At 40.2% G+C, this 72,041-nt stretch overlaps 2 protein-coding genes across 2 annotated transcripts in view; both read right to left on the bottom strand.

Annotated features, from left to right (window-relative positions):
• Positions 1-26,198: 26,198 nt before the first annotated feature.
• Positions 26,199-53,547, bottom strand: cnn3a (calponin 3, acidic a). The gene is made up of 7 exons (XM_042510701.1): positions 53,338-53,547; positions 33,170-33,291; positions 32,999-33,065; positions 32,681-32,818; positions 31,610-31,726; positions 31,100-31,246; positions 26,199-27,287 (listed from the first exon to the last, which is right to left on the bottom strand). The coding sequence occupies exons 1-7, from the start codon at positions 53,392-53,394 to the stop codon at positions 26,946-26,948; spliced, it is 990 nt and encodes a 329-aa protein (XP_042366635.1). The 5' UTR covers positions 53,395-53,547; the 3' UTR covers positions 26,199-26,945.
• An 8,271-nt stretch (positions 53,548-61,818) lies between these two features.
• alg14 (ALG14 UDP-N-acetylglucosaminyltransferase subunit) overlaps positions 61,819-72,041 on the bottom strand; it is an 11,629-nt gene continuing 1,406 nt past the window's right edge. Inside the window, exons 2-4 of the mRNA XM_042510649.1 lie at positions 71,149-71,300; positions 70,249-70,371; positions 61,819-63,115 (exon numbers count right to left, since the gene is read on the bottom strand). Coding sequence (XP_042366583.1) covers positions 62,885-63,115; positions 70,249-70,371; positions 71,149-71,300 — 506 coding nt within the window. The 3' untranslated portion in view covers positions 61,819-62,884. The remainder of the gene's footprint in view (positions 63,116-70,248; positions 70,372-71,148; positions 71,301-72,041) is intronic.

Consider the following 72,041-nt stretch of genomic DNA (forward strand, 5'->3'; position numbering starts at 1 on the left):
AAAAATAATCATTTGACAGAGTGATTACGTCAGTATCAAGTCAAAGTATTCTCAAATAATGGTTCATATGATATCTAACAAATAAGGGCCCTGTGAATGATGAGTTACTTAACGGTAATGGTAAGTAGGATAGGTTAAGGCAAATAAAGTCACTCAAGGGAAAGGGCAGTTAAAACGGCATTCCCCAAACCAATAGGTGACACCCTGGTAGCTACATCCATTATTTTATAGTCTGTAGTAGAATGCCATTAATCCAGTACCTGTCATGATTTTTATGCAGAAAGCTTTCGGTGTAATAACACCCTGTACTGACAACAAACTTTGACTCTGTCCCATTCTCCTGCCAGTAATTGTTCCAGAAACGCTGCAAACAAATGACTAGAGGATTTGTTTCTACAGGCTGACTACATTAAGTATGTACAGTGTGTTCTGTGTTGTGGTCAATGCCTGCTACAGTGTTTTTTCTTTTGCTCAGTACCACTAGGAACATTATTCAAAAACCATTAGCTTGGGAAGACTGACTGGCCTTCTGTACCACAGAATGACTTTGATTAAACACACAGTGATGTGTGAAATACTGCAGCACCAAACTGAACTTTGTAAGCAGTAAATTTCCACTTTCACAGACTGAGCTGGTGCACAATGCCTCAGCTTGCCCAGGAATGTGGTGAGGGCTTGATAAGTGATAAGTGGTTATGCAGGTTTCTGGAAGAGCAGAGGTGGAACATTCACCTGTTGGACGTGACTGTCTGCACCTTCTGAAACCAGAGATGGAAACAGGACTGGGATTAGATTTCAGGGTTTGTCTTTAGCGTGACTGCAGTTCCCTGGAACCTAAAGACCCGGCTGCTGTTGAGCAATACTTTGATGGTGGTGAGGCATATACAGGAATTTAGAATGAGCTTTTTTCAATGAGGTGAAGATGCAGTGTTACCATCAAACCTAGGGCATGATAATATATAGGGCATAGTGCTGACAAACAATAACCAGCAAACAGTATAAGATGAAAGAAAACGATCAAATAAAAGTTTGGATACATAAACATTAAAAGAAGCACCATGAATCCATGAAGCTGGTGAAACAGCAAATACACCAGCAAAAACATGAAAAGGAATAAGAAGAGTCATAAAATATGTTACAGGAAAGAGAGTTTTTGGCTTATGCAAACATCAATCAACAATGAAAATGCACAAAAATATATTGAAAAATAATTACTATTCAGGCTGTTTTCTGAGTTTTTATTTATCATTTCTGACATTGTTCTCACCAAGTTAATGGCTGAGATCTGGAAACAATGAATGAACAGTTTAGAAACAATGAATGAACAAAGGCTGTGTCCGGAATGACGTGCTGCATACTACAGTTGCTGTCAGTATGCATATGCAGTATCCACTACATACTACATACTGCATTCAACAGCAGTATGCTGTATGGATATTCAGTTCGATCCTTTCTGCAGTATGCTGCGCCGGGCATGGCTGGTTTCCAGTTTTTGAAAGCGGAAGCAAACAATAGCAAAATCGCTACTGTAAAGAATCCATTTACAGTTTGAAACAGAGTAAACAAGTGATATATATATACAATCATGATGAAGGCTTACCTGTGAGATGAATAACACCTTCGTAACGACTGGAAGTGACTTGATGTGCCGCTGTTATGTTCGCGTTACTGTCGTATTCCTGTACCTTTTAAACTTTCTGATTGCATGTTGTCCATGTGAAAGTCCAGGCTCGTTTGCCAGTGACATTTCTTGAAGTGGCCTCTGGCTTGGTGAGTAGAGCGCTTGCCCTCCATATAAATAGGTATTTCGGGTTCGATTCCAGCTTGAAGTAATTAGCAGTGTGTCATTCCCATTTTTGCTCCCCCTTTTCTGTCACTCTCTAACTGCACTAAAAAAAAGGCATGACAAGTCAAAGAAATAATATTTAGAAAATTAAGAAAAAAACTGCTAATATCTCCAGTATAATTGTACTCTTATTAGCATACATTGGTATGTAGTTTACTCAATAATAGTCATGTAAATGACCTTAAAAGATAGAAATATGTTATGTTATATGTTAGGCCTAATTAATAAAGTGTAGCACTAGGGCAAGCCAAGGACCCCATCTGGTGGATTAGGTCTGCCCAGCTGTGTGATAGCTGGGCTCGAGCCCCTGGTAACACAACAGCAAGGGCCACAAGGGCCAATTAAGGCCCCTTTGCACCTGAGGGGTTACAAGGGGTGTGTACCCCGCCTTCCGCCCGATGACAGCTGGGATTGGATCCAGCTCCCCCGCGACCCTTACAAAGACAAGCGGTTACAGAAAATGACTGACTGACAAAATCCTTTGTTCTGCCTGGTTCCTGGATAGACTAGAGGCTGCAGCGCAACAAATTGGGTAATAACATCAATTAACATAATTTAAACAGACAAAAAAGGAAACCAGTTATATATATATATAACCTACTCAGCCATGGTAGAGTCCCAGAAAATCGAGGGAAAATGATAAAATAATCACAATCTCAGCAAGTCTACAGTATCAGCCACGTGGGGGATGGAGCAGACATAATGTCATCCACACGCTGCTGGTGGAATTAAGGGGTAACTCCTCATTAATACAAAAAAAAGACATTAATCCTAAACCCATATTTGGACTGACAAAGAGGACATTATTTAATATTTAACCTGGCTGAATGACTCACAGCTCCTTGGCATGTATGGTGAGGACATGTTCCATTTTAGTCTAAAGAGACAGAAGAATCCTTTCCAGACTCAGAGTTTTGTCTGTCACTGCACCGCGAGGCTGAGGCCTTATCACTGCACAAATCAACGTCTGTAGGTACATGCAGAGGTCTTTGCTCTGTGATGGTTGGCTGACTATGAAGCCACTGATACAGACAGAGATAGCACCTTTACAGGTTTACAGTGGCTGCGTCATAATACTCTTTGAAGCTCCTATCTTTATTGAACATTCGTGCTTAAAACATTTAGATCACCACCTCTGCTTGCCCTCACCGCTTAAGACACAACAGCGGATGTGACTCAGGAAATGGTTTGTGGTGTGACAGTTGACACATAACAGATGGATTAATAGCAGTGTTGCAGAATAAGAAAAAAAATCCTACAAAGATAACCTGCTATTGCCCTGTAATAAACCTGGTTGTTTTATGGATTACACACAGGGAGGAGTTTACTGGTATTATTTTGCAGAGCTGTTACATTTCTGATGTCAGTGATTCATCATCTGTGTAGTTTTCCCAGAAGTTACCTCCATTTTTGTGTGTTGTCTGTCTTTTTCAGAGCTCAGATTGGATCAGTACCAGTTGCTAATGGACCTTTTAAGCCCTGGATTTGATTTCTAATCAAAATACCTCTTTATACAGCACTTCTAAGTGTATTTGCCTGCAGTTCATTCTGTTTGTAGACCACCATCATTTTCAAATATCATGCATCTGTGAACTACTGAAACTGCAGGCTGAAGCTGCATATGGGAAATGTTTAATATAAGTGGCACAAAACAGTCGTGTTCCTTTACATGCCCAGACAGTTTTTTTAAGTGTCAGAATCTGGATGATTGCTACATGACCCCCACCTGTAAATCAGTTTGGACCATTTAGCCAATTCAAACAATTCCTCTGGGATAGTGCCATACTAGAACAATGTGGGGCCAGCAGTAAAACTGAAAGTTCTGTGATTTTTAAATTACCGTCAGAATAATATTTTCCCAGGTTCTCAGGATCTTTATTTTTGTTTGTAACACAGAACTGTGGACAGTTAATCATAGAAATTGTAGTTGTTGTATTTGGTGCTGAAGTTTTTCTTCCAGATTCCTCAGACATTGAGGTCATTTATATAACAGAACCATTGTTTTTATGTGTACAATGTTTTTGAGGTGGAGAGAACAGGAACTCCTGATCCTGGCCATCACCTCCTCCATTCTGTTTGCCTGGTGCCCAGGAGGATCCTGCCACACACGCACACACACACACACACACACACACAGAGAGAGACACACACACACACACACACACACACACACACATTGATGTTGTGTGGTGCAATGCGTTCTGGTAGACTTAGGTTTCTACCTCTTGAGCAAAGGTGATAGCCACAGTCCCTTTTCTCTGCCTTCTCATGTAACATCAGTGTCAAAAGTATTTCTGTCTTTCTCCTGCATAGACGAGATTCACGATAAGACCATATATCCAGAAGTGAAATAGTTCTTTAAATTTTACTACACTATCAAATCTAGTGTAGAAACATTTTCTAGTGGTGTGTAGTCATGTAATAAGAATTCAAAATATAAAGATAAATAAGAATAAAAATCTGATAAAAAATCAGAACATGGACCAGGAGCGCAGTACACCTTAACAAATAAAATCAGTTGTAAAGTTTTCCATGTTGTGTGTAAAAAAGTAAGAAAAAGGCCAGTGGCTGCAGGAATGTGAGTGTGTCTTTCTATGACCAGGAGACGTGGAGTCATTCGGGCTAACATGATCATCAGGGGCCTCATGTACAAAGACTTGCGTGGATTTCCTACTGAAACATGGCGTACGCTCAAATCCAGAAAACGTCGTACGCACAAAAAAATCCTGATGTATGAATCTGGGCGCACGCATGAATCCAAGCACATTCCCTTTGTACATCCCAATCAGCGTGGAATTGAGCGCACATGTTGGAGTACCCGACCACTCCCTGTCCACGCCCCCATTTAAATACGCAAATCATATTTAAATAGCCCTGCACCTGAGATTCCCCTCTCTGCACGATCAGAAAATAAGAAACAAAAGATGAGTAAGACGGGATTTTAAGCTTCCATTCATTAAGTTTATACACTTACACGGATCACACACTATTGTTGCAAATTAGTGCAGAAGTGCGCCGGGGAGAAGGTGAGGCTGATAAGTCTTTATGCACACTTTACGCACGGGGTTATTAACATGAGTACGTTGCGCACAGTGACAAATAGGGGCTTGTTAGAAAGATCTGAAACTGTAGTTTAACCAGTAAAACACAGCAAGTCACTAACTCTAACCGCTGTAATGATGCGGTGAAGACGGGATATGATTTGGGGGCGCACATGCTCAATGCGCATCACAGGGACTAATATTAGGACAATTACACGACAAATTTATTTACCAAGAAGCCACCCATCGCGCACAGTGCCAGCTTGTAGTCTGTTCCCAACCATGCTGTTACTCAGAACGCGTGAATCGTGCGTTGAACCAGGCCACCTCGCCACAATGTTGGTTAACTGCATTTGCGCATCACATATGATCTGTACATTGATGGAATGAAAGTGTTTCCTGTTCACGTATACAAATTCATCATGTGACGGCGCTTTTATAGCAATGTGTGTGCAGTCGATAGCTCCGATTACATTAGGAAAACCGGCTCTCGCTGCAAATTGCGCTTTAATGTTGACCTGTTCAGCTGCATGGTATGGGAATTTGATATATCTGGCTGACATGCGGATAATTCCGTCCCATACGGCTGGCATGGCTCGGCTGAGGGTCGACTGGCACAGTCCCGATCGGTCGGCCAGCTCCCTCTGGAATGCCCCGGTTGCCAGGAACCCCAGTGTGGTCAGCACCTGTATGGGCACAGGCAGCGCATGGCTCCTGGCTGTGTTGCGCTCCAAGGCCGGCCGCAGCTCTGCGCACAGTTCCACGAGGATTGCCCTCGGGAACCTAAAGCGGCTGATGAGCCAGTCGTCATCGTGTGCCAGTACATCGTCTCTGTCTCGAAACACACGCTCTCTTCTAATTGCACCACTTGCAATGTCCTCTAATGCTGCTAAAGCTGCCATTGTTTTCAGCGGTACTTTTTGCACCACTTTGCGCACGCTTTTATATCCACTCATGTAATTGGAGACACGTATGTTTGTGTGTGTGTGTGTTAATTGTTCACTGGTGTTAATTGTTCATGTGTCTCTGATGTGCACATCATTAAGGTCATCATTCAGAGGACGGATTGGTTACACGTGTTTATTTTATGTTTCCCAGGATCACCTCTGAGTGTCGCCAAAGTATCAACGGCTGTAGAAACGTGCGTACGCCAGCTATGAAGTTGGCGTGAGGCACCGCACATTTCCACGGTCATTTCACTCTTGATACATCTGAACTTTGCCGTGAGAAAGAGCGTACGCCACGTTTTTGTGCGTACGCACCCTTTGTACATGAGGCCCCTGGTCTCAGTTAGACAGAATAAATCAATATGAATATCTGATATTAAATCATTAACCAAAACAGCTTTAGACGATGTAGATTAAAGGCCACATTTAATTCTGCTGTTTTGTTGTTCTTTTACAGAAGAGGTCTTAATTTGAATAGGTTTTTAACTCTTCTTTATTTACTGAAGACACTGTCTCTATGACACTATGGTGGGTAACTGCTCTAGTGGAAGCTCAGAGATACGTATAGGACTGTTACTCTGCTCTATCTCTCTGACACCGGGTTGTCATGTTTTTGAGCCTCTAATAAACTCAGTCATATTTTTAGAGATGAGAGCAGCTCCATCCAAAGTGAGATGAATGGTGTCTCTCCTAATCAGTCTCCAGAAAGTCTGTTAATTATCTACAAATCCTCATGGTGTGCTGGACAGCACCTCAACAGCTAGCAGTGCATGATGAAACACTACTCTTCCAGTCTGTGTGTTAGAATGAAATCAGTCATTTCAACTGAGAACTATCTCCATCAGCCTGCCTCCACCTCATCCTCTGGGATAACAAAAATGATGTTTCGAGTCTAAATAAAATAGTTTTTGTTATCTCTGGCTCCCCCAGGACTGCAGAGGACTGCAGAGATCTCACTCAAGCTGAGAGGTCCACTGGGTCACTGCTCTTTGAATCTCTCTGAAACACTGAAAACACCGTCCACTCTGCTACAGTAAAAGCTGGATCCACATATACAGTAAAAAGAGAATGTACCATGAATATAAATGATTAATAACTCCTCCTGTGACCTCTTTCTGGGTAAAGATGGAGGTAATGGTCTCTCACATTATGGTAACTGCTGTAAACTTCCTTTATGACATGCACATGACTCTTTCAGTGTGATGTCAGTTTGCATGTCAGTCTCAGCTTGTCTGAAAGTCACTGCAGCAAACAGACTCATTGGGACTTTTTAAAACATTTACAACATGCTCACCTGACACGAATGATACAGCAGCACAGAGAAAGATGACTTTTTTTTCACCTTCTTAAAGTTACCATAAAGTCACCAGGAAAAATCCCTGTAATACTACAGTAATGAGCAGGCCATGAGTCTGTACATACTGTCAACTTTCAGTCATACTAAGGATTTTAATTATTGTATTTCTACACTTAGAAAGGGGCTTTATACATCACCAGACCAAATTATTAAAGCAAATTAGTCTGTTAGTCCAACAAATGTAAATGATACTACCAGTCTATCACAGCACATTAGCACCAGTCTATCACAGCACATAAGCACCCGCCTATCACAGCACATTAGGATCAGACTTGGCACAGCAGCCCAGTCACCAGCTGGAAATATAGACAATGCACATTTCTACAAACATGGGATAAGTTACATTTATATATTTCATACAGGTCCAAGGTGTCACAGTTCTGATTACATAGCTCAGTTTGTTGTTGGTGGAGGGGATGGTGGGTGTTATAGCACAGAGACAAGATGGCTGCCGAGTTGCAGACAACTGTTCCAGACCAAAACAAACTACTAAAGTGATTATTACCAACACATTGCGGAGGCGGTTGTGCAGGTATTTAAAGCCAATATTCCATAACCAAGTGGTTTTTGTGTCTAATAAAAATATTCTAAACATAGTGGGAATAACCCGAAAAATTTCAACATATCTACTACATAATAATTTTACATATCTTTGGTTTACAGAGATGTAGAATGGCAACATTAATCCTGGCAAGTGGGATGCACAAGACATTTGGGCAAATGAAATGCCTGAGTGATGGAAAAATGTCAACAGACTACAGCATGCAGAGATACGCTGGTATATTATACTAGAGCAGTAGTGATATCCGCGGTGGGGGATTTCCTGCCAAAACACCTGTCCAATCATCGCAAGCAGACTCACTGAATGTGAGCACATGGATTGGCTGTCAATCATGGAGGAAAGTCCCTTTTTTGTATGTAACCCTGTTAAAAATAGATGATAAATAAATAAATAGTTTAAATATGTTCATTTCAGGGAAACTGTGATTAAAAGTGTTAAAAAGAATATTTCATTAAGGTTAAAATAGTTTGTTTAAGAGTCGAGTTTATAAATAAGTTTAAAAAAGTTTTAAAAGCATACAAATGTGCACTTTTTAAAATATTTCATTTTATTTTGAAAAGTCTCAGGGGTAAAGAGGAAGTACTGATTGAGAAACGTGTTATTGTGGTAGTTAATTGGTTAAGGTGTGGCAAAACAGGAAGAGAAAGGTGTGTGTGTGTGTGATTTGTTGGTGTGAGGGGAGACCTGACTAGTAAGAGCGTGCAGCAAAAAGAAGAAACGAGAGTGAGGAGCAGCATGGCGGTGAAAATGTTACAGTAAGAAAAACACTATGAAGAGTGCGGACGCTGTTGAGGAATATACATGGAGATAAGCGGACAGTGAGTCTCAGAGTGACTGTTATTCAGCGCAGCACCGTGTTTGAGTCAACCGGAGGAGTACTTTGACAAAGAGTGTTCAACGAGGAGCGCAGCTAACGGCTAATGTAGCTCACATTAGTTTATCTGACAGACTTCATCCACGTGCAGCTAAACCAGCTACTCAACTCGGTGAAGCTGTTGGCCTGCTGTGTACCGGACCTGCATGAGAGGACCTGCGGTGAGTTTCTACCAGGAGAGTGGGAGGAGTCGTCTACATCCCATGCTTCAGCAATCCGCTGTACTGCAGTGAGCTGGTAACTGTGTTTTTTTAGCGCTGTAGCGCGAAGCAGCCATCATCGTTTTCTGGCTCCCACGCACACAAGCATCGCTTCAGGCCTGCATCACTAACACACTGGGTACCCATTTTATTTTCAGTTAGTTAAAATTGCCGGCTTTAGGTGTAGTATTTCATTATTTGGTGTTTTTGATATTGAGTGCTCTTTGAAAAAAAAAAGGTATTTTTGTGTACTGAGAAACTGATGATTTGAGTTAATTGGTCTATTGAAAGGTACAGAGAAGTCCTTTGAACTTGAATATTATGGTTTCTTTATTTTTTATTTTCCATTATTGAAAGAACATATTTGTGTGTTGATATTTCCACCAGTAAATCTTTAAAACTTACCTTTTCTAGTCATTTGTATAGACTGAGAAATAGTGCTGTTGATGTTTATGCAGACATTTTAGAGAATACTTTTATTTGAATTTGCAAGTGCCTTAGAGAGAGATTAAAAACATAAAGGGTACTTACAGGTAAGAAAAATAATTTAATTCTTTTCATTTATGTACAGTTCTAAAAAAAACCCTTAAAAACAGTTTAAAAACACTCAGTGGGTAAATAAAAGTGTCTTCCATCACAGAATAAGTATTAGTTCACTTCATCGTGTGTTACAGTATACTTATCGTTCAATATTAGTTAATCTTAAAGAAAGAGATTTCTAAAACATAAAGAACTTGGGGAGCGTACCTCATTAAAATAGACCGGACGTCGTAATGGTGGCGCTGCTCTGCTGGTGACCCGGACTCGTGCTGCTGCTCCTTGCTGCTCCTTGTCTTTAATGTTTTTTAATGTTTTAATGGTTTTTACTGTTGTACCTTTACGGATCCGAACGGTGTGACGGCAGAATTGGAAGTGGGCTTAAAACGCAATAGCGACTTTTGCACAAGGACTGCTTCTGGCACTGTTTATTTGGAGATTACTTTCAACATGTCAAACATGTCCTCGCACGGAAGCGAAGTTGCAATTCATTATGTTTGTTTTATCACACCGTGGAGGCATGTTGTGCGCAGCATACGAGTCCAAAACAAATTTCCCCATGGGGACAATAAAGTATATCGTATCGTATCGTACGTCTAGAGGGCGCTACATGTATAATTTAATAACTCACTTAAACCAAACTTCAAATGAAAAAATAAATTGAACAAACATCAGGGTGGTGAAAACTACCTTCAGTGACAGAAACCATCTTTTGAGAAATGTATTTGGCATGTACTTTGAGTTTTTAGTTTGGCCTATGTCGATTCACTAACATGGAGGGGCAGGCCTTAGGACCTATACTACAGACAGACACCACGGGGCAATAAACATTGAAAAGCTACACTTTGGGGGAGCTGTCATGTTGTTCATCTTTATATACAATCTCTCTCAAGGTCCACTTTCAATTTACAAATGGATGGGTGCAGCACCGGCAGATTTTTAGAATTATCAGCCAGGAACTCATCATTCACACAAAGTTAAGTAACCTAATCGTCACTCATAAACACACATCTCTTGACATTTTAAAATCAAGATAACAACATCTCTTTCTTAATCCATCATGGTGATACCTTAGCTGTAAACATGAAGCGTATTTTGATTGTTTATCTTTAATCATTCCTTTTATACCAGTGTAACCCCTTCCTGACACTGGAAGTATAATATCTATCTGGGCTACAATTTCAAATTTACTGAACAGGATCCTGAGTGCTTAGCGGCTGATGTTGAATCGGCTAAATCCCCTCTTTCCAGTAGATGTTATCTTCACAGGCATATGTATCCAAAAGGTAATAATAGCGCGGTGCCTCCACTGTGGAACTACTTAACTCAACCTCTATGAGCTACACTTATAATTCCCCAGAAACAATAGTAAATATCACAAATGTTAATAAACCTTCAGAAAATAAAATGTTCAGGACAACGTTGGTAAAATGTACAACCTGAATTAATTTATTTTCTTTTATCTTGGTCTCTTTCCTGTATTCTTGTAACCAAAATATAGTTTCTTTTCTCTGGTCTTTGTCCCAAAAATAAATGTTGTCTTTGTTAACCACAATAAACTCAAAATGAGTACCAATGTACCAAAAAAAACCCCTTAAATCATCAAATAGGATCAAATAAAAATTCACATAAGTGTCCTTTAACTTTTTAAAAGTAAATACCAAATTCACATAAGTGTCCTTTAACTTTTTAGCTTAAATTGAAAATCTCACATACGTCTCCTTTAAACTCAAAATTCGTCATATATATAATGAGATGAAAAGATATTTAGACCTCAAACACTTTTTTTATCTCTTAAAATAAATGTTACCCTTTTTGGTTTTATCCTACCAGGACAAAAATATATCAAATGAAATACCTTCAAGTTTTTAGATTAGAATCACTTATGAACTCTAACACTCACAATGAATTATATTTTTAACAAGACAAAATCTTAATGAATTAATATTTTTATGGTCCGTTAATTTAACCCTTTTAAATGTGTTCAGTTATTACCAAGCGCTTGGGTTTCTAACCGTTGGGGCCCTTTAAGTTGGTGCACAACAGAAACACAAATCCTCGATCCTTCAATGAGAAGCGACACACTCCGTGTCTCAGAGAAAAACTTCTCTTACTCACGAATCCACACAGAATAGAAAGCAGGTCAGAAGAGTCGGCGAGCAAGGATGATGATGAAGCGGCAGCAGCAACAGGCAACGTGTAGCAGGTCGGCGTCTGTGTCCACGCAGGTCCAGCGGCAGGGTCCGTCCTCCCAGGCGGCAGTAACAGGCTGGGTAGCCGGCACGGTCCTCGTCTCCCTCAGTCCTCAGTTGAAGAAGCGGCTGGCGTTTATAGCTGATTGTCCCTCACGACGATATACTAGTTAAACGTCCACGCTTTTCAAGTTTACACTTAACACTTTTTCCAAAGCTAGTGAAAACAATAAACGCGGTTAGCCTAGCTGCACTTCACTTCAAACTGCGGTATAATGAGTCGATAAACAGTGTGTCACACAAGACATTTCACTGCAAAATAATACTTGCGCCAGTACTTTTAAAAGTATTTAAGTCTACAAATATCAGTCACCTCGATCTTAAACTTAGTTTTTCTGCTTCGCTCGCTGAACGGCCACGCTCCTCTCCTGCCAACATGTGCTCTTCTCCTCCTGCGGGTTTTTTTTTTTCCCTCACTTCCTCCTCGTTTACGTCCACCAACCCATAAAGTCAATTCCGATTGGCTAAGGTGCAGCTTTACAGAAAATCTATTGGCTGACTAGACAGAACTTTACAATTCACCACAACAAGTTTATAGGAAATGTAGTTTTCAATGCATATACCCGTGTATGATTTAAAAACACTTTCCTTGTAATTCTGTATTTTTTTTGTAGGTCCCTACACCAGTAACAATCTAAAATCTACCAGCAGTGTAGCGGAGCTAACGGCAATTACATACCAGTTACACTTGTCTTTAACTGACTTGTGTGAAAATGCCACACACACACACACACAAACACGTACACACACAAATGCACAAATGCATGATACCCCTAAGGCTTATGCTTGACAGAAATGGACAAGGAAGCAACATTTTGTTTCATAAATAAACTCTAAACTAAGCTGTAGTTCAAAAATAATATTGGCTGTGGGGAAGAAATCACTTTTCTGACGTGCTAAATGTTTAGGTGGATTTCACTGTTAAACTGTGCCCAGGTTACAGCAGTGTATTAAAAGGAGATTTCTTTTTAAAAATTTCTGCCAATGGCCTGTGCTTCAATAATTTTAGAAAAGGGACCACACACTGAAAAAAGTTTGACGTCTAACTGAGGGCCAAAGGTCAGTGTTTCCCACAGGTCAACAATCAGGGGCCAACTGTCAACTTAAACCACAAGAATGATTAGCTTTTGTTTTACCCATGCACCTTAAAGTGCCTTTGAATTCTAGTGTAAATGGTGTTATCCTTTTTTAAATATATTTACTTATACATTTTAGCATATTTTTTCTGTCATTTCACCTATGTCCACACCTGCCTGTGGGAACATTTAAGCCAGCAGTCTGGCAACAACACTGTCGTGTTGCACCACAGAACTTCTTCATTCTTGATGTTTATTAGCATTTAGCATTCCCGGCCAGAGTCACTGAACTTTCTCAAAACATTGCAAATAGTCCAGGCAGCATGTCAGCAGGACACTATGAGCTTCACAGCACCCTAGCCCCTTCTCTGAAAAAGCTCATAGCATTCCTGTAATATGGCATTGTTGAAAAGAAAGTGTTATTCCAGATGTTTGACTTGTAATGAGCTGTGAGACTTCAGAGGTTAAGTGCTGTGAAAGTCCAAACCTTATCTGGGTTATTCATGGGCCATTTAAATATGTCTGTTATTGTTTGGAGAGGAAACACATACAAAAATGATCCAGAAATTTAGATCACCGTTCTCATTCTGTTTCCCTAATCTACAAATCTACTGCTTTACTGGAAATTATCAGTCAGGGCTGTGAACCAGAACTGTACTCAAGTCTGGTCTCACAGTCAAGTCTGATGAGACGGGGGGGGATTTATCTTTTGCCTCCCATATTAAACAAACTTCAAGGACGGTTTTCTTAGTTAGTTAGTACTATTAGTACATGCATTTGTCACCTCTAGGCTGGATTACTGTAACTCCCTATTATTTGGTTGCCCCAACAAATCCCTTAGGTCTCTCCAACTGGTGCAGAATGCCGATGCTCGTGTTCTAGCAAGAAAAGGGATCATATTTCTCTTGTTTAAGCTTCTTTGCACTGGCTCCCTGTGAAATCCAGGATTGAATTTAAAATCCTCCTCCTTACTTACAAAGCTCTAAATGGTCAGGCTCCATCCTATCTGTCACAGCTCATAGTTCCTTACCAACCCTCAAGATCACTGCGCTCTGAAAATGCAGGGTTACTTGTGGTTTCCAAAAGTAGGATAGGAACCAGGGCCTTCAGCTACCACGCTCCTCTCCTATGGAACCATCTTCCAGTTTAGTCAGGGAGGTAGACACCGTTTCAACTTTTAAGGGTAGACTTAAGACCTTCCTCTTTGATAAAGCTTATAATTAGGGCTGGCTCAGGTTGCCTGGACCAGCCCATAGTTAGGCTGAGGTTTAACCTGCCGGGGGACTTCCTATGATACGCTGAGCTCCTTTTCCTTCTCTCAATGCCGCCATCAGAAAATCATGCATGTCTGTTTACTGCATTGCAGTTTGCAAGCTCAGCTTAGCCTCAGTAGTTTAGCTTAGCCTTACATCTATGATAGCCATGTGGTACTGTCACTACCTAGGGAGCATTCCTGCTCCCCTGTTTCCTAGTTTTCCCGGATCCTGGCCGTAACCTTGGCTGTGCCTGACCGTGGTGGTAGCTGTGCTGATGCTGTGACCCTGCCTTTGGTTGAGCTCATGCTGTGGCTGTACTGATACTGCCTTTGGACACCTCTCTATCAATATACACGAGACTCTTATCATCACCCTTAACATCATCATAGAGTGCAATTAATAATTTCACACCTATCATTATTGTATTATGTCATACATCTATTTCTATTATTGCTGTGCCTCTCTCCCCCTCTCCTGCCCTCTCTCTTTCTCTTTCCTTTTTTCCATAATTGTATTTCATTTGTTATTTAAGACATCTGCTGCACGTCTGTCCATCCTGAAAGAGGGATCCCTCATCATCCTCTACCACTCTTCCTGAGGTTTCTTCCTTTTTTTCCACATTACAGGGGTTCTTTTTTTGGGAGATTTTCCTTGGGTGATGTGAGGGTGTAAGGGCAGAGGGATGTCGTACACTGTAAAAGCCCTCTGTGGCAAACCATGTTTTGTGATAATGGGCTCTATAAATAAATTGACTTGACTTGACACATTAGGATGTCCTAATATGGACACCGTACTACCGCCATCCTGCCAAGTTTCATCCACACCCGTCAGGGTTATATAGCGGGTTTTGGGGAAATTTGCTTTAGTCGATGTGAGTGTAGTGGTCAGCAAGTAAGTTTGGCCTCAGGCTAATTTTTTCTAAACAATTAGATGGCAGGCTAGAACATAATCAAAGGCCAATTTAAGACATTGATTGATAAAAAAATGCAACTTAAATTTGTGATAGACCACCTTATAGGCCACACATGTGTGGGATATGCTGAGAATGGATAAAAATAACTCAAGAAATAAGAGAGGACATGGATAATTTAAATCATGGATTTCATATATAGAATTTTCATAATAATCATGAAATGCTCTTAATGAGCTTGGTTTTATTTTCCCTTTTCATATGGCAATAAGAAATAATGAATAATAAATATGTAGCCTGTCATTTCAATTTTGAAAATGATTGCTTCTTTTTTACCACAAAACATCACCACTTAGACTGACCATGTAACTGAGCCCAACTTATTCTAATAATTATCTGATACAGTTTTACTCTCAGAATTATTTCTTGGTTATCAGTGACCCCACTCCTTGTACAATGTAGCTTTTAAAAGAAAACTGGTTACATTCTGGAGGTACGATATCACGTTGTGTGCAGAGTAAAGTTAGCAAAACATTTAAAGATCAAGATTAAAGTTGACAGCAAAAATAAGGCATTAATAAAGAATGGAAAGACAAGTATGCATTCATCCTACCTGGTGTGATGAATGCAAAGCCAGTGTGTCTTATCTGCAGTGCAGCTGTCGCTACATGCAAAGAATATAATATTAGACGGCAAGTCAATGGCTGGTATCATTGCCTCATGTGAAACAGGTGCCCCTGTCTGCGAGGTCCGCTACTCGCTGCATAGATGTGCTGTCGATTGCTGTGCACGGACTTATTAGGGCCCGGCACCAACTGCAGGTCAGCAAGGACCCTCTTGGACAGTAACATAAAATAAGATAAAATTAGAATGTGCCAACGAAAACTATAATTTATATATATATATATATATATATATATATTGCACATGGAGATAATTGCACTGGGGAAAAATTGCACTTTTTATACAAGTCCAGTTGGTGTGTGTGAGTGTGGTCTACTAGTGCCAACGAAAACTATAATTTATATATATATATATATATATATATATATTGCACATGGAGATAATTGCACTGGGGAAAAATTGCACTTTTTATACAAGTCCAGTTGGTGTGTGTGAGTGTGGTCTACTAGGAGCAGTTCTGATTTTACAGTCTGACAGCAGCAGGAAGGATAACCTGCGGTACCGCTCCCTCACACGCTTTGGATGGAGCAGTCGGTCACTGAAGGAGCTTTCCAGTGCAGTCAGAGTGCCATGCATGGTGTGGGAGTCGTTCCCCGGCACGTAGGACAGCTTGGTGATCATCCGTCTTTATCCCACCACCTGCACTGTGTCAAGCGAACATCCCAGGACAGAGCTGGCCTTCCGTATCAGTCTGTCAAGCCTTTTCCTGTCTGTAGTCGTGATGCTTCTGCCCCAGCAGACCACTCCATAGAAAATGGCTGATGCCATGACAGTGTCAAAGAAAGTCCTCAGGAGTGGCCCCTGTACCCCAAAGAAACTCAGTCTCCTGAGCAGGTAGAGTCTGTACTGGTCCTTCTTGTAAGTGCAGTGGTGTGATCAACCCAGTACAGTGTATTGTTCATGTGAACACCCAGGTACTTGTAAGAGTCCTGAGGGCATGTCTGCGCCTGCGGAAATCCACCACCAGCTCCTTGGTTTTCCCCGTCTTCATCTGAAGGTGGTTTTGCTTTTACCAGTCCAGAGAACTGAATCGTCAGAGAACTTTTGCTGATAGCAGTTTTTGGAGCTGTACATGAAGTCTGCAGTGTAGAGGGTGAAAAGAAAGGGGGCCAAGATGGTTCCCTGCAGGTCCCCCTTGCAGCAGACTAACATGTCAGACACACAGTCCCGAGCCCTCACGTATTGTTGTCGGTTGGTGAAGTAGTCCTGTATCCAAGATGAGAGGTGGGGGTCCACCCCTGTGTGCTCCAGTTTGTCCTGCAGAAGCACAAGCTGTATGATGTTGAAAGCAAATGAATAGCATTTTTGGAGGTCTAAACGTGCTCAAAAACTCATGAAACTTGGTACGCACATCCGGCTTGGTGAAAAATGTCGTATTTTGGTGGTTTGGTAAAGGGGCGTTACAAAATGGCTTCACAGTGCCCCCTAACCTGTAGCCCCAATGCCCATTTTCACCTACAATTACGAAATTCGGTACACTTATGTATCAGGCCCAGACACACAAAAAAAAGCCTCTTGGACCCATCCCCCAAACCCAACAGGAAATCAGCCATTTTGAATTTCGTGCTCATTTTTAGCAATCTCGGGCCCAGGACTTTTGCAAACTTGTCCTAATCCTGTCAGGATTAATCTGATTGACTTCAAATTTGGTGTGTCCAATCCTAGTCCCTTTGTGATTAAAAACTTATCAAATGTCTGCCCAAAAGTTTAACGTTTTCTCCATGGTGCGGCCTACAATTTTGATGTATCGCCATAAAACAGGAAATTGTTGTAACTTTGGTGAACATTGTCCACCTGCCTGAAGCTTCAAAGGTTTGATAAGGGTCCTGCCCTGAACATATCTGTATGACAATTTTCGCTAGTTGTAAAAGCACCACCTAGTGGCAGCAGGAAATAATTTTTTTTATACTTTTACGAACTTGTCCTACGAAATTAATACGATCCAGTTAAAATACTGTCTGTATGATCTTAAGACCTTCACGATTGAAACTTTTGCTGTCTTTTACTGTATCGTCCAATACTGTAGTTAGCAGCAGCCAGGATTGCTAAAGAGGGATATGAGTGAAAATAGTCAGCCAACGGCCGGTGTCTCAAGATACATGGAGGTGTAATGTTAATGCTAATCCAAAAAATGTAACACAGCAGCACTATAATGTAATATCAGTAGATGATAATAACATTTATGGTGAAATACTGACCGAAAATGTGTTTTCATCCAGTTACAGTTGAATTTCATTACCTTTCCTCCTTCTTCATCATTGGATGTTGGCCACAATGCTGCAACCTGCAAGCCAAAGCAGCTTATCAGAATTTACCCGCCCCTGAGTTTTCTGATTGGTTAATTTTGTGGCACAATCGTAATACCCGTGGCACAGTTTGAGCAAACAACTGGTAAATTGAGCACACACACAGAGGGCAGATTGAGAGAGAGAGACACGCTTTGAGCGAGGATGCTGCGGACTGCTAGTGCACAGAGCAGCAGTGCACAGTTTGTGAAAAGGCACACAGTGAAACTGAGTGAAAGGAGTAATTATTGCACGTTCATTTTAATCATCATGGGGCAGCTGTGGCTCAGAGGTAGAGCGGGTCGTCCTATAATTGGAAGGTCAGTGGTTTGATCCCTGGCTCCTCTGGGCAACATATCGAAATAGCCTTGGGCAAGATACTGAACCCCAAATAGAATGGTTAAGAGATATTGTATTTTTGTAGGCCAACCAGGAAGTAAGCATCGCACTGGTTCCCTCATTAAAAATCTTACGGGATTTTTGAATGGGATTTTTGGTTATCGCCAAAAATAAACTCTGTGACAAATACAAGTTTATGAGACCTAGACGTTTTGTTCAGCGTGATAATCTTCACAGATGAACACCACTTTTGTGTGTTTTGAAGCGTAAATTAAGAAGCCAGAAGCAAAAAGCTTTTGTTAAGCTTTTCACGAACTACATTGCGGTCGCAGGTATTAAATGTCACCACTACAAAGACTTTAAGAACATGTTAAAACATGATCAAAAAATATTCTAAACAGATAAATGTACAAGTTCAAGTGTGAGTCTGTAAAGCTAAACGGCAGACAAGTGGGTTTAATGAGTTTTTTAAGATGAGTAAAACCTTAAAAGTTAAAAAATCGGGTTTAAGCTGAAGTATTTTATGTTAACCACAGATCTTATTTAGGGCATTTTACCGAAAACCCATTCAAAAAACCCATAGACTTTTGGACGAGGGATCCGGGAGTGCTAAGAGGCTAACAGACTTCCATGTTTTAAGACTCATAACTTCACCACTCTATCGCTCCCAATGCTGCGTCATCAGAGTGTGAGTGCGTGTGAATGATTACTGAGTAGCAGGTGGCACCTTGTACCTACCTGTGTGTGAATGTGACAATGTAGTGTGAGAGCACTTTGAGTGGTCAAAAGACTAGAAAAGCGCTATACAAGTATCAGTTTACCATCATAGCAAACATGCAAAGTCATTTGTTGAGCACAGAATAGAGTTTTGTTTGCTCAATCTGGAGGTTTTTTTGCTCACATGCACTTAGGTAAAAGGCACTGACAAGACAGCGCTGTTGAGTTCGTTAAATGAACGGGCTGACTATACAGTAAATGTAAAAAGTGTCAGACACAGTTCATAGTTTTAGATACCAAGGTAGATTTCATATTTGGTTCTTATGATGGATTTATTTTCCTCTTCTATGTCTAGACCACCTCCCTGTGAATCCATCATGGTACAGTAATGTAGAGTAACATTAATGAAAAGAAATGTTGCCTCTAAACATCATCCAAGCAACAATCGATACATGTCATCACAATGTTATTATGAATGCATTATACAGTATTAATAAACAAATGTGATTTCTGTCAGATAGGGTTGGGAGGGAAACAAGGCAGCTCTAGGTTCACTGTGGACTGTCTGACTGCAGGAAACACTGCTGCATTCTTTAGAAACCTGGTGACTTGCACCAAGCAACACACAAACTAAAGACATGGATCAGCCAGCTGGCAGCAGCTGACAGGAGAGCTGGACCCAGCAGAGCTGCCTAAATCCATGCTTCAGACTTCCCAGATGACATTGGCTGTGGGGGATGAAATGAAAGAGAGATACAAAGGAAGAGTGTTATGGGACCTTAATGCTGTCTCTAATGGGATTTTTACCATTTGTTACTGATTTTCTGTCATTGTGACTTTGTCCATGACCCACTTCATGCCTCTCATAATGACTGTGAGTACCGTGAACAGTAGTAAGTAGAGAATAATGGCTTTGTGATTTGTCCAGCTTTGCTCAGTGCTAAGACAAAAACATGAAGTGTTTGGAGCTATGAACTGTGCTCCTCAGCGTGGGAAGGCTCCTCCTCCCTCTTTCACTGTGCTACCTCCTTTCATGGTCATGTGAATATGCAGAGTGATGCCAGGAACAGGAGTCACAGTCAGGATGGATGTCACCTCCCTTCAGACATACAGTTCATGTGGTTCTCATGCTGTAATCATATCCTACATGAAGATACAGTTCACTTTGCATATAGACAGTGAAAACTCTAAAATCAGCTTTAAGTGGTGAATACCAGACCCAGGGTGGCTTATCTGGAGAGCCAGAAAAAGTCCTGGTTTGCCATGCTGGTTGTGGGGCTGCGAGGGCCACTGTACAATGACAGTAAATAGATCATGCGGGCTGCATTCACAGGAGCCCTAGAGGTTACAATGGGTCACCTCACCAATGGCATAACTATGTTTAATACTTGACTTTGGTTGATTGCTCCCCCCTAAGAAAGTCCCTGCAGTGAGGGCTGTAGGTGGTAAAAGACAAGTAACATGTGAGACATAAAAAGAAGCCTACAAGATGGACAATAAAAAGAGCAAAGGCTGCACTTAAAAAGCCAGATTAAAAACCAGAATGCTCTACAAACTGACGCAGCCAAATGTGACAAGATTAGCAAGTTTTCAATTTAAACAAGCTTGCAGCTTGACAATGATCGCAACATCAGTGAGAAAGCTCCAGGTGGAGATGATGACACAGGTAAGCCAGCAATGTAAGACCAAGAGGCCAGATGTGCAAAACAAAACACATTACATAACGTGGCCTGCAAACCACTAAGTTTATGAATCAAGTCAGTGAACTATGTGGTGACGTATACGATACGAGTAAGTTCTTTGCAAATAGCATGTTACAACCCCTCAGCAGCAGCAGTTTCCTCAACAAGTTTGCTGCTGCCAGTGAGAGCGAGGTAGAGCCATTACTAAGCACAAGCCATGAGCCAAGAACGCCAGAGCGGGCAGGAAGGATTCAATCCATGATAACATTAATCCTCTGTGACCCCTTTAAAAATATTTCTCTGAAACACCTAGGTCCCAAAATGGGTATAAGGTCTCCCAGAGGGTGAAATGTAATCCTGTCAGCTCCTGCATATTGTGAAACAAAGAAGCCCAATAAGTAACACTTATAAATAATGAAAAAATTAGCAACAATAAATACATGGAGGGGGCAGTGATCCTATTTGGGATCCCAGTGGCCCGAGAGTAGAAGTTACTCCTGAGCTCCAAGCACCAGCCAGGTGCACGGAACAGCATGGCAGAGAAAGGAATTTGGAATCCCAAGACGATCCAGAACCACAGCCAGTGTTTAGTCCTTCCATGTCCACATCAGCATTTCCCCAGATGTGGTCTGGAGATGATGTTCATCCTCTTTACCTAGCTGTTTGCATTGATGTTAAAGTTTGACAAACCTCAAATGTTCCACAAAAAACTAAAAAGTAAAAAACAAAACCAACACAACAAATTACAACTCAATCATAACTACCTCAACATTCCCTTTTTTGCTCTAAGTCTACATGGTTACTGAGTACTGAAACGTTACTTAATTATTACCTGGCCATTAGTTTTCGTTTTTTGTGTAGGATTACATTACATGAGTAGTTAATGAGTATTGAATCATTACTTAATTATTACTTGACCATTAGTTACCCATATCATGTCCCCTGAAGTAAAGTGTTGCATCATACTAAGTAGTTAATGAGTACTGAATCATTACTTAATCATTACTTGACCATTATTTACCCTTTTTGTGTCCCCTGAAGTAAAGTGTTGCATCATACTAAGTAGTTAATGAGTACTGAATCATTACTTTATTATTACTTGACCATTAGTTACCTTTTTGCGCCCCCTAAAGTAAAGTCTAGTGTCATAATGAGTAGTTAATAAGTACTTAATCATTACTTCATTATGTTTTGACCATTAGTTACCCTTTTTGTGTCCCATAAAGTAAAGTGTAGCATTATACCAAGTAGTTAAAGAGTACTGGATGATTACTTGATTATTACTTGACTATTAGTTACCCATTTTGTGTCCCCTGAAGTAAAGTGAAGCACCATACTGAGTAGTTAATGAGTAATATATTACATTACTTAACTAACACCTTCATTATGCTTTTTGTCAGACTTAAAAGGAGCTACACCCTTATTCACTGGTAAATATTATCCTTCTACATTAACACATGATGGGTCCTTCCAGTCATTACTGGAAGGATTATGTCAACAAAAATTGGATTAGCTAAATTTTATATATAAATATAAATAAACAAGTGGACTAGAGAGGCACATAAGACAGTAGATTCTGTTCAGATTCAGAACCCAGTCATTCTAAAATAAATTTAAAAAACAAAACTAAAATATTGACCTTTTAGTTCAATGTGTGTCCAGAGTTCAATGATTTCACATCTCTTAAAGTTTAGCTCCTTCAAAGTTCTGGTCATTCAGTTTATCCAAAGTTCAGTTAATCCTACTACACATTGTGGAAGGAGGGGACTCCAGGTGTCGTGGGTAGCTCACCATCAAAGCAATATCACATCATCATCTTTCCTGAGGTCTATCAAAAAGCACCCTTACATATGAAGAGATCGAGAGCAATTTATTAATTTACATTTTAGTTCTGCTGTGCAACATTCTCAAATAAAAAATTTGTACTGATTGCATCTGAAACAGCAAGCAAGGAAACTAATTTCCCCAAGATCTCAACCAGTGACCAGCCTGTCTTTTGTACATGGCAGGATTTATTGAAGAGAAGGTAAAACTGAAATAAACACAAGTAGTAACACAGGTAAGTATACAAATATAAATTTAACAAACATAGCACAAAATGACAAATATAACTATACATTTACTCCTCAGCTTCTCAAATAAAACATACTTACTGGTAATACCACAAAAAGTGAGCAGCGGAAAGGACGACTGATGAGCAAACCTTATCTGCCCTCAGCAGCAAACAAAATGGCTACCCTTGCTTTATACAGGAAGTTATCTATCCGGAACCTATAGAAGCCCAACATTTAAAATAAATCTTATATATGTTACTCATTTGTTAAATCTGTTACATCCCGAATATCACAATCATGTTCAAACCAAAGACACCTTAAGTCACGGCTAAACCTAATAATAATCACTTATCATTCCCATAGCAAAAGTATTACATTTTAAATACATACAGGAACAGTTAGCTCCTCATTTGTTCCTCATCAGTACCCTTAGTCATTATCAATTAATGAGGTAACTAATGATTAGTTACTGTATGACATTTGATTGGGAGTTACTCAAGAACTGACCTTTAACTAATGATTAGTTCCTCATTTGTTCCCGATTAGTTCCTCAGTAACTACTCATTTTTCGTGTACCTTATTATGGTTAGTTCCTCATTCGTTCCTCATTAGTACCCTATTAAGTAATGATTAGCAACTGTGTGACATTTGATTGGGAGTTACTCAAAAACTGACCATTAACTAATGATTCATACCTCAGTTACGACTCATTTTTTGTGTTCCTTATTGTAAGGCGTTACCAAACTTGATGATTTGATGCTATAACTGACTTGACATAAAGATGCTTTAAAAAAAACTGTGTGGGTCAGGTTTGGGGTTAGCTTGTGAACTAAAGTGGGCTGAGCCATGATACTCCCAAGCTGAAAATGTGTCCAACTCTGGCCCTGGTGAATTCTGTCCTAATCTACTTTTCAGGCTTCTTCTCAGACTACATACTGCAGGTACTGCATACTCAAGTACTACATACAACAGATACTGCATACTGCAGATACTACGTACTATAGGTTCTGCAGCACAAGCACTGCATACTTTAGGAATTACATACTGCAGGTACTTCATTCTGCAGACATTAATTACTGCAGATACTGCATACTGCAGATACCATATATTACAAATACTACATACAACAGGTACTACATAGTACAAATACTGCAAACTGCAGGTACTACATAGTATATATACTGCATACTGCAGGTATTACATAGTACAAATTCTGCAAACTGCAGATACTACACAGTACAGATACTGCATACTGCAGGTACTACATGATACAGATACTGCATACTGCAGGTATTACATAATACATGTTCTCAAAACTGAAGCCTGAAGTCTGAAAGTGAAATCTGTCTGGTTTGACTGCAACTTTTTGTCACCGCCTCCGCCTATTTCGTCTTTTTACCACATATTTATTGATGTATGTTGTACTACACTTGTCATATGTCTTGTTATTGTATGTTGACCATGGCAGCAAATGAATTCCCTCTTTGGATATTAATAAAATTAATCCTATCCAATCCTGTCCTGTCCTGTCCCATCCCATCCAATGGTAATATTAATCTAACACAGGCAAACACAGTTTTTCATTAAAGGTACTGTCATACCTTGCCACTGCCACCAGTCCTGGACTGTTCGGACCCTTTACAAACTGAAACAATAAATTGGACCCACATTTTATAATTAAATCAATTTGTGATAAAAAACATACAACAAATTCAATATTTCAATAAAAATCTGTCTCAGGTGCATTTGCACTCCTACATTACCTTAACAATAAAAAAGTTCTGCTTGAAACACAGTTTGTTTGTCTCACCTGAGAAGCATGTACACAGGAGTGCTCACAGGTCAGGAATGAGACGGACTCACCTGTGCTCCATAAACAAGTTCATTCAGCTCCATAACAGTTCAGGTGCTGTCTCCCTGACTGGCTGAACTGGTCCTGGGTCCTCATGTCCAACAGTTACATTTAGTTATACATCTCTGGACTTATGTGAAATGGAAAGCTACAGATTGACATTGACTATTGATTAGATATTGAAATTAAACTGTTGTGCATTCTGTAATATGGATGCACATTTGTCTAATAACCATCAAGTATTTAGCCAGGCCATACTAGTTTTATATTTGAAAATGTAGGCCTATAAAAGGACATCTGGGGGAATAGTACTGTTATCTGTAAGATACAGGTGCAGCTATATGCTTCAGTTTGTCAGTAGAGGACTTTGGATTATTAATCAGTTTAAACTCAGATTCAGTCAATCCACATCCAGCCTCAGTTAGTATGAACAGAGTCCCAGGACAGCCAGCTTCAGGAAATACTAACAAATAAAATGTTCACTTTTTGACTGGCACTACTTCACCAGTTTATGGGGGGAAACCCTAACAATCATTGCAAGAGAGAAAACAATTTCCCACTCAGCCTATCTGATATGGATTGAAGTTAAGAAATATTAACTGAATTGGGTTTAAGACATTAAATTAAAGGGTGAGATTATTAACATGTGCATCTTTTTCTGGCTACTGCTTATAAATGGTAATCATGCTATCTGTTTGTTGCAAATAATGTGATGTGTTCTCCAAAAGCCCACTAGATGGCAGTATTAGAGTATAAATTGCAACAAAAAACTTTTTAAAAACCTTTTTTTTTTTAGATCTACTTTAACTTTTGTCCTTTGGCAGACTCCTAAAAGCTGAGGTGTAATGTAACAAAGTAATAATACATTAATATAGTACTAAGAATTTGGAGGGGTATCTACATACTTTCCCCTAAGCATTTTAATTACTCACTACATAATAGAGAGAGGGGGGGGGGGGGGGGTGAAGGGTCCTTCAGTCTTTTAAGTTGTAAAAAAAAGTGTAATGTACGCTGCATTTTCAGGGTAGTGTATGTTAGGAATAAATACATTTAAGAATTTGTAACATTTGCTTTACATTACCAACATTTACTTGTACTTTTACTTTCATTACTTAATTACATTTAATATAAAAAATACTTTTGATTATTCAGTAATATCAGATACTTTAAGACTTTTACTCAAGTAATATTCTAATTGGTGACTTTATTCTACCTGGGTTGTTTGCAGAAACAGACAGAGCACGCACTCCACGGCTCAGCATCCACTGCTGTTTAGACGGGTTGACAACAACATGAGTTTTAGCCACTCTGAAAAAGGCCCACCTGAAAAAGTAATTGTAAGTCTAAATGGATGCTGTATTGAGAGTATTTTTACTTCTTTACTTTGTCGTCACACAGCCCTTTGCTTTGGTGCTGTGTCTCACCTGTTAATGCATTGCAGCTGTGTGCTGCTGACAGTCAGCTGTGGAGCTTCTGATACTGTTCATTCATCACCAAGTGCCACCTTTTTTCTCATTTGATTTTATGTGTAAAATAGTTGCAGTGAACACAACTGTTTGCACAGAGAAAGCGCAATTGAGGCATCAGCCACGATCATATCTACACAATCGGCCTTCTCCAAACACCCTCTCCACCTGCACATATACAGTGTAAATTAGTCAGTCATTGTACCTTCTTCTTGAACTTGATGTGTTTGTTACAATAGTTTGCAGATAGGCTCCCAGAACTGAAGAATTTAAGAATTTATTTATAACATATCATTTTCCTTACAAACCATATAACAGTGGAATGTTTTACAATGAGAGATATTGCAATAAATACAGCCTGGGGATAAATGGGAAATACTATGAAAATATAGGTCATGTAATGGAACAACGAAGTGTGTCTGTAAAATAGAGTCAGCATGGTTTTGGTCATCTGCAATATCTGAACAGCCACCATGCTCATCATTAAAAAAAAAAAAACTATCTAGTGATAAAATGTAGTAAAAAAACAAAACAAAAGGACTGACAGTATGAAAGACTGCGGCAGGGTCATACAGACAGAACACAGAGGAAGATAAGGCACATTAATCAGCCTATTGTTGAATTCCTTTCACATGGATTATCAGGCCAGTTTCAGTCCAGGAATGCAAACATGGAATGCTGCAGTTTCACCTGATGCTACACTAAGGTATCACTTCTTCAGTGCCCTTCACTCAGATATCTTTTAAAAAGTGGGTATTAAAAAGAATATTCTTAGGCTTAAAACATTTTCATGTATCTGTGTATATCATTAATCTATTCCACTACAGCTTGTTACAACATTTGCTGCTCAGATCAGAAAGTCTAGGTGAAGAGGGGAAGCACTCAACACAACACTGCACCGTATACTCCAAAAGAAGAAAAAGACTAGTGAGGATAGCAAAAGACTTGCTCTGTTGTGTAGTTGATAAAATATACTAGTTAATACTGATCTGGAGGTGGAGCTCCCCACTAATAGTCAATGCTCTGATCATTGTAATGGGAGCTGTAGTCGTCATGGTAACCTCCGTGGTACTCGTCCTCCTGGAACTCGGCCTGATAGTCACTGTCACTGATCTCGGAGCCATTGGTGCCGGTCCCCTGGCTGCCATTGGCGTGGATAACCGGCTCTGTTGGGGGGGCACAGTACTTGGGGTCGTAGACCTGTCGACCCAGACCGTACACGCTCATACCCCGCTGAGATGCCACCTTATTGGTGCCCATCTGGAGGGAGATGGTGGAGCTGTCCAGCGGTGGCTGCACCACCTTCTGGTCATAGATGTCTCTGCGGGTACCAGGGGCCGACATGCCCGCCTGCACGAAACCACAGAGCAGCAGAGACATTACCACATGATGAAGGCAGGACACATACACATCAGCGTACTGAATGCTCTGTTCTAAAAGAACCAATTCTTGTAGATAAATACATTCAAACAAAGTTCCCACTGGAGGTGCTAATGATGAATACATAGAGGATATAAAAATAGCTAACACATATTGGAAGAATACAACACCTCAGTCGGTGCTGTATGGTTTTACAGATTGTTAATGCTCGAGACAAATTTATAGTTTGTGACTCTGAGGAATAACATTGCCCTGACTTGACTTCATGAGTATTGAATTATGTGTCATTCATATCATTCAAGGTAAATCAATGATTAAATGCAATGTGGGCGGGGGAGTAATCTCACTATTTCACGGTGCGCCTTAAGACTTTTTTTTTCTTTACAATTTAAGGAGTCAGTGTCAAGGCTGTGACACACCAAACATATGGTCAGCCATTCGCCCATGGTGGGCTGAAGGCGAGTGTATGCGGTCCTCGTCCCTATGTTGTGTCCTGCACTGATGATCCTCATCAGCTTTTTTTCTGCCAATTCGGCATGTGGAATTGGCAGTGGTGGCCGTGGAGCCAGTCAGTGAATGAGATCACTCTGATTGGCCATTCAGCTCAGCACAGAAGATGAGAAACAGAAGTGAAAAATGTAAACAAATGGAGGGATATCAAAACAAACTTATTTTATTAGGTAAGATTGCTTTTCTTCTGCCATTGAGCTGTTAACAGAAACATTTTGTGATGGTTTGTGTTGCTGGTAAATCTGCTTTGTTCTTTCGTCACATTATGTTGTCAATGTGCTAACTCCCTTACTAGTGTGAAGACAGTTTTCCAGTTTCTGTTTTGAATGATGATGACAGATGACCGCCCTCTGCTGGTATGGAGGGGTGTCTCCTCTCATGCAGGTGCAGAACGTGCATGCTGGTTGTTGGTTTGGTAATGTCGTACATCATCATCGCAAAATGTCGAAAGTTAATTTAAGCGGTCATTTTAACATCGTAAATCATCATTGCAACATGACACCTTGTAAATGGTAACAACATTTCTCCACTTTACTCTCCTGGTATCCCTCTATTGAACCAATTTGGGTTTTATGTATCCAGGTTTCTATACATCTGTCTGATCTGACCTGTCTGGTCTGTCTATTTCTGCTCTCTGCACACTCATGGAATTTAGTTTGTGATGCTCACAGCTTTAAAAATGACATTAAAATATTTCACAGCACCCTGTTATACCGTGTTCAGAGTGACTCTGGCTCAGTGAGAAAAAAACCAGTCTAATTCGTCTGAATGAGGCCGGTCCAGTGAAGCCGGATAAAGAGTGCTCTGGCTAAGAAACGCAGGGCTGTCAGCCAAACCTTTCAAACTGGCTCAACTTTGGCTGCATGTAGTTGTGTTGCACACACAACATAATCCTGCAAGTCACTGCAGTGTCCATCCAAAGGCAAGCAAGAGCATACTCCTCGTAGATTATTCATTCATTCATTCATTTTCCATAACCACTTGTCCTCACAAGCGTTGCGGGGGCGGGGGGGCAGGTCGCCAGACTATCGCAGGGCCGACAGGTATAGACAGACAACATTTCACACACACAGTCACACCTAAGGGCAATTTAGAGTCACTAATCAACCTGACCTGCATGAATGTTTGGAATGTAGGAGGAAGCCAGAGACCCCGGAGAGAACCCACGCAGACACAGGGAGAACATGCAAACTCCCCCGCCCCCAGGGCCCCCGGTGGCCCCTGCCCACGGACCGAACTCCGTTCCACCAGGGACCCTCTTACTGTGAGGCAACAGTGCTAACCACGAAACCACCGTGCCGCCCTCGTTGATTACGGACTATAAAATGCATTGCTGGGCAGTGTTTAGGGGTCTGAGAGGCCTTTATATTTATAGCTTTGTTACTCGAAATGGACTTCTACAAAGCATTTAATGTCTCTGAAACACACTACCATCAACACAGATCCTTGCTTATGTTAATACAGGGCCGATTTTGCAGAGAATAATCCACATTAGCTGTGGGAACCACAGAGTAACTCTCAATACAATACTATCATGTTACACTGCCCACAAAAACTATGGTATGACCATACAGCATTTCTGCGATACTTCATACAAAGCAAGACCATCTACAAGAAAAAAATCGGGAATTCTGTTTTTATTTCGCTGCACTGTGGTGTCAGTTCACAGAATTTTAACTGAGAGGATACAATATACAAAACTAGAATTACCACCATGCTGTTTCACACCTCCGCGCACCAGACAAGTTGCACTTACAGCCTGCATCCATGTCAGTGAAAACATGATGCTTCACGCACATCTTCCCTCCAGCAGCACAGCAGATCTCTACAGTCAGCACAGTTTACAGATTAGAGTCAGTGATTCAGTATCTGACCAAATGTCTCCCCTTTGCTCCTGAGATGCTGAGTTATGGCCAAGGTTTTTGAAGAATATTATGTTGTCATAGCTGAACCTTGAGCTCTTGGATATAAAATGTCATCACTTCACAATTTTATCCTGTTAGTAATTTGTGTGAAATTTTTGTGAACGAATTCTTGAGTTATGGTCAAAACATGTTTCATGAGGTCAGAGTGATCTTTGATATTTGACCACTAAATTCTTATCAGTTCATCTTTAAGTCCAACTGGTGGTTTGTACTAAATTTGAAGAAATTCCTAAAGGCGTCCTTAAGACATTACGTTAATGAGAATGGAACAGACAGACAGACGATCCAAAACATAAATTGCCCTGGCTACAACTATCACTGGCATGGAGGCACAATCAGTGTACAGAGCCTCAGCTCAGTGCCTTAATAACACACACACACACACACACACACACACACACACACACACACACACACAAAATGTACTGATTGTATGCTGACATACAGCTGTTGAAGTGTTAGCTGTTTTCTCCATGATAAGATCCGGGACAGTGATGAATATAGTTTGGAATTTGTCTGTACCACTACTCTAATCAATACTCCTCATCAGTTAGCTTCTTTATTGATACTCTTATCGGTTCCTTTTCATCATTAAACGAGTGCGTATTAAAAAAATTGATTTAAAAAAAGAGGAATAAATTCAGAACAGGATGAGAAGTGAATATTTTAAAAAGCTAAATGTTGTCTAAATGTAGAGCAGCAACAGTGATGTTTACAACAGAAAAGTAACTGTTTGAACTTCATAATGTCTCTCTGGAGACAAATCTAAAACTCTAATCAAATAAATCATATTTCTGACATTACAATCCTGAGTGAAGTTTAAAAAGAATGCAGTGCAGAGACATCAGTCATTCCTCCTGTCCTCTGGGCTCGTCCCTCTGCTGCGGAGGTGACTATACAGTAGCATGGCTGCTGTCTCCTAGTCATTTGTTTAGGGCCACCATGAGGAGTCATGCAGGAGGCACCCTGAGAAGTCAGACTGGCAGGAGAATCTGTTTACATCGCCTGCAGGTTTTAATAGAAATATCCATATCTGGCACCAGTGTGTCCACAACACATAGCAGGAAGTGATGGGATATATTTCTGTATCCATGTTCAGTTATCAGCATGCATAAAGTTGTGTGCTCCAAATACAGCAGAGTTACCAGGTGACATCAGGTTTATACTTGGCACAGGAACTGACAGTGCTGCCGTATTTCATGATTCAGGCAGCATGAAATGAGCCTGTCTAAATACTGCTGTGAGCATGGAACTGTGTCCCTGAGCTTCATGAGGCTTTGATTGCACAGAAAATGATTGTTGTCATATGAAGGATTTAATCATTTTGACCTCTGAGGAGCTTTGTACCTGGCTGGCTCCTTTGTTGGTTCCCATCTGCAGGCTGATGGTGGTCTGGTCATAGGGTTTGTCAGTCTGGGTCTTTGGATCATACAGATGTCTTCTGGTCCCATAAGCAGTCATTCCAGCCTGACTCGCACACTTGTTTGTCCCCATCTGAGGACAGAAGACCAGCAAAATCCTGTCACATATCACACTAACTTGTTTAACCTTCGGGCTGCTTTCATGTAGTTGAGTTCATTTGCTTTGGACCAGAGGAAAACATGATGCATTGTTGCATTTTAGTTCTGACTTTTTACTAATGAACCAATAGGAGTAAACAGGAGTAAACAGGAGGTTCCACTGATTGACAGGTAACTGCAGATTGGACAGTTTTGACATTTGTCCTCCTGTTCAGCTGCTACTGAAGTAAAATAAACAAAGCTCCACACGAAACATAGGCTGTAAGTGACATCAGACTACAGAGAGGAGTCCATGTGCTGTGGTCTACACAAACACTTACTCAGCACTTATAGTTACCTGCAGTCCAATGACACATTGACCAGCCTTGATCTTCTCATCATCAAAATGTCGAGCCTGTTTGTCTGCATATTTCACCCCTATATCGATCTTTGTGTCCATACCTTTGGTCTTTGCCTGAAAGAGAGGACATGCTGCTCACAGGGCTGGTGTGCATTGGATTTGTTTAACAATAACTATGCAAGCAAAACCCATCTGATTGACATATTTGTAGACAAAAATAAGGGTTATAGGAAACTTGTGTCAAAATTCATGTATTCAATCCAAAAAGAAACACTCAACAAATAAGATTCAATCAAAATGGGAAAAGGAATGTGGACTTGTCATCACAGAGGAGGACTGGTTGTATATGTGCTCTGTGCAGTCTACCTCCACCAGCTCAGGTCTCTGGAGAGAATTTTGTTTGAAATTTGATGAGATATTTTATAACGCCTAAGCTAAAAAGTGTGCAGATGGGGGAGATGGGAGGGGGTCTGTGCTGGAGGAACTGTGGAGAACAGTTGGCAGGCCATTTCCATATATTTTGGGGGTGCCCAGTCATTCAGTCATACTGGCAGGGGGTGACACGGGTGATACAGAAGATTTTTGGTGTCGGAATTGACTTCTCCTTTCCTGCAATCTATCTGTGAAATATCGCAGCTTACCCATTAGTGCAAGACAGGTATCTGTTAAAGATACTACTAGCGGCCAGCAAGAAAGCTGTAACACGAAAGTGGCTGCAGGCAGTTCCTCCCGCAGTGACTGACTGGATAGATATTGTGAAAACTATACAGAATATGGAGAGAATGACTTTCTCGCTAAATCTCCGGGTGGATAAATTTTTGCAATACTGGGAAAAATGGATTGTGTTTTTGACCTCACAAGCTGATGTCTGAGCCATTATTGTATAATATCTGACATGTATCTCTATTAGTGCTGTAACGAAATGAATGTATAGGTGACCAACTGACTGCTTCAACATGTTCTGTTGTATATTTGGGCATTTCCATAAAAATAAAGTATTAAAAAAAAAACAATAACTATGCAACAGAAAATGTGTTGGTCAGCAGTATGTACTGACTGCTCACTCACCATGCTGGCCAGAGCGAGCAGTGTGGTCTGGACTTGAGTCATGTTCCCATTTTCAAACAGGTCATTGGCCTCAAAGATGTCATTGGGCTTTAGGCCATAGGCCAGGATAGCTTTGATGAAATTCCCAAGGTTTTCCAGCTGCAATGGAAAAAAGAAAAAAGGAGTGATGGTGGCTGAGAAAGAACACCAACAAAACCCAGAAGAAGCCTCATTAATGAGTCCACTTCTCCTCAGAGTCACACAGTCAACAGGCTTTAACTGCTCTTAAAGGAGATGCAGCTAACACGTGTTTAGTTTCTGCATGAAAGCGACTCTTACCTTGTGCCAGTTGAGCTGTGACAGGTTGATTTTCTTTACTGAACCAGGCTGCAGCTTATTGATCAGCCTGAGACAGGAAGGAGAACAGCATGTATCAGGATATGATGTCATCTATAACATTTGGAGGAAAGATTTTAGAACATGTTTTGCCTTCACAAATGTTGGACTTACTCGCAGAGGATGACACCGTCCTTTAAGCCTTTCTGAAAGTTCTCTCCAATAGACATCCCTGTTACCTCCTCAATCCAGAAGCGGAGCTCCTCCTCCTTTTGTGGGTCATATTTCTGAGCAATCTGAAAGACAAAACATCATGTTATATCTGCATTCTATTTTAGGAAAAAGTATCTCTGATTAACAATGAGCTTTATGTTCAGTAGCTCAGTCAATGAGCTTGGCTTGGCCAGGGACTTGGCTTGAGAACTGAAGGGTTGCCAGTTCAGTGCCTATCCAGACAAAGTATGGCACATGAACTTGTAGCTGAAGAAGTGCCAGTTGACCTCCTGGTCACTGCTGTGGTGCCCTTGAGCAAGGCACTGAACCCCCAACTGCTTGGGGTGCCTGTCCATGGGCAGCCCCCTCCCTCTGACATCTCTCCATTTAGTGCATTAGAGCTACCGTTTGTGTGGGCTTGTGTGTAAATGACAACAGTGAAAAATTTAATTTCCCAGAGGGGATTAATAAAGTACATAAAATAAACAACATTATAAACCCTACACTTGTTTTTGCACTCATTTTTCACAGGTTGAAGCTAAAGATTAAATTCTTTTTTATGCAAACAAAATGCTTTTTTCTAAAATGTTTGTTTATATCTTCTTAGTACCTACTTTTTCACACAACCCATAATAACCCATAATCCACATAAACAGCATTAATATTACATAAGTGTGCTTTTGGCTCATCAGTGCGTCTTAGCATCAACCATGTCATTTGCTACATCTTTCCTTCATTCTGATTTTTTAAAACGAAACAATTTATTGTTGAAACAAATTAGCCACAGTTTGTTTATAACAAGGAAAACACAAAATTCAGGCAGCAGCTGACAATTTTAAATATACAACGTTTTGCTTCCTCGAGCGACCACGGTGTGATCATTCTGGTTGCCATTTTGGGAAAGAAAAAATTCAAATCTGCGGCCGCTACAATAGAGTAGGGTCCAGCTGAAGCATGGATCTATTATAAATCTGGATACAACCGTGGGGGTGGGGCCTCGTTCATTCCTGTGAGAACTGCTCACTGGCGCATGAGAGCTGAAGACGGCAGACCACTTCTCCCTCTCGATGGTGTGTTTCCAGCAGGCCCCCAGGAAGTGCATCACCCTCTGACGCAAAATTTACATAGTGGCCAAAAGTGGAACTACAGCACCACGTGTTGCACACTGGCCCAGAAAGACTTTTCTCCATTTGCTTAACACTGGGAGAGAGACTGCCTTAAATCACTGGATATTTTTTTTGCGACGTGTTAACATGGGATTCTAACAGAATCAAAATGTGTTGTGCCCACAAAAATATAATAATTTTTGTGTATTTTAATAATTTACCAAAATTAGACTTGTTCACTGGTAATCCTAAACCCTTTCGAGCAACCTTGCAAGCCTTGCTAATCAACATGCGATATACTTTATCAAAGGCTGGCATTACTGTCCACCTAGCGTTTTTCCTCAGCAGAAAATCTTGTTAACCTGTCAACATTGTAAGGTTTCCCCAGTGTGTTCAATGCAGTGTCGTGGTAGCTTAATAAATAATGCTAATACGAAGATATCGTGTTACTGAAATAACACCAACGTGAAGCACGTTTTTTAAAAAAAAAGGCGCTAAGAGCTCCACAGCACCTTGCCACCACTTTGCTGCTAAAGAAAAACCTTAGATGGACACAGCCAAAGATGTGATGTGTAAATAATAACATTGATACCTTTTATGTGTGTATATATATATATATATATATATATATATATATATATGGGATATATATATATATTAGTGCTGGGCCGTTAACGGCGTTAACGTGCTGCGTTAACGCGGGATTCTTATCGCGCGATAAGGAAATTATTGCATGAATAAACTATTCACTAAGTTGGGTCTATACAGTGAGCAAGGCACCAATTTCACTTTGTTGTTTAAGCGCGGATGTATACCTGGTCGAATTACGCAGAGGGGGCGTGAACAAGGCGGAAGCTGGTCTGCCTGAGTGACTGATGGAAAAAGGAGAAGCAGAGACTGGAGTGATTGGCTCAAGCCGTGTCACAAAGCTACTGACTGTTAATGGTCTTCTTCATGACCTCTAATGTAGGCCCACAGTTCAGTTAGGGTCATGTTATCAGAGGCTGCACCCTCTGCTGTTCATTCCAGTTAGCAGGAAAAAGCTTTTTCCACATGGAGACAGAACCTGTGTTCCTAAATGTCTGTGTGTAACAAAATAAAAAAAAGTTAAACACCAAAGTAAATCTTATGGAACATTATTTTTTCTTTACCAAATATTATAGTAGAACAGCTTTCTCAAGCAGTTTGTGATGCATTTTCATCATTTATGTAGATAGATATTATTTTGCATGTCTTTGGCAAAATTCAAATCTATAATTTTAATCTAGATTAATCTAGATAAACTACAGGATTGCAGTGAGCTTAATCTAGATTAAAAAAATTAATCTATGCCCAGCACTAAATATATATATATATATATATATATATATATATATATATATATATATATATATATATATATATATATATATATATATATATATATATATATATATCAGTGTTTCCTCTAGGATTTTTTTTCAGCAGCGGGGGCAGGCTCTCGGGGAGCCGTGGCGGCGTAAAACAAATGACGCTTTTTAAAGGCTGAATGTAAAAATAAAAAATAATAACAAAAATTCAACAATAAAATAATAAAAACAATAAAATAATAATTTCTTGATGGGGCTGTAATCAGTGGCAAAGTTTGCACCCAGGCTCAGAACAATGGATTTTTCTTGGTTTTTTGTAGAACAGCTCTAAGGCTCTGTTGTACGGAAATTCCCCAAGAGGCCCGCTGATGCTCAGCAGCATACATGCTGCAAGGTGATCCCCCTGCAGCCTGTTTCTCAAGTCAGTCTTCACCTACAAATAGAAACAATAATTTTTATTTATTTTTTTCAACCCATTTAGGGTCCCAGCCTGATAGCCTGTGTTCCCTTTATGTTTTTCTCCTCTACTCTCATCTCTCTCTCCTGCACCATCACTTTGCTCTCCTGCTCCTTCACTCGGCACTCCCCCTCCTGTACTCTGCTCTCCTTCACTTTGTTCCACTGCTCCTCCCTGTCTGTTACTTGTCTTATACGATTACATAAAACATTAACGTTAGATAATTTACACTCACGTCACATTTGATTACAAGTGTGAACATAATTTTTTACCTAACCATCATAATTTGAGTCAGTAAAAAGGCTAATGATACCTGACTAGCGCCATCCTCATCAGGTGTCTTTCTCTTCTTTGAAAAATATTTGAACAAGCTCATCTGAAAATGCAGTCAGCAGTTACATCATGGCGTGTATATCGCTTAATGCTATCAATTAGTTTACTCACGTTAGCGACACTGAGTTGAGTTGGCACCGGGCCCAATTAACTTAAGCTACGTAACCTTAGCTGGCCATCAGTATTTTGCGAATGTTTATTTAACTAATAAAATCTATTATAAGTTTTCTTAAGCTAATAAGTCTAACCTTTTCTCGGTAAGTTGCACGCTATTTTCAAGCCGACACTCCTCTGACTCTCCGACCTGATGCCTGGATGCGAGTAGCTAATTAACGTCGGCACCAGTTAGTTCTGTTGGGGGTGGGAGGGGGCGGTGGTATCTACCCCAAAGAGTAGATACAGAGCAAGATAGTTATCTGCCTCAGCACTCGCGACACCCAACGCAGTGCAGGACTGTGCTGTGATGCGGTGGTGGTGTATTTTGCAATTTAAAAAAAAAAAAAAAAACAACCAAAAAAAAAACGACATTTGAAGGAGCGGCGGGTAGGATTTAGGAGTGGCGATCCGCCACTCCTATATGAGTGTAGAGGAAACACTGTATATGTATATATATGTATATGTATATGTATATGTATATATATATAAAACAAATTTAATTAAAATCTGAATGATGTTTTATTCTTCTACAGACTACCACGACAACTGATGGAGCTTTTCCAAAACTGAAGGCATTGGATTCTGACACCTTTCAGTGTCCATTTTCTTGTACTTGTAGTTTTTTTCCCCTTCAACCGACATCGTTAAGCTTTATAAGGTGATTTTTGCACAGAATTTGAATGAATAAAGTACCACGTATATTTTTAAAACTGTTGTTTTGCATTTATTATTTAATGAATTTATCTAGGAAATTCCCCCTGGCTTAAATGTTTTGCATGTCTGTCATATGTGTTTTACTAATGTGGGGTCTTGTTATATGATAGCAGTTGCACTCACACTTCTATTAAAGGCTTTGTTACACCCACATGTAATATATATTATGATTACATTTTAATAAAAATCTGTTCTCTCAATATTATTACCAACAGAATCAAATACTTTTTGTTTGAGATCGTACTCAAGTACTACACAGTTAATATCTTTATTTTTCTTCCCAAATATAAAAAATATGTTTTTATGTCATCTTTTAGGTTTATTTTACGATATTTTTCATAACTTCTTTAAGAAAGCTATCCCACTAACAAAGCTATTAGATTTAATACTGATTTTTTAGAAAACAATTTCTCATCTTAAAAGTAAGCAATCATTTGACTGATTATTTGTGTAGCATAATATCATATACATAAAATGATAACTTAGAATCACTTCCAAATTACCTGCCTTTTCAATTTTTTGAGATTCTTATTTTAAATATACTTGACAACAATTGAAATTTACAACTCACTGATTTTAAATGGCAATAACATTTAGCCATTTCTGTTCAATTCCATCTGTAAGCAGGACCCCCCCCCCCCCCCCCCCCCCCCCCAAAAAAAAAATGTTATTTTTGTCATGTTTAAAAATTTATTTATTTTTTTAAATTATTTTTTTATTTCCTCAACATTTTATTTATTAAGCAATTAATTAAATTGCTAAAATTAAGACATACTGTTATACAAACTGATTTTTTTTAATATTGAATGTTTATGTATTTTGTATGTCAATACAGGTTTTTTTTAAAATATTGAATGTTTGTGTATTTTACCTATCAATAAAGTTTGAAGAATTAAAAAAAAAAAGGTGCAGTTGCTCAAGGTATAAAAAAGCCTAATTTCCAGTAGTGGGTGTGGTTCCCGCGTGGTTTGCACTGTTCAAGATATTCCATGCGTGCTGCGTATTGATGACGCAGTGACGTTTCTCCCTGATCAATCAGTGGTCTGCAGTGTGTCCACGTCACCTATTGGTACCTTTTAGTACCCATGTAGCTATTTGTGGAACTCCAGGAGAGCAGTTACTAAAAATGTGGTACCAGGTAGTGCTGGGTGATATACCGCGACCTGCGGTATACCGTCGGCAACATGCTCTGCGGCAAAACCGTGGTAGGATGGATGCTGACATTCGAGAATGTACAGTAGTAGGTTTCACAATGGTGATTAAGTAATTAAATCACCTGCCACATCAGAGAATGTTCAGGAGTGAGTCTCACAATAACACGACTGTGTAATTACATCACCGCTGTATGTTTTATTGGCTTAGCAGCCTCCCTTATCAAGTGCATGCCTACCTTACTCATGGTTACAATGATTAAATAACAATAAATAATATCATGTTTAATTTATTAGTTAGAAAGTCAGTGGCACACAAGTTTACGAGTTTGTATGGCTGAAATGTATTCTGGGAATAGTGTAGATCAGTTTAACAGCTGGGAGAGCCTCAGGTGTTGTTTTTTTGCGATTTGCCATTTCATAATAAGAAAGAAGAATTAACATGGATAATACAGAAACAGTAACCGTTGACCAAGAGAAGAACTTAGGAGAGGTGTCTGCCATTTGGAAGTTTTTTGGTTTTAAAAGATCTGACATCGAAAACGGTTCTATGCAAATTATGTGAAGCCATTGTTGCTGCAACAAAACACATCTTAGAATATCAAGAGTGTTTGGCATCACTGTCATTGGATCCAGGGCCATCTTCCTCAGCCCAGGTGAAAACGTGAAGCAAAAGGGACAGAAAAGTACCGAAGGAGCATTTGCTCACGACACGGCTTATGATAAGAAAAATAAGAGGTGGAACAATATAACGGAAGCGAATGGTTCATTTGTGCAAGGACATGGTCCCTATATACACGGTTGAAAAAGACGGGTTCAAGGGGATGCTTAAAACATCAGACTCAAGATATGTCTTACCGGGCCGCAAATACTTTAGCGGTACCACGACCCCAAAACTATATGAGTATCACCAGAGCAAATTGGAAGCGGAGCTACGAACCGTCGCCTATTTCTCAACAACAACGGACCTGTTGTCAAGCCGGACAACAGAGCCATATTTAAGTATAACTGTCCATTATATCAGTGAGGAATGGGAGTTGCGCAACCACTGCTTACCAACATCGTACTTTCCAGAGGACCACACCGGAGAAATAATCGCACAAGGCCTGAGAGAGGCACTTGATTTCCTGGAGACTTGAAGAGGAGAGGCAGGTGGCTATAACAACTGACAACGGAACAAACATCGTGAAGGCAGTCCAGCTGAATGAGTGGAGAAGACTCCAGTGCTTTGGCCACAGACTTCACCTTGCCATAGGTAAATCTGAATATTTATATTATACAATACATATACAGGGGTGGACGGTGTATAGGGGCAGTTTGGGCAACACATTACCATCTGGGAGAAAAACGTTTTTCGTGTTAAAACTATTTTTTTTACAGAAAAATGAGCCTTCCCTGCATTGTCAATGAGGAGTGTGGGGCTCGCATTCCCGCACTTGCGTCATATGTAACTGAGCAAAGAGAGGGAGGGGGTATTTTCGATCAAATCACTTGCTACTTTCAGGATGAATTTTTGTGACCACTGGATTTAGCAGGCTATATTATTTCAGTAAAAGCGAAAAAGCACTAATTAATGTCTTTACAGAGAGAAGTGTAAAAGATGCCCACATAGAACGTGCAGTTGGTGTGTGCAAGAAAATTGTTGGTGCCTTCTCGTACTCCTGGAAAAGAAGGAGGGACTTAGCAATTGCTCCGGCTGAACTGGGCCTGCCAAAGCACCAGCTCACAACAGAGACGCCCACCAGGTGGGGCTCACGTCAAAAGATGATTCAAAGACTGATTGAGCAGGAGAGAGCCATATGTCAGGTATTGAAAGCTGACAAGAAAACAAGGCACTTTGTGCTCAGCTGGCAAGACATGGATGTGCTCAGCTGGCAAGACATGGATGTGATGGAGTCTGTAAATAAGGTGTTGAGCCCACTTCAAGAGTTCACAGATGCCTTGTCTGGTGAACGCTATGTTAGTGTTTCATACCTCAAACCTGTACTTCACCTGTTCAACGAAACAGTTCTGGCTGAAGGAGAGATTGACAGTTAATTGTCAAAGGACATGAAGACAGCCATCCTCACTTATTTGAACAAAAAATACTCCGATCCTGCAACACAGATCCTCTTAGACATGGCTTCTCGTCTTGATCCCCACTTCAAATGCTCCTACATCAATGATGATAAGGTGGAGGATATAACAGCTAGAGTAGTGGACGAGATCAAATCCCTGCTGGCACAGCAACAGGCAGACACTCCTGGAACATCATCAGCTTTCCCATGAGCAGCAGCAAAAAAAAAAAAAAACAAAAAAAACAACTTTGGCCAGCTTTTTTAAAAAGCAGACCAGCCCAGCTGGGGAGAGAGCACCTTTCTCAGAAGAGTAGTTTTCTGCAGACCGTTGAGGTTGACAATGACACTGACCTTTTGGAGTGGTGGAAATGCCTCAGGCAAATTTTCCTCATGTTGTGAAGCTTGCAAGGAAATATTTGTACATTCCTGCCACTAGTGCCCCATCTGAGAGTTTTCAGCACTGGTGGGAACATTGTTACCTGCATCTGGTTTCTCTCAAACCAGATGCTGTGGATATGCTGGTTTTCCTTGCACAGAATTTGTAATATGGTTCACATAATGCTTAAAATGTATCCTACACAGCCAGAAGATGTTGATATTAGGATACCAGTGAAAGGTAGGCTATTATTACTAAAAATCTAAACGTTGATATTTTTTTTTACCTAAAATGTTGATTTTTTTTTAATACCAATTCATTTTTTTTTTTACAGTTTTTACTCTTTTAATATTACATTTTTTTCTTATTCAAAAGAACATATAAACAAATACCTCTTCAAGTTATTTTATTTTAGTTGAGTTTGTAATGTTTATATATACATATCTCAAGATATTTTGTTCTGAAATTTGAAAAAAGCACTGAATGCAAGCAAGGTTGTGAAAATTTATTTGAAGTTATCTTATTCATTTTGTTGCCTGTTTTGCACAATAAGCTTTTTGACATTCTACTATCGTTTCATGAATTGTTGTTACTTCATATAATCATTATTGTGTATATTCCAAAATAAAGAAAAGGTTAATAAGGATATATATATAGAAGTTATCGCGGTCTGCCTAATAAAAAATACCGCAATGTAGCATGTAGCAGTTTGGCGAAGTCACATGCTTCTCCTCTTTTATGGAACCATCTTCCAATTTTGGTCAAGGAGGCAGACACCATTTCCACTTTTAAGGGTAGACTTAAAACCTTCCTCTTTGATAAAACTTATATAATTAGGGCTGGCTCAGGTTGCCTGGACCAGCCACTAGTTAGGCTGACATAGGTTTAGTCTGCCGGGGACCTTTCTAGAATACACTGAGCTCCTTTTTCCTTCTCTTGCTCCCTCCATCTGCAAAAGATTATGTCTGTTTACTGCATTAAGCTAACTTGCCTTTCTGGAGCATTCCTGCTCCCTTGTTTCCTAGTTTTCCCTGATCCTGGCTGCAATCTGGGCTGCGCCTGATCCTGGTGATAGCTGTGCTGGTGCTGTGACCCTGCCATTGGTCGTGCTTGTGCCCTTGCTGCACTGCTACTACGCCCCCGACTCCAACTGATCGTGGTCTTGGTTTTGCCGTTGCTGTGGTCCTGTCTGAAGCTGCGCCTGTGTTGTGGGTCCTGGTTGGGCCGATGCTATGATCGTGCTTGATGCAACCTTCTACTGCCATTATTATGACTCATGCCTCCACTATCAATATACACAACAACCACAACATTTGCACACAACATCACATGCTATCATAGACTGCATTTAGTAATTTTACATCTATCATTATTATAATATGACATGCTACTGTTACCGTTATTGCTGTACATCTCTCCCCCTCTCTCCCTCTCTCTTCCGTCCGGGAAGAGGGATCCCTTATCATCCTCTGCCGCTCTTCCTGAGGTTCCTGAGGTTTTTTGTTTTTGTTTTTTTTGTGTAGGATGAATGTCATTTCAGTGTTTGTGATCCTGTTGCTGCACCTGTCTCATACACATTCACAGGAATTATCCTTTTATCCAACGGTTACTAAGGGGTTTATTCACTGAGTGGAGCCATCTTCGTCTCAGTGTGAGCAGCACCGCAACTCAAACACATGAGCCACCCTGCAGCTCACTAAGAGTGGTGCCCTTTACTTCAGCACACAGCAGTTGAGTTTCAATATCTGTCAGGACACTTATCGTTTCAGAAGCACAAAAAAATTAACAGAATTATTTAGAACACTGGGGGGACAAATACTGTACTGATAACTGTTGGAGTTTTTTTAATTTACAAACTACATAGTGTCACAACCGCTGACAAGCAGTTGGAGGCTCACCGGGCTCACTGAACACTGAAGCTCCATGGCATTATAGTATCTCTCTCTCACCTGACACGCTGAAACCGTCAGAGGTAAGTATACCATCTCTCCCTCATCCTTCCTCATCCATGAAACACACAGTGGTGCTCTGGGGTGCAAGGTGCCAGTCACTCCTGCTCAACCCTGCCATTTATCAGCACCTCCATAAATGCCAGAACTGCTTCAAGACTCCTATTATAGCTACATCCCTGATAGCTGGGTGGAAAACTCAGAAAAATTATGCACCTTACACATATCTTGTAAATACACAGCACTGTGGAACATCCTGGATTTTTTTGGACACAGGACAAAAAGAAATACAAAACAATCACTGGATCTCACCACATGGAAAGGTAAAGATATCACACAGCTTCAAAGTCAGCTTTACTTCCCCCAGAAAAACTGGTACAGAATTAGCTATAAATCTTTTTTTTATCTGTATATACCAGTCAAATCAGTCATATCAGTCATTAGGCTGACACTTTGCTAAGACAAATAACACAAACAACACAAAGCACGGGGACACACTCATTCCTGGGGATCACATGATCATGTCTAGAGATCCCTCAGGCCACAAAACCATTCTCACCATTTGCACATTATCTTATTCCCTCAAACTAATAGTATAACACACACACACACACACACACACACACACACACACACAATACAAACACATTTCCATACACATCCACACACGATGTAACATCTAAAACAAAATAAAGACCATGGTGGCACGAACCCTTACAAACAATCACACACACACACACACACGCACACACGTGCATGCTAGTGTTAAATGGCATTAAGTTCAGAAGTGAGTGAGTGGGCAAAAACAAGTAGTAGCATTACGTTAAGGTACATAAACGACAACATCACTAGTTGCAATAATTGTAATACTACTGAATTAATGAAAGCAAATATCCATGTTATAAATGATAATTCATCAGTGTAATGTGGTTCTAACTGGGCCAAATCCAGTCCACTGAGCAAAGGACCAGCACCCGCAGCGTCAGGGGAGGGGCAAAGCTGGAAGCACATGGGCTGGATCAACTAATCCCACAGCCCTCTTACTTTCTATTCCCATCCTTACTTAAGGCTTAGTGGTCCCCATTCCTTTAAAAATTTCAAGCTTTGTAGTTTTCTTTTAGATGTCAATGTTTTTATCACCAAGTGTGTTTTGTGATTCTGAAATATTAAACTGTGTGCTGATTTTTTGCACCGTTTATCATTCAACTCAAAACAAGGCAATATTTAAACATGCTTATTCACTGAAGAAACAGTCCAACTCACAATTCCTGATAAACCTTCTCCAAAATATGCAACTTAGCAACACAGATCAGACAATATCTCTCCTTGTCATTAAATAGGAAAAAAAAGATTCATCCCTATCCCTTAACAATGACTCCACAAACAAGATCTGCACAAAAACATTCTCAATCCCAAGTAAACCCAACCTCCAACTCATGCAACACAACGTTAACCACAGAACGCACATCACTCTCCAAAACGTGTCCCATTTGAACAGGGGGAACAAAAGACTGGGAAAGCTGTGGAATGCTTAAAAACACCTGTTTGGAACATTCCGCAGGTAAACAGGATAACTCACACATAAGGGACAAGGCTGAAAACCAATACTGAATGCCCACTGCCTTCAACCCCTCACACTACACTATATTAAAGCCTACGTACATGACTGTATAAAAAATGTTATTAAATTGGCTCAGGAAAACTTTAGAAAAACGCTGTCAGTAAGCAGAATTCATTGCTGCATCTACAAATGCGAGTTTAGACTCTACCAGCAAAGTGAAAGCCAGATATCAACAACATCCAGAAACACAGCTGACTGTTCTGGACCCGAGCTCACCTGAGATGGACTGACACAAAGTGGAAAAGTGTGTTGTGCTCTGAGGAATCCACGTTTCAAATTGTTGTTGGAAATCATGGACATCATGTCCTTTGGGCTAAAGAAGAAAAGGATCACCCAAACTGTTACGAGCTCAAAGTTCAAAGCCAGCAGCTCTGATGGTAGGGAAGTGAGTTAGTGCCCATGGCATCATAGGTAACTTGAACATTTGTGACGGCACCATGAACGCTGAAAGGTACATATAGGTTTTGGAGCAACATATGCTGCCATCCAGACTTTTTCAGGGACGTCCCTGCTCATTCCAGTGAGACAATGAGAGACATTCTGTACATGCTCCAACAGCATAGCTTTGTAGTTAAAGCTGCTGCTGCAGTCCAGACCATAGACTGCATATAAAGATGGATGACATGTCCCCCCTTACCCCCGCTAAGCTTATGTGATGCTAAAGTGTCCTGAGTATGGCCGCTGCCATTTTGCACTAGTGACATCAATCACAAGCAGCCCCAATGACAGCAATCACACAAATTGTTTGTCACAGCTGTCAATCACCGTGGAAAATCCTCCTTTTCTAGAATGTAATAACTCATTAAAACTGAACTTATAAAAACAAACACTTGAACAAACGTCAGGGTGATGAGACCTTCAAAGACAGAAACCATCTTTGGGAAAATGTATTTGGCGTGTACTCTGAGTTTTTAGTTTGGCCTATGTCCATTCACTAAATTGGAGGGGCAGCCTTTATGACCTATACTGCAGACAGACACCAGGGGACGATACACACTGAAAAGCTACACTTTGGAGTAGCTGTCATAGTGTCTGTCTTTATATACAGTCTCTGGTCCAGATCTGTCTCCCACTGAGTATGTTTGACATTAAACACAAATGCAAAGATGGAACCCAGGGACTGTTGAGCAACTGAAGTCACATATAAAGCATTAATTGGGAAAAAAAAATGACCTTTAACACCTGTGTTAAAGGTCATTTGTGTTATTAAAAGAGTGTTGTTAAAAGAAAAGGTGATGTCACACAGTGATAAACATGCCCCCGTCCCAACTTTTTTGAAACGTGTTGCAGGCATCAAATTCAGAGTGGGTAGATATCTAATACTAAATAAAGTTTGAGTTTGAACATGAAATATCTCATCTTTGGATTATCCATCCATCCGTCCATTTTCTTCCACTTAACCGAAGTCGGGTCGCGGGGGCAGCAGCCTAAGCAGGGAAGCCCAGACTTTCCCTTCCTTCCCCTTCCTAGGGTATCCTGAGGCGTTCCCAGGCCAGCTGAGAGACATAGTCTCTCCAGCGTGTCCCCTTCCCCTGTGTTGTCTCTGAGTTTACTTCCTGTGTAAGACCTTTGTGACCAACTGTGTAAGACCTTCGTGACCAATTTCCAGACCTGTGAGCTTTGCCTGATCCTTTTGTACTGTCGCCATGAATCCTGTGTACCGACCTTGGACTGCAATAAGGACCACGTTCCTGCCTAATCCTCTGAGTGCTGCTGCAATACTGTGTCCGCCTGCCTGTGAATTCATGACAGGTCCTACTTTTGTCCTCAGGGCTTACTAAGTTATTATTAAACTTACCAAAACACATGTAAATATATAAATATATGCCCATATGACCACTGACCTTGTGAATGACACCTCACTTGACAAACAGGACCTTCCATGTCCTGTCCTCAGCCTACACAAGCCAATGAGAGCCTGTGTTAAAGGGAAGGTCCTGCCCTTTCTTCTTGTCCAGCAATCCAGCCAATAGCAGGCTGTGGTGCTCATGACTCATGCTTCTTGTATTGTGTAAAAATATGAATAAATTAAATTAAATTAGATAGCAGTCTCCTATATTCATAAGGTCCGAAATAGCATCTGTTTCTCAGAAAATTTTCAGGCAGAAACAAAATCTATCTACTAAGTATCTACTGCACTGTGATGCTGACTGAGCAGAGAAAAGTGAAATGCAGTGGGCTGAGGGCCCAGTGGATGGGGTGCTTTTGCTGAGGGATTTCAGAAATGTGATGTATGCAGATCAGAGAAGAGGATGGACTACTGATCACACCACATGCAATGGAACCCAGATGGGCCCCTGCCTGACCTCATTCTTTTATTTATGTGCACTCTGTGACAGAGGAGGTTTTCCTGCAATGAACTAGGCCTACGTGACAGCAGTTGTGAAAGAACAGCAGTCACTTTACCGATGGAGTTCCCTTAAAATGGAAAAAAAGAATTTGACTCTAAAAATCCAGATTTGTCAGGTGGATGTATCCAGCTCCAAGCTGTCTGTGCTACTTTAAACAGAAAGATTTTTTTATAAAAGTGGACACAAATACTTTTGAGGAACACGCACAGTTTTTAAGGACCTTTCAAGCTTTTCTGCATGTCTTAAGCCATTTTTGCAAACCAAGTATGTTTCTGTATCAAACCAGGTTTTGTATTGCTACATTTATATATTTTTTATACACACTTTTGTTGCAGTTAGGCCTATTTCTTTTCACTTCTATATTCTTTTAGTACAAAATGGACATTGTTCTGTTAACATTTGGTGACTGCGTACATGGATGTGTTAACACATCCATGTGTTAACACATCCATGTCGGTTACTATGGTCCTTGCATAAAGTCCATTCAATCATAAATTTGCATTGTCTCTGAGGACCCTCGTGGAAACAAAATTAAACCACTGCTATTTTGCTTATGGCATGTAGGACAGATAGCAGGAGACAACAATGAACACACCTTAAATCACCTGAACTGTGCTCAGACAGCCTCCGATAACAACTCAAACCCGCCACACCTGGTGTTCACAGCATTGCATCACGACCCATCAGAACTTTCCAATCAGCCCTGCTCTGACAGCGCCCTCAAAGTGCTGACAAATTCACTATTGACACTGTATTGCCATGACCATCAGCACACTTTGACCTTCACAGTACACTCTTAACCTTGAAAATGGTACTTAGGCAAAGAACCCACCACAGTCCATTTTCTAACAACTCTGGAGATCATGTCACATGGACTTCATGAGTGAATGTTTACCAAAGTGACGTGAAATTGTAGGTTTCCATTTTTTTTCTTAGAGATTTTTTTCCAGAGGGGCTACTGAATGGACTGTTTGGTAAGACAGTGTTCTCTTGTGCTGTTTTCAAGGTCAAGACTCGTGTCAACTCTTCTGCTGAAGAGTTGACATGTGAGAGCATGGGAAATGGACTTTGATCAGCTAGCAAACCAAGAGATGTTATTGTCAGATATGTCTGTAGATTCAAAAACTTATAATAATGATAATGTTGCTTAGTTGAATATGTTTGAAGATGGAGTTAGAGCCATATGTATTTGGACACTGACCTTCTCTTCTGTATCATAATCCCTGTAAAATATGTGATTCATTTGGCTAAAATAAACTGTGATGGTTCTGTGTGTGTGTGTGTTTGTGTGTGTACGTACAGTCTGAGCTTTGAAAGCAGCAGTGACTGCAGACTTAAATCTATCTCTACATCAGTCAGTGTGTGTCTATGTACAGTTTAATGCAACTATGCTTACAGCTCCATTAAGTCAACTCACAATAACTTCAGAGTAGAAAACCGCCAAACCACCAAACGGCGCTGAGCAAACTCTGACGTGTAACGCTCGCGTTTGTTGACTCTACACCACTTTATACTGCAGTTTAAAGTCTCTGTCACAGAGATGAGGAAATACAAATATGTTTGTTTTACCTCAACTTCCTTGCTTGCCTTTCAAAACAACAGCTATCTGGCTGTGTGTCTGGACAGAACTCCATCAGCTGCTGATACAATGCATTTTATTTTGAAACATATACAGGTTGGGGTTGTCAGCTGCGCAGGAGCTTGCACAACTTCATAAATGAGTGGAATATGTGCTCATAAATATGAAAATACAGCACTCATATCAGTAGGCAGCTATATGCCTTAAGGCCTGATTAAGGCTGGTCTATTTTGATGCAGAAAGAATGCACTAGTTAGGGCCCGAGCACCAAATGGTGCAAGGACCCTATTGTAACTGAAGGAACTGACCCTTGATTGCAACCAGTTTTCATTTTTGATTAACAATGTGGAAGTTATCAGGCCAAGAAGTTATATGTTTCGCCACGTAACAGGAAGTAGTTTTTAACTCACTTGTACATAATCCAATCTGCATCAAACTTCACGTTTGATAAGAGTCCCACCCTGAACACATATACATGACCATTTCAATCAATAGTGAGAGCGCCACCTGCTAGCACAAGAAAGACAAAGTTTTACACTAAGAGGTCCAGCTCCTAGCATATTCACTTTAATGATCTCAAAATTGTGTCAAAAAATCATTAAGATGTTGGTGATGATGAAAAATAAATATTGTGAGTTTTGGTTGAATGGCGACGCCACAGCGAATTTCAATGTGGCGACATGACATCAAAAACTGTCATAATTTGACCCCAAATGGTCAGAACTAAATTTCAGACATTTGATGAAAGTCCAGACCTGAATACACCTGCAATGTAATTTTTAATCACAATCATAGCGCCACCTATTGGTAACAGGAAGTTACTTTTTTACAGTTTGATGTTTCCCCTGTACTAGGTTAATCAGAGAAACCTCAAATTCACCCATAATACTGGAAAGACTTTCACTATACACAGAATTTTTTTTTTTGAGTTTTCATCAAAAGCTATTGCCATAGTTACTCACTATTCTCCATGAAACAGGAAGCACTTTTTGAGGGGATTTAACCTGGAGCTACGAAACTTGGGATACATGTGTAAAAGGCCAAGATCTAAAAAAGCCTCTTGGAGCCATGCCCTAAACCCAACAGAAAGTCCACCGATTTTAATTTTATATAAATAAAAAAACCCGACTGATATACCTACATTATCGCCTGATATAAGGCTTAAACAGGTAAAATGGAGCAAATCAGCTCATATTTTTTCCCATATGCGCTGATAGGAAAACCTTGTTCACAGACCATATAATGCAGGAAATGAAGCACTGTAAAAGCAACAGATTAGAACAAATACAGCCTTCCACAATCACACAGTCTGGCTGCTTCCCTGTTTCATACCTCTAGCAGCTGCAGCTTTGACTCTACCACACATACACACAGAAAGAGAAAGTCAGAGAGAGACAGAGTCAGTGTGTGCTCTTACTCCATTGTTAAACTACTCTCAGCACTCAAGGACATAGTGACAGAGAGCGTTGCAGAATAGTGGACGGTGGTTTAAAATTATACATTATCCACCACTATCATCTGCTCTTTGGACATCATACACAAAGAGTGCATAAGACTTGTGTCAGTGCCGAAAAACAACATAACTTTCTGTTAAACTACCTAAAAAAACACAATCTGCAGCACAATCAATGCATTAGAGTTAAGAAGAATAACATGGCTAACATTAACGTATCTTAATCACTGTCCTAGTCCAACGTCGACGATTTTAAGTCTTATTTTATTGTTAGGATTTATTAATTGGCAGGAATGTAACAGAATGTAAAAGTAAAAGCAGTGTTCTCTCGATTTCATTTTCATCAAAACCTCTTGGTACCATTGATATTTCGCTTCTTGGAGATGCACTTGGAACATGGACCAGTCTTAATTTGATGGAAAGATTTTTGCATTAGCAGGAATGTGAAAGCAGTGCTTTTTATTTAAATGTAAAAGCAAGCCTAAACGCAAGCAAGCAACCGTGATAAAATATTGTCATCTCAATATTGATCAATAACATGGTGAATATCATTTTGGCAAAAATAGTGCAGCCCAAAATGGGTCAGCCATCTGAAGCTATTTGGAGTCAAGTATCTTGCCAAAGGATATTTAAGGATATTAAGGACATGCAGAGTGGGGGAGCCGGCGATCGAACGGCTGATCCTCTGATTAATGGACGGCCTGCTCTACCTCCTGAACCACAGTTGCGGGAGCAGCAGCCTAAGCAGGGAAGCCCAGACTTCCCTCTCCCCGGCCACTTCGGCCAGCTCTTCCCGCGGGATTCCGAGGTGTTCCCAGGCCAGCTGAGAGACATGGTCTCTCCAGCGTGTCCTTGGTCTTCCCCGGGGTCTCCTACCAGTGGGATGTGCCTTGAACACCTCACCAGGGAGGCGTCCAGGAGGCATCCTAATTAGATGCCCAAGCCACCTCATCTGGCTCTTCTTAACTCGGAGGAGCAGCGGTTCTACTCTGAGCTCCTCCCGGATGACTGAGCTTCTCATCCTTTCTCGCTCCCCCTTAATTTCTCAAGTAGGAAGGCATGGATGAAAATGAAAACACCGAAGAGTTTGTCCCCCCCAAAAAATCAACATTGATAATATTTCAACTGACAAAAGATATGGTTCCCATCAAAACAGTGAAAAAGAAAATTGCACACAGATTAAAATCTGTTCAAAAAGGTATTTTGGCCTAAATGTTCTGTTATTCTTTTTTAGGGCTATATTTTTAAATGGGTAACAGTAACATGCACAATAGTCTTAAAATCCAAAATGAAAAAGAATCGTAATAAAATCGTGATTGTGATCCTGCCTTAAAAAAATCGTGATATGATATTTTTGCCATATCGCCCACCCCTAATCAGGCTGGAATTTGACACAAAGGCTAGAGCAACATGCTGCTGCAGAGGGGTCAGCAACTAAACATATTATAGCCATCTAAAAGAGGTCCATATTTTAAAAAATGATCAGTGTACACTATATTGAGAACATTTTCATTACTTTACTTTTCCATTAGAGAGCCTGTTCTGATGGGGTAGCTTTTAACTGTGTCAGTTCTCCAATCCATACTCACGTCAAAGCCTCCAGACTCGCTGCTGCTCTACTGCTGCCTCCGTCAGTTATCAGTCATCGTAGTCCACACTAATGTCAATGACATAACTTTTCGAGGCAGCTAAAGACCAGCAGCCCTTGTGCTCAGTGATAGTAAATCATTGCTTTTCTCAGTGGAGTTTGGCTTTTAAGAGATCGATATATAACGACATAATTTGATAGCTTGAAATTACTAGATGGGTTTTCATTAACCCGAAAATTGCGCAAATTGAAATTGCGAATATAAAATAGGCCTAATGGAAACAAGCCGGTCAGCCCAGAGGAGAGAAACGAAACTAAAAGTGCCGGACAAAAAGTGGGAGAGGAGTTGGTATCACGATGAGGCTGGACTGACTCGGAGCGGGAGCTGTTCCTCTACCAAGCCCTCTTCTGTCCAGCGTCTGATCGCAGGACAGTGAAGTGGATGAGATGTGATTTTGGCTCACTCAGCAACAGGAGATCTGGGACTGCTCTGCGCACATCTTCACAGAGATATGGTTAACCCCTAACATCCCGGATCAAGCTGTAGCATTGGATGGACTGACCTGGTATTTGGACACAAGACTGATGCAAATTTTTTTTAAAAAAATGCACTGCAGGAATTGAATGATGCCATCAGCAGCAACACCAATACCTTCTTCTACCCTCTATTTCAGGTGATTCGAAAAAGCGATATTTCACAAAACTGCAATTGAAACTTTTTTGCTTTTATATCTCATATGATGTGTAACACCGGATCATCTCGCAATTGTGTTTCATCAAAAAAAATCTAGCATACACTTCCACTGATACCGCTTTTTAAGTGGGACTTTTTTCAGGTGGCTCAAATATATTTTTTTGCTCACCCCTCCTCAGCACTACATTAGCCTCCATGTTGGACTCCAGGCTGCTTCTCCAAAGTGGGGGTGTGCCGACTGACATCTCCTGTGTGTAATATCTTGTCTGTAGATGTGGTCCACACACTCCAAAAAAATCTGAACTCTCTCTTTAATTGCGCTATTATTTCAATAATAGAAAGCGCCTGGAATCACAGTACTGCTACGTGGCAATGTGAAACAGTGCAACATTCAAACAGACAGCGGGGGGGGGGGGGATACATGCCGTCTAACAGGGGCCCAGAGCCAGCTGAGGCCCGCGGCTCCTCCCAGACTGACTATACATTCAGCTTTTTTATCATCTTAAACGGTGATTATCTTGTAAACACACGGTGCATCCCATCATCAGCGCGGACTCCATGATCCCCTAAACTCCTCCTGACATTCTGACTGTAAAAAGCGTGAAAAAACTTGGTTTCCTCGTGCAGACGGAATGCAGTGTATAGGCCGGAGCTCTGGAACTATCTCTGCAGTCCGCTTACTCGTCGGCAGAAGTGCTCAAAGTTTGGACAACTTCGGTCCAAGTTTCTGAGCTGGATTTTTTATTTGTCATAGAGTAACTTAATTTCCAAAGACTCGGGCAGACTTTCCCACTTTGTTAAAATCTCACATTTACATTTTGGCCAATGTTTCCCTCTTCTGACTTCGCTGGTGTAAAGTGAAACGTTTAGAGAATGCGCGATGAGTTCACGACACGCAGCCTCTCGGTGTCTCCGGGACACGGAGCACCGAGCTGGAGAGTCGTTTCTAACAGCACCGAAGCCGTCAGAGCCGCTGGACTGAAATACAGACAAAACACCGAGAGGCTCCAGACTCACACTCTCTCTCTCTCTCTCTCTCTCTCTCTCTCTCTCTCTCTGTGTGTGTGTGTGTGTGTGTGTGCGTGCGTGTGTGTGAACCCAAAACGTTAGCAGAGCCTTTGTTAACTTTAGGACTGTGAGAGAGATGTTTTTTCCCTCTGAGACACAAAGATAAAGTCGTAAATTGAACACTTACTTTGCTTCTGACTTCGGCGGATAATCCGTAAGCTGGTCCCTTATTAAAATAAGTCATTTTGTTGGTTTTGCTCGTGTCCTGCGCACCGGTATCGCACACAGCCCGCTGTGGAAAACTGCTCTCAGGCCGGAGGAAAGTATTCCGCGAGCTTCCACTGAGAGGAGAAGCACAGACTGTAGGATGTGCAGGCCAGGATCACATTGCACAAAAATGAGAAAAAAAACGTCGCCAAATGATTGACGTAACCACAGCAGCCAATCAGAGCAGCCGACTCATCTAAGGCCACCTCCTCCCCCGGTGTTCCCTCTGGATGCTTCAGACTTCAGTTCGGACTTGAAACTACAGAGGCATAATGCATTCACTTGAGAAAACAAATTAGTTTTTTAATTTCAGATTTTTTCTGAATGAATATTAGATGAGATAGACTTGATTGTCCACCTCAGTGGACCTGTGTTCGTTTCTGTCAAACAAAGCAAAGGCACAAAAAACACTGTCAGGTTCTAACTCTGATGGTTAGGGCTGGAATGTGTTGGAGAAGTTCAGGGTTCAAAAGCAGAGCACTTTTATTTTCTTGTCATTTCTTGGTAGTTTTCTTGTGCTTCTCCTGTGTGTGTGTGTGTGTGTGTGTGTGTGTGTGTGTGTGTGTGTGTACGTGTGTGTGTGTGTGTGTGTGTGTGTGTGTGTGTGTGTGCATGTGTATGTGTGGTGTTAGCTTTGCAAAGACAAAACAAAGTATTGATATAACATCAAAAAATCTCAACAGAAAATAATATGCAAACATAGCAAATGAGAAATCCAACACACGAAACGTACACAGCATGTCTGAGGGGAAAAGGACAGAACAATGCGAAGGGCACTATTTAATACCTCTGACCAGGCTGAAGCAACACAGTACAACATTAAAAACACACAAATATACAATGCACAACATACAGTAGTGCAAACAAGCAGGTAGGAGAAATAAGTTATAGAAATAATAAAAGAGCACTCCTTACAAAATAGTAGTGCTCCCTGATGCAGTCATTCTGTGCTCATTGCCTGTATAGCAGAGGAAATAAAGGACTTATGAATGTTCTGACTGGTTCTTGGGACCCTAAATCGAGGACTAGATGCAATGTTGACAATCTTGGAGATCTGGTTTTTCCTCTTTGTGCTCATGTTGCTGTCATAATATATGATAAAATGCTGTCAAACAGGCCTTTAAATGCCATGTCAAGTATGTGTTGGCTAACACCAAAGCCCCTCAGCTTTCTGATTTCTGATTGTTTTGTTTGGCTCTCTTATAAATACTCTCTGAATTATCATTAAAAGTCAGGGTCTGATCAAAAATTATGTCCAAGTATTTAAAATGCTGCAGTTTTTCTACAGGATGATTGTTGATGGGTGTGATCACTTCCATTTGGTTATGTTCTTACATTTTGGCCACGTTCATTTCCAGTTTACTTACCTGACACCAGTCCTTAAGTACAGTGATCTGGCTCAAGTCAGCCTCTACAAACATTCTCCTCCGGAGAAGACCAACCAGAGCCACATCATCTGCATATTTAAAGAACTTGACATCACAGCTGTGGACAGATTATTAGATTATTATCGAGGAATTCTGAGAAAGGTTTTTATGAAGGAATTCTGCTCTGTTTTTATCAGAATTGACAAATTCTCATTTTTGTGAATAAATGCCATAATAATTTTGTTGATTCTAAAATAAAATAAAACATTTTCTATTTTCATGACAACTTCTCTCAGAATTCTGAGACAATAATGTCCTCAAAGGAATTCAGAAAACTAGTGCATTTTTCATAAAGTGAATGCATTGCATTAATTAGTTGGCTTCCATAACTGACTGCTTGTTGGCATGAATGGACTGAAGCAGAAACTACAGTCCTCTAACAATGCCTTCAGGTCCATCCTGTGGCTGGTTCATTGTTTTTATGCACAGCAAAGTAGAGACACAGTTTACAGCAGGCAGCAGACTTGTCTAAGGTTTATACGATTACATCAAGACTAGCCTGAAACAATGCACACTGGGCTGAGCTCATCAAGAGGTCTGAGTGACAAAGGTGAAGAGAACTCAGAAAACCCAGGAAAGGCTAATCCAAAATTCAGCTGAAATGATTCTGAAATAGTCCCTTTAACATCACAAAGACTGTCTTCCTGGATGAGGGTATCAAGAATAAACACAGAGATCTGACAGTGTTCATCCAGTTTGTCTCAGCACAGAGTCTCCTACAGAACAAACAGCACATGTAGGGTACTCATACAATCATACAGAGCCATACAGTACTGTCCCTCCTCGTCCAGTGAACGGGAGGGACAATAACATATTATTAAACTAAAAATAAGAAGTAATACACTTTACTCTATAATTCACCCTGTCCACCTTTATAGGACAACACTAAATACAGGCCTACTGGAATTTTTATCAAATGGAGAAAGAAAACAGCACATTCATTTACACACATTCATGTACAGCATTGCAGTAGAGTTCTCTAGAGTTCTTCAAGTGTGGTAGATGAACCTGCAGAAAGAACCTGGCAAACCTAATAATAAAAGATTATTAGAAACATATTGGACAGTTTATGTATCCCAATGATGGCTCAACTGCATGTAGTGATATATGAAGAAATGTTCTCTTATCTTTGTTTATCCAGGATTTTTTTCTAATTTTGCTAGTACCCACTGTTTTGGGGGTCTCACCAATGTTTACTTAGTTTTGCTCTCTTCTTAGGTGAGAGAAAATATTATGAGTGGTCAAGCTAAGAGAAAATGTTTGTTGTAACAGTCCATAAATTGTTGTCCAAGTTGAGGAAACATAAGTTTGAAATCTGAGGAACATACATCCATAACTTGTCATACATGTCTTACCACAGCTAGTGATCTATCTTGCCATCATAGTGAAGAGATGTGATAACTGAGAAGCATGAGCGATATGCAGTCGTAAGGAGATATCACTTACAATGAAAAGGGAAAATGATTGGCTCATTGTTAACCAGCCTTCCAGTATGGATTTTACAAATTGGTTAGCAGTGTCGCCTGAACCATGAGCACTTTGGTTCATGATACACTGGCTGAACACAATGGATGTATGCAGAGAGCACTGCTGCACAGAGGAGAGAGCAAGAGTGCAGCGCATCATCCTCTGAAAACCACATGCACTGGGAGGAAAACTATCAGCCCCAAAACAGGCATCTAAGGGCTGAAATGCTGACAATATAACTGTAGCTATAGTTGAAAACTTAAGTTTTAACCAGGTCAAAGGATTATTTTAGCACACATTGGGCCTTTCACACTTTCTATGAAGACCAAATCTATAATGCATTTTGACGGCATCTATAGTGAATTATAATGCTTTATGAATACACTCATAAACACACATACGTAACACTGATGCACTAGTCATTAGTCATAAACCATTATAAAGTTGACTTACAATGATTTATAAGTGGCAAGGGTCTTATGGATGCTCTTGACTTGTTATAAACTAGAGGTTGGGTTAGTCCTAATTCAATCAGCTGATTCAATTCAATCGGCATATTGGTTGGGCTCCAGTATTTACATATACACACACTAACACACACATCATAGAGTAAAAACCAATTGTAGAATCTCCTTGCTGGGGGATCTGTAGGGTCACTGGGGCACTCAGGATATAATCATTAACAGCATTCCTGCACAGTCAAGTATCTGATAAGATTCACCTGCAAAGAAAATCTGAACAAAAAAATATTGGGTACTGCCTCAAATATGAGCATAACAGTTTGCCTTGATAAATGAAACAGTACAGTAACAGTTGGTCACTATCCTTCTCCTCGACATCATACTTATCATTATCATTGTCATCCTCATCAACATGAACTTAAAAAAGTTCATTGTTAGAAGCTCTCCCTCATCTTCCTGATCCTGAGACACTTTGCACCTGTTGTCTCACTGCTGCTGTTGGACCTGAGTGAGCCTCCTGTCCAGCGGTACAGGACTGTCCTTCTCTAAAGCACAGGAGGACTTTTTAAGTTACCTTCGGCTGTGTATTTGTATCCTCAGCCATCCATCCTTGCCAATGTGGTCAACATACAAAAAAAGACGAAGTGAGTTGATTTGGTTTCTATTTCTAATATTCTATTATTCTAATATTCTTTCGATTTCTAATTTCTATATGTGATGTTGCGCTGTAGAAATCTACAAATATCTTGCCTCAATCACTAACTAAGAGGTAAATTTTTTTTAGAATTATATTACGTGATACTCAATCAAAAAACTTGATGTTTCCAGTCACCTCTCTGTTAGCTTCACTACATTTGTGCTATATGTGTGCTCTAATGTCTATTTTGCAAATGTTGGTGGTGCTTTTTATGGCTGATTTTGGATGGTGGTGCTGTTTGGCTAAGTCACTTACTGGGATGAGGAAATCAGCTCACCAGTCTGTGAACTCTTCTTTCCTGGAAATTTTTGTTAGCTTGCCAGGACAAGGTTTTCAATTGTAATCTTCAGTAAACACTGAAGAAAAGATGCAGAAGATGAGGACAGCCGAACTAGCGCTCTGATAGCCATGTACAGGCGAGGAATAAAAAAAACAATCATCATTTTCCAACAGTATATCAGGAGCTGTAATATTCCTTGATTCACTGAAAACTGGCTAAAACCTGGACAGTGTAGATGCCAGTCAGACAAAGCAGAGGACAGAGGTGAGAGAAGGGGAGAGGCAGTGTGCATTATGGTAACTGGCATGACAGTGGGATGTGAGGTGCTGTCCCATTCTTCCTAGCCCTGCACCAAAAGGGGAATAAACACTCCATCACTCCTATATGCTTTTCATCCTGTGCACATGAGGCTGATGCCACTGCACGCTGTCCTGCTGCTGAAGCTGTCTCTTCTCCAGAGCCTGTCACTGCTCACTGATCTAATACCTGTCTGCTGTTCACTTTCCCCAGTGCCTCCTGGACAAAGCTCAGGGCGAGGCTTAAAGCCAGGTCTTCTCCATCCCATCAGGAGCCCTGGAACCTGGTTAATGCTTGCAAAGCGAGGCTCTCCCTTCATGTAACTCCAAATTATAACATTCACCTTCAAAATAGATGTAACACTCGACCTGCATGAATTCCCTCCTCTGGTTGTTGATTCTCAACCTCCCTCTTCACCGATCTTGCCATCCCATGGGTCCCAAAGTTCACTGCCACCTCCAAGCACTTCACCACCAGCCATATCTGAGCATTCATCCTGCCAGTACTCACACCGGTGCCACAGCAACCTCCTGCCCACTTTGTCACCACTCTCTGTTCCTTTTCCGAAAACAATCTGCTGTGACTTTTGCTTCCCAGGAGCCAAGTTGACAGAAATGATGGTAAAGATTCCCACCATCCTGGCTGGCCACCCTCTTGTTGTTGGTAATGACAGTCAAAGTCAGACCTCTAAAATACTAAAACTTACTTCTCATAACTCCTCAACTCTAACAGTCCACATTAAACGGATCTTTGTTTCTGCTCTCCTCCACCCACTCCACAGCATGGCCCGCATTAGCGGCACTCTCAGCCTCCACACCTGGCTGCAGTTAACCTGTGCAGCCTGCAACGTAGCTTCTGTGGACAAATTTAATCTCTTCTGGAGACACTCACCTTTCTTCCAACCAGATGGCATACACCCTAATGGCCTAGGTGCATGTTCTCAAACCAACACTTATTTTACACAATGCTGAATTCTCCCTCAACCCAAATACCTGCTGTTGCATGTCCACACCTTGCAACTTGCAGTCTAGCAATAAACCAATCCCTTCCCTATATACCACACTAGCTCCCCCCTGTCGTTAGGACTTCCTACAGCCTGCACCAGAACAACAGCCTCCTCAAAAACAATAGCCACAAACGAGGTGTAGACAAAGATTAAATAAGTTGGTCAGTCTTACAAATCTGATTCATATTCCCTGTTTACGGAGTATTTTAAGCCCTGTTTCAACAAACCCAAACTACGCCTATTAAATAGTAGGACCCTTTGTTGCAAATCACTTTTAAACAATGATTTTACAACATTTCAAGCTTGATTTTATGTATTTCACAAATGTCCAACTTGGTTAAATATTGAAAGTGTAAATGCAGTCCTCATTGAATCCAACCCACCAAACTTCATAGTGGAGTCTAAAGCACAACAGAACAAAAAAGGAAGGTTGTTTGTGCCTTTTTTGGGTATAAATTCCTTTGTAAGAAGATACCATTTGGTGAGTTTTCATATTTTGATTGTGTTGTTTAAAATGGAAAAGAAAGTTTAAGTAAGTATTCTATATAGAGTATAGTAAAAACAGGCCACCAAAATACTCACCACATTTCCTGGACAATTTCCCTAAGATGATTTTAAATTTGGATGGATGGATGGATGTGAGTTGAGTAAGTTTTGTTAGTTATGTTAGTGAGCACTTGATGTGGCACATCATGCTGATTAAACAGTATCATATTACACAGGTGTGCCTTGGAATAGTCACAATAAAAGGACACTGCAAAATGTTCAGTTTGATCGCACAACATATTGCCACAGATGTCAAGTTTTGAGGAAACGTGCCATGTTTGCGCTTTTACCCATGACTTGAATGTACAGTTTACTACCATAATGTGTCTCTAATGTTGTTTCTGTGACTTTGGCAGAGTATCCAGCCAGCCTCATAACTTGCAGATCACTTGTAATCACACCAGTACAGGACCTCCACATCCAGCTTACTGACAAAATGTGGCAAAACGTTGCTTGAAACAGACACGTTGGTGCGTAGAACACTGTGTTCTGTTACGCAGGCACACTGCTTTTTAATGCAGCAAGGTTTAATTCAGTTTGGTTAAAAGGGGCTTTATAGGCATTGAAAAACTTGACACTACCACAGCATGTGTCAAATAAAAACAAAGATTCTATGTATAGCCAGAATTTAACTCGCAATTTATAGCAACACAGTGCACACTGTACCTCTGACTTCACTGATTTAAATACCCACAATGTATTGCAAAACAGATGCGACACTAATTTTTCCAGTTGCAGGCTAATAAATAAAACACCTATTATAAATTACTGTAGTAAACTGGTATTTGAATCATGTAGGCCAGACATGATATTCAACCACATCATGATACAGAAATATGCAGAAGTTTTTCATCAAAATGCATTTTATGCTTGCAGCTGACCCTATAGGCAAAGAACTTTGCAGTGTAATACCAAATATTCTGAAAAAGTGGCCAAAAAACATTTAAAGGTCTTCCAGTGTCAGTAATACCCAACTTACTTTAGTCATCGTTTCCTTATTTACAGTCATGTTTGTATTGTGTCAGTCATTGGCTGAAGCAACAGCAGAGGCACAAGACTGACTCATGGAGGACACTTATAGCAGCCATATATCCCACAGAGATCAATGTGGATAGGCAAGTGGCCTTGAAAAAGGCTCATATAATGTAAAGAGAGGTCTTTTTAATGTCCTCTGTGTTGTAGTTGTGTGTTTGAGTATTTGCAGCCTGCATTATGTTGCTTTCTCTATTGACCTTCTATATTTCACAAAGTACAATTAATACTAAAGCTGGATTAAATCAGTTTCTTTTTTAATCTTACTGCAGCACCCTTTAAAACGAGTTTTAAACTAAAATTAACTCATTGAAATATCTTTTAATCTCAGTTTAATTCTCTAAACCTAAATCTATATCAGAGCTTACCTTTTCAGTCCAACTTTAAACTCTGATCACTGACTGACATCTTACTGTAGCTGTTGATTGAATTTCCATCTCACTATGGACATAAGTTATTATAAAATGATGGAGTTACATATAAACAGCAGTATCATGTCTCAAAAATGACTACAGTTCATCCAAAACCTTATTAATACAATCTATTCTTCAAAGTTCTGATAAATGGGAGGATTGTTTTATTTGATTATATTACAATATTAAGTTTTATATTTTTCTAATCATCAATTATATATGTTATCTAACAGTAAAAAGGGCAAACAAACTGTGTGTCAAAAGAGGATGTGTTCATGAGGTCAATAGGGGTTCAAAAGCCCTGGGTTTAAGGTGACACTGGGCGGGTTTCCATTAACCCTCAAATTGCGCAAATTATACCACAGGCTTAATGGAAACACATCAATTTTGAAAAACCCCCCTTTTATCGCACAAAAGTTATTATGCTGGGGTGGTATTTCAGGGGATTTGTCGTATTTTACAAAACTGCAATGGAAACACTTTTTTTGTGTTTTCTAGGTCACATGATGCTATGGCTATGTGCTTGTCAGTACGAACCGGCTCCCTTATGATGCAAAAGAGGTGTTATTGCATCACATAACCTACGTATAAGGGGCTTGCCTTTTCTTTATGGCTCCACAACATGCCATTGTAGCCTTGGATTGGAAATAATGATGGCTAGTGTGGTGGCTGCAATAGAAATAAAGCTGCTAATGTTTTGAACATCCATCACCATGCTTTTTGAAATGTTATCGCCAGAGGAGAAGTCACAGAACATCACTCAGTGGAAACACAGTCATCTCACAATTGTGTTTTATCGACATTCCGAAAATTTTACACAAATCTTACACAAGTTTTACACAAATCTGTCATGGAAACCCTCTGCTCCTCTATGACTGGCCACAGTCATAGAGGAGCAGACGCTAGTGCTAATGTCAGGATTGGCTGAAGGCGCCCACTGAAAGTGTTTGGGGTGGCAAAGAGTTCAGACTGAGGCAGGTAAACAGAATGTTGAGCTCACATGATTCAGATGGTCTGACCAGGCTACCAAAAAGCAGATCTGCTATGAATTAGAAGCTGCTGGAACACAGGTGTGTCCACATTGAAGCATGTTTCACATCGCCAGGGGCTGAAAAACTAATCTTCCTTCTTCTCACATTGCAAACTAGCTGCAAGGTTAAATAGCATTATTTATTCTGAGTGCAGACAGAGGATGTCAAGATGATATTTTTTACAGTGTGCTGGCCAACTCAGCTACAGGCCAGAAAGAGCCTGTGTGTGCATCACTTTGCGTGAAATTTTTGTTCATCTTTTGGTCAGAGGTGTGCTAGAGACCACAGTTGGACTGTTGGACAAATATTTGATGACTGGTTGAGTACATCGATGGCTGTTTTCTGTCATTTTATTTCGCTTCCATTTCCGAGGTAAAACCAAGAGCAGCTGCTCGGTGTCAGCTGAGGAGGATCAGGCCTGCTTTTTGTTGATAATACTGTAGCATTATTAGTTTGATGATGTTTTTTCTCCCGGTGTTACAGTCATGTTAGATGGCGTGTTTGCGACAGCTGACTCCATGTGCCTGGCAGGTGTGGGGAGCGTTTGGGATTTAGGAACTTTGGTGCAATGCATCCTCGTACATGCAGGAACTGTAATAAGGGCTGTACATGAAGGAAAACTCAGATTGTCTGTCAATACAGCACACACTGAGGAATTTATTCTTCAGTTTTTCCTCTTCAGCATTTACCATCAGCACTGATTGGATATCCACCAATAATAAAACATCAGCATGTATTCATGACCACACAAATAAACCAAAGACATTACCGATTTCATTCTGCATTACTGTCCATGTGTAACAAATGTTTTCACACTATTCTTCCAAGGAAAATGGATTTGGGGTATCTGTCCCGCAGGGAGGACCACTGCACAAAGAAATAGTCTGATATTGGGTACAGGATCTTTCCGGTAAGTGACAGCGTCTGCACACGGCAAATACTTTCAACATAAACTATCAGGACTTTCTTCATCCCCAGAATTCCAAGCAGGAGTCCAGCCACACACAGGGGAACGCAGGTCCCCGGGCCATTACATAACACCTGAAACAACAAAACACACACACACTCAAAAGGAGACAGACAAGCACATTTCCAGGAAGTCACATTGACAATTTTTCATAAGCTACATAGAAAGCAGCATCTAGCTTCTGTCGTCTCCAAACAACAGTAGAGTACATGTAGAAAATGTTTGTGTGTTAATATGTTTTTTTCCTTTTGTAGATACCTACAGACTTTCTATAGTTTCTCTTCTTTTCTGGTTTGGATATCACTAGTTCATAATTCAGTACTTTTGCAGGCATGGGTCTCTCCTAAGTATGAACAATGATGTTGTTCTATCCCAATTCTAAAAAGTTGGAAGCTGTGAAACATAAATAAAAACAGATTGCAATGATTTGAAAATCTGTTGTCTATATTCAGTTGAACACAGTACAAAGATAAGATATTTGATGTTTAAAATTATAAACTTAACTTTTTTTTGTAAATATACACTCATTCTGAATTTGATGCCTTCAACACATTCCTAAAATTGGGACAGGGGCAACAAAAGACTGAGAAAGTTGTGGAATGCTCAAAAAAGACTTGTTTGGCACATTCTACGGATGAGCAGGTTACAGTCACATGTGATAAACAGTTTAAGAACGTTTCTCAATGAACATTGGCGAGGAATTTAGGGACATCACCATCTATAATCCATAATATCATCAAATCATTTGCAGAGTCTGGAGAAAGCTGTGACCTTTGACCCCTTAAGGCGCACTGCATCAAAAACCAATGTGATTATATATGGGATATAACTACACTACTGGACTCGGGAAAGCTTTGGAAACAACTGTCAGTAAACAAAATTCATGACTGAATCTACAAATGCAAGTTAAAGTGGAGAAGAAACACTGAACAATATGACTGTGGTTCCTTTAATTTTTACTTTAGGTAAGATATGACTGCTATCAAACTTGATATTCACCCAGATTTGATAGAGATGGCCATCTTCCAGCAAACTAGCTGGTGACATCACTGGAATGCTTCAGTCCGTTCTCATTCCGAACTCATAAAATACTGCCGCTTTGACAGTGCTTTTGGCGTAAGATTGTGACGCCAAAAGCCACTTTTCACGTCAGCATGAAACGCGGATGAAACGTGCAGCCGATTGTAAACATCTACACAGTAATCCCACCATGGCCATGGCCTGGGACGTAAAAAGCAGACGCAGAAAGATACCAAAAGAAAATACGTAGACACAGAAGTCCACTGCAAAGCAGTAACATGTGATGACTTGACATGAAAACTTGTTGGATAGTACATCTCCGTTGTTGGCCTGTTTTCCAGGAGGAGTTGTGAAGAACTGCTTAGTAAATTCTGTACTTTAAGACATGTTTTACAGTACCACACCACAATAAATTATACCACATAATCTAACTAGGAAGCACACGTGATACCCAGCCCGGACAGTTTTTCTGATGGTAAGTCATACCGTTTGTTTGTTTAACCGATGCTTTGTGATGCAGAAAATGCCCAACAATCATGTGACTCGGCTGGTGAGAATGATGCTGACCAAGATATAAGGTGGCTTGTAGACATGACTGCTGGATCAGGCTAACATTAGCTATGTTAGCTGCAACATAATAATATTAACATAACATTATTAGCATCTTGTGTTGTTGTTGTGGTCTGACAGTTTTATGGAGACAGTGGTAAAGCACATCTTTGATATGGAGAAGTGTTTTGCATGGTTTGTCAGCTGCAGCAACATGACATCGAATTTTACGGCAGTCAATTTCATACAGCTCTTCACTTTTGCCGCTGTCATCCAGCTCCATGGGAATATGGAGCTGATCTTATTGGCTTCAAAAAGATAGTCAGGCAGTTTTCCACTTTGGCTGTAGCTGTCTGCATCTCCTTAAAACTCTCAAACTCCCCTGTATCAACACTTATTAAGTCATAAAATAGTTAAATTACAAAGTACAGTGTTGTGCTCTTTGCTCATCATAAAAAGCAACCCAGTGACATCCCCAGCTAGCTTGTTGTAAGATGACTGCATCCTGCTGGTGAAACCTAAGTGGATAACAAGTTTGACTGTAGTGTCATATCTTATCTAAGGTGAATCTCAAACAAACCACATAGTCATATTGTTCAGTGTTTCATCTCCACTTTAAGAATCTACCATGCAGAGTGAAAGCAATTTATCAACAACATCCAGAAATACCGCAGAGTCCACATTTCAAATTGTTGCTGGAAATCATGGACGTCTTGTCCTCCGGACTAAGGAGGAAAGGACTGTTCAGATTGTTACCAGCTCAAAGTTCAAAGCCAGCAGCTCTGATGGTATGGAGGGGTGTTAGTGCTCATGGCATCATCAACTGTGAAGGCAACATGAATGCTGAAAGGTACATACAGGTTTTGGAGCAACATATGCTGCCATCCACACATCATTTTCAGGGACTTCCCTGCTTATTCCAGTGAGACAATGAGACACATTCTGCATGTCTTCCAAGAGCATGGCTTCGTAGTAAAAGAGCGCAGCTACTAAACTGACCTGCTCCAGTCCAGACCTGGCTCCCATTGAACATGTGTGGTGCATTATGAAGCACATAATACAATAACTGAAACCTTGGAGTGTTAAGCAACTGAAGTCGTACATCAAGCAAGAGTGGGAAATCATTTCACTTTCTGAACTTGAGCAATTAGTGTCCTCAGTTCCGAAACACTTTTTGAGTGTTGTTAAAGGAAAAAGCCATGACACAAGGCAGTAAACATGCTCCTGTCACAACTTTTCTAAACCATGTTGCAGGCCTCAAATTTAAAACGAGTGTATATTTACAAAAAGCTCTAAAGTTTATCAGTTTAAAACCACAATTTATCTTTGTACTGTATTCATTTGAATATAGGTCAAAAATGAAATGCAAATATTTGTATTCTGTTTTACTTTACGGTTTACAGTATCCCAACTTTTTTGGAATGAGGGCTGTATCATAGTGTGTTAAAATGTGTTTTATTTTTATTATACATACTTTTTTTTTAAGAATTCGAGACTGTAACAAAATGGAACTTTTCTTAAACACTACAATGATGCATATTTTAGGACAAATACTATCAATTACACTTGTGTAGCTGTTGGTACTCACACTTTATAACAGTGACGCCCACAGCTGTGATGAGAGGTCATGATGGTTCATTTTAGTCTGAAAAAGCTAGTAAAGGCTGGTACAGGAACTGATGTGTGTCTGTTTTTGAGAGTCATGTTAAATGTCAAGCTAAACAGAACTGAGAGTGAATGTGTACAAGAGAACATGTACTATCCCCCACACTCAAACTGAGGAACTGTGGTGAGCAGTGTAAAGATTAAACTGGCAAGCAGTGAAGCTCAATGAAACTCTGAGACAGAGGTCATTAAGATCAATATGGCTACAAATAGATACACCTTTAACAGAGATCACTGGAAATTGAATAGAATACTATTACAAAATAAGCAATTTAAAAATGAAGCCCAAAAAATAATTGAGAAATATCGGAGGCAAGCAGACTCTCTAAACAGTTTTGGGAAATACTGGGAACTAATGAAATATGACATTAGATGGATAGCTATTACATTTGGGAAAAAATAGCCAAAGCAAGTAGAGAAAGAGAACATCAAATAATTACAAATATAATAAGACTATCAGAGAAATTAAGCCTGTCTGGGGAAGAACTAAAGGAATTGTCAGCTTTAAAACTTGTCTTGGACAGAATTTATGAGGAAAAGGCTTGAGGAGCATTTGTTGTGGAAGTGGCTAGAACAAGGTGAAAAGTGTACCAAATACTTTTTTTAATCTGGAAAAAAAGGAACTTTGAGTTATCCTATGTAAACTGAACATTCATGACCAAGTATGTGAGGATGAAAAATATATCTCCCATATTTACCAGAAACTATATGTGGCTGATATTGAAAATGAAGGCAGCATTGATTTATATTTGCAAGATATCAAAAAGGACATTAAATGTATTGATGACAGCTTTAAAACTGTGTGTGACCGGAGGATTAGCTTAACAGAGGTACAAAGATGGATTGACTCCCTAAAAGAAAATATATCTCCCGGTAATGATGGGCTAATATGTGAATTTTATAAAGAATTTAGTGAAATATTAGCCCCATTTTTAGTAACTGTGTATAAAGAAGCCCTAGTCAAAGAACAACTTCTGCCAACTCTCTGCCAAGGTCTGATTAAATTGATTCCTAAACCAAAAAAAGATTAACTGAGTATTGAGAATTGGAGACCAATTAGTTTGCTGAATAACGATGCAAAAATATTTGCCATGGTTTTTGCGAAAAGATTAAAGTCAGGACTGGATGACATTATTGACGAATAACAATCCGGTTTTATGCCTGGAAGAAATATATGTAATAAGATACGATTATTATATGAATATATATTAGATGAGAGTTTCATTTTATTTGTTGATTTTTATAAGGCATTTGATTCAATAAGTCACCAATTTATGCTTAAAACTATGAAATGCTTTGGTTTTGGAAGTCACTTTAGGAAGGCGGTTAAAACTTTGTATAGGGGTTGTAACCGCTCTGTTAAGCTAGCCCACGGTACTACTCCTAGATTTGACATCTGTATGGGAATAAGACAGGGATGTCCTCTGAGTCCCGTCTTGTTCCTCCTGGTAACCCAAATCATGGCTGTGCATATCAAAAAAGGCTTATTCTAAGGTATAAAAGCCTTGAACAGAGAACTTAAATTGGCTCAATTGGCTGATACCACTGTTTTTTATACCTAACAGGTACGAGGTGGTTAAAGCAGTTAATTGTATTGAGAAGTTCTCTGCCGTGTCAGGTCTAAAAATGAATTTAAACAAATCTGTGTTATTACCACTAAAGGCATGTGATCGATCTGAAGTGAATGGTATCCCTGTGAAGAACAGAGTTACATATATAGGTGTTGTTATTGATAAAAATGAAAAACTTCACAGTGCCTTTAACTTTGACCCCATAGTGGAACAAATAACAAAAAAATCAACATGTGGCTGATGAGAGATCTCTCATTGAATGGCAGGGTTTTATTTTCTAAAGCAGAGGGGATATCTCGAGCTGTATATGTTTCCTTATCACTGGAAATGCCTGCTGCAATATATAAAAAATTGGACAAAACTCTATTCAACTTCATTTAGAGGAACAGATCTCATTACCTACGGAAAGTCATTTTATGTAACTTGAGAAGGGACAGTGGTCTGGAGGTATTAAGTTTTGAAACATTAAATAATACTTTCAAAGTTAAATTGTTAATTACCTTAATCAAAGAAAAAGACAATATATGGAATACTTTCCCAAACCACATTTAAGTCAATTGGTGGTCTGAAATTTCTGTTAAAGTGTGATTATAAGATTGATAAATTGTTAAATTAGCCAATTTTCATAAGCAAGCATTGCTGGCCTGGAAAATGGTGTACAAGCATAACTTCTTGCCAACAAGATACTTCATTTGGAATAACAAGAATATTCAATATAAGAACAAATCATTGTACTATAAAAAATGGGTTGAGAATGGCATTTTTTTAGTTCAGCAACTGGTGAATGCTGAGGGACAGCTACTAAGGTATGGCGAATTCCTTGACAAATTTAAAGTACCAATTACCCCAAAAGAATATGCAGTGGTCTTTGATGCTATACCAAGGAGTGTACTGCAGCAGATTAGAGGATCAATTGTGTTTAGGATCGACCACCCCAGTAATACGTTGTTTCTCGGAAGAATTGATGTTAATAAGAACAAATGCTCAAATAAATTTGTCAGGAGCCTCACGCTGACTGTAACTGTACCCTCAGCAAAAGTCTTTTGGACATCGATGTACGGAGATATTGACTGGGGGAAAATTTGGTTAATTGGGGATACATTTTTTTTGAAAAATAAAGTTAAAGAGGTTTTATTTAAAATAATGCACAAAATATATCCAGCAAAGAAAACCTTAGAGAGGTTTAATATTGATATTGAATATTCTTGTGTTTTCTGTGCATCTGAGGAAGAAACCACTTGCCATCTGTTTTATTACTGTATGTATGCTAAGATCTTCTAGAGGGATGTGCAAAATTACATTAACAGGAGAACTGGACAAGTACTCAACTTAAAAGAAAAAGATATTTTTATTTGTTTTGAAGAAAATCAAAAACAAAAATACTTTATTTTTTGTACAGCTACTGCTTTTTCTAGGAAAATTTCACATTCATAAGAAAAAATGGACTGACTCCAAACCCAGCTTTGATCAATTCCTAAATGAACTGAAGCAATATTACATTACTATTACTGGACTTAAAAGCAAGAAGGCTCTGAAAACTGGCTCTGTCTTGGAAAAATACTATAAAACTTGATGAATGCATATATATAATAATGCATGCACTTTTTTTGCTTTTTTGTTTTTTCTTTCTTTCTTTTCTCTTCTCTCTGTGTTGTGTTTTTTCTTCTTCTACTCTCTCTAACCCCATGGCTGTAACAATGGTTATTATGTATGCTGTAAATTGTTAATTTTTTTTTTTTTTTAAAAAAACACTCTCAGACAGAGGGGGAGAGGACCGGGATGAATTGTGGCCTCTGGGCTCAAAGAAGTTGAGAGAGTTTGGTTTGCAGGAAACCACCCGAGCTACTCTGGAGTCTGGAGAAGTCATCATCCAAGTCACAGTACAGACAGGGCAGCACTAGTATCCTGTCCATTCTGCTTTGAGAGAGAAGTGCACCTCACAAAGCACAATACTTCAGTCAGTCAACAGATGTTAAACACTGTTACTTTAACACTGCTAAATGAAATAGATCATGTAATTGCAGATGTAAGCATGGATGTTACAAACCTTTCAATTTCTAACTGGTAAAATTAAGCCGTCAATTTACATTTCTTACTATGCAATAACTATAACGTTAGAGTCTGCATAAAAATTAGCAGATTTCATCACCTGATCTTGCGCTCCCTCTGGCTGCAGGAAATAACACCAGAGGAGTTAAGATTTGTATTTCCAAAGATTTCCAGGCACTGGAAGTACATGCATGCATCCAATACAGTGGCCTATTGTGGGCACCTGCTGCAACCCCCATGCAGCTCTCTTTTCACAGGGTTAGAACCTCCCTGTCTGGTGTGTAGTAGTCTGTCAGTACTGTGTGCGTTTGTGCCAGGGTGTGCGGACAGCTACTGATCGGTGGTCCACTCACCATGTCCGGTCTGAGTCTGAACACCAGAGGGAGGGAGTAACGCAGGGCATCCAGGGTGCTGATAACAGAGGAACTCCAAGACTGATGCACCTCCCGGCTCCGAGGGACCCGACAGATAGTGAACTGGGGAACAAGGGCACATGTATCACACTTAATCATTTGTATGACAACACATACAAACATACATTACAATTGCACAAGGTGGTATTTCAGGTGATGCGAAGAAGTCATATTTGGCAAAACTGCAATGGAAACCCTTTTCAGTCTTATCTTGGTCACATGATGCTATGGATATGTTCTTGTCAGTAGGAACTGGCTCCCTCAGGCATGATGCAGCAGGAGCTACAAGAGCTGTTACTGCATCGCATAACTCTGAGAAAGTCAGTGTCTCACGTGTCTCTGTGTGTCTGTGAGTGTGTCTCGCCTGTCTCAGCAGGCGCTACAAGAGCTCCTACTGCATTGCATGACCCTGTGTCTTACCTGTCTGTGTGTCTGTGCTGGTCAGGCTGCTGCTGTCATGGTTGTTGAAATGATGCATGACGTTCATAGACCAAATGAGTCAACTGAACAGGTTGTGGCTACTTTACCTGATACATAAAATGTCTACATTATAATGACCCAAACAAAAATAAATGCAGTCTTATAAAACGGAAGGGGGGCGGGGATGGCCTTATTCAATAAAGTTTAACCTCAATTGATAACGATGATAAATATCTGAGATGAATTTAGATCAGTTAGACTGTTATTGACAGTGGTTTCTCTTACAAAGGACCTCGTGTTCTAACTGGCGTTTTTGGATGGTAATAGATGTGTGATAACGACATGTCTGGACTGAGCACACTGGCTGGGACAGGTCAACAACATTCTGACATGCAGAGCAACCTATGTCCAGCTGTGTACCTGTGACTCAGAGTCTGAGTGCTGTCTGGATGTTTCAAAGGAGCAGATTTTCTCCTCACTCATCCTGTCAGTGTCAGCAATCACATAGTGTCGAGGTGTGTAGGCTGCAGACAGGCACTCCATCAGCCGCAGGATCTCTGTGGTGTGGCCCCCTGGGAAATACACAACACACACTGTCAGTGACACATGATGAACGCATGATGGAGAAGAATGTGAACGTGATCTTTCAACACAGGCTGCATTCCAAGTCTCTGATTTCACAATTGCTCAATCCTCGCTTAAACAGAAAGCGTTCTGGTCTGTCATCTTGAAGCCCTTGTTTCCTCACTCCTTGCAGGGTTTCCTTCATGCATCCCTGCTAGGAGGAACTAAGACGCAAAAAAAGAGACAAGTAAAGGACACTTGGATGTGACTTATGAGACTTTGGCCTCATTCCCACTGCACAAAAAACACTAACATCAGGCTTTTTAATGCAGTGGGAATGGATACAATCAGCAGTCATACCTGGGTCAAATGACTGCAGTAGACACAGGTTTTTATTGCCGCCAGCTCCGATCGGCATTGATGGGAACAAAACATCCAGGTGAAAGCGGTAATTCCAGCTTCTTAACTGGCGAGATGCAATTACATGCCACCACTAATCTCTTCCCAAGCAACTAAATACATCATTCCAAGTCTGTCAGCTTGTGGTGGTTTGTTCTCTTTATTTATTCCTTATTCAGTCTCTCTTTCAAACTCAGAGCAGATTAAAGCTATGCAGACTTGTGTGTTCACAGCCACTGGGAGTGCAGTCTATCAACTTGATTTAGCTGTACAGATGTGTTTGAAAACCTGTGTGCATGCACTAATTTTGGTGATAGAGGGGGCATTTGGCAGTCCCTCCAGGGTACTGT

The sequence above is a fragment of the Plectropomus leopardus genome, chromosome 21, assembly GCF_008729295.1.
Source record: "Plectropomus leopardus isolate mb chromosome 21, YSFRI_Pleo_2.0, whole genome shotgun sequence".
NCBI classification, from domain to species: Eukaryota; Metazoa; Chordata; class Actinopteri; order Perciformes; family Serranidae; genus Plectropomus; species Plectropomus leopardus.

Bases quoted from the DNA above. Each gene is read 5' to 3' on its own strand.
- cnn3a (XM_042510701.1), bottom strand. From the start codon at position 53,394: ATGACTTATTTTAATAAGGGACCAGCTTACGGATTATCCGCCGAAGTC. The intron at 33,066-33,169 runs GTAAGTCCAACA...TTCCTGTCTCAG, and splicing joins GACGGTGTCATCCTCTGCGA to GCTGATCAATAAGCTGCAGC. The intron at 31,727-32,680 runs GTGAGTGAGCAG...CCTCTCTTTCAG, and splicing joins TGCTCGCTCTGGCCAGCATG to GCAAAGACCAAAGGTATGGA.